We start from the raw sequence: 62,938 nt of genomic DNA on the forward strand, positions 1-62,938 counted from the left end.
AGTGCAGAGAGAAGCAGAGGCTTAACATATGTACTGTAAGATGTAAGAGGAGAGCACCTGGAGGTGCAGCTCACAGGGTGCACTGACCCAATTCCTGTTATTGGGGTCCCTTCAGAATTCCTCAGGAGGGAACCCCAAAAGCCACAGCCTTCCCTTCATTCACACCAGCAGCCTGTTCTGGCTCTGGTTTATGAGCCATTAATTCCTAATAAGTAGAAAACTGCCTGATGGGCTTTGCACAAGAATATTTACTGCATCAGAGACAATACCATGTAAATTCCCAGCTCTAAAGCAGAGTTTGAATGCTGACATATCTTAAATAATGATAAATGAAGAATTTATGGATGCAGCTAAAGTTCACATGCGAATTTTGATTCATTATCACACTGAGCTCAGGTGGAGCCATCAAACCCATCTTGTCCCAGACTTGGACACCACCACATCCCTCAGCTGCCCCCCCAGTGGTGACCAGCCCCCCTTGCCCTCCTGTGCTGCAGAATCACCACCCAGGGGCTGCTGTCCTTCCCTGCCAGCCCCAGGGAGCTGTGCCAGGGAGGCACTGAGCTGTGTGTCCTGAGCCAGGGCTGTGACAGCTCCCCAGCCAGCCAGAGAAATGCTAATTGCAAGGCAAGTAATTAGTGGCTATAAAATATGACCAATACAATTACGCTGAGGATTTTTTTTTTTTCCTCTGTCTGTCCAGAGTCTTGGCATGGAACAGTGTTATAATTAGGTGACAAAAGTGACAGGCAGCTCCAGTGAAACAGCCTGTCCTCACCCTCTGCAGAGACTCCCCAAGTGTTCTGCACCAATAATTACTAATCAAGTTATTTCTCTCAAGATTAAAAAAGCATTCTGCAGGTAATCTGCCCATAATAGCACAGGCCTGGTGCTGGCAAAGAGCCCAGCAGGTCTGGGATGGCTCCATGCCAGCAGCACAGCGCCTTCCTGAGGGACACCCACCCCACCTTGGACCCCCTTTGTGTCCCCACAGGCTCTGAACTGCTGCTCCATGCCCCAGAATTGCCACACAAGGGCTCTCAGGGCATCCCACCACCACCAGGTGTGATGAAGGACTGGTTTGGGGTCACCTAAAGAATCACCAGCAAAGGTGATCCCAACAGAGCCACAGTGGGCAACAGGTGGGACAGGGTGAGGAAGAATTGACTGAGATGTCCCAGGTGAGCCCTGGATGCACATCACATCCTGCTTAACTCAACAATTACCATTTCTATTATCCCTTCCTGCACTCTGGTAAGCTAGGTCTGTAATTAGCTACTTGGTTTAAGTGTAAGTTGTTAATTAATTCATGTTATGAAGTACAATTGCTTCTTGAAGATAACATTGTACATTCTATCACACTGTAGCCCTCTGTAATGCTTTAACCAAAATACCAGCTTGTCCCAGGGAGTCAGCAAAGGTCCTAAAATCAGGCACTGGGATGCAAAACTTCCTCTGTGAAGCCAAAATGAAGCAACAAATGGACAAACAATGATCCTGAAATGCTCAGCAGTGATCCTGAAATGCTCTGGTCCCTCCACACTGTCAGTGGGCACATGCAGCCACAGCCCTTCTCACAGAGGGCAGGCAGGCACAACTCCCCAAGGATATTTTCCCAACAACTCCCCAAGGATATTTTCTGGGAATCACAGCAAAAAACCTCAGAGAAGAAAAAGAAAACAATTCTTATCTCTACGGGCTGCTCCTGTTGTTTTTGCACATGTGGAATGTGTTATGGAGATTGTTTACCTGAAGTGATTTGTCAGTTGGATTCTGCTGAGGGTTGTTTTATTTCCTCTGGGAAATTGGGTCAAAGCTATGTCCTGGCTGTCTCAGACAGTCATGGGTTTTTCTTTAGTACCTTTTTAGTATCCTTTTAGTATTTTTTGTATAGTATAGTATCTCTATAGTATAGTAACTCTTAAGTATAGTATCTTTAATATACTATAGTTTTAATAAAGCAATTATTAAATATAATATAGTTTAATAAAACATATCTATCAATATATATAAAGCATATATATAAATATAATACAGTTGAATAAAGCGATTGTTCAGTATTCTGACTCAATGGAGCGATTATTCACTCAAATTATGAATTATTCCAATTATTGGAATATAATTCAAATAATTCCCTATATTATTTCCAATATGTAAGGAATAATATTATTATTCCCTGCATTGGGGAATGTAGGGAATGCCACTACATTTGCCAATTATTCCCTACACTGGGGGCTCCCTGCCTGCAATACTGCTCAGCCCAGCAGCTCTTCCCACACCAGCTGTACCTGGCCCATGCTCTGCTTTATTTCCAGCAGCTCCCTGTCCATGTTCTCCTCCATCCAGGGCCTTTTGTCATTATCTAACCCCTGACAAACCCATTGTGATTGTAAATATCAGAACCATTGTGATCCCAGGCAGATGCCCAGGCCTGGCCCAGAGGAGCAGCAGTGTTTTGCACAAGGCAGTAACAAATTACTGAATGTCACCTGTGATTTATCACTGCCTTGGCTTCCAGACAGTGACACTGTTTCCCCCTGGGAATCAGCATTGTGGGTGCCAGCACATCTGCTCTGACTGAACCTCTAACAGGGATGATTTTGCTTATTTTATTGGATTGGAAGCATCCCCAATAAGCATCTTGTCTCCTTGTCTGAGTGATGCCTTTGCCATATGACACTGAATTTACATCCCATCCACTGCATGCAACTGCTCTGACAACTGGAAAAGCACCATATGGGGTGGGGACACACTCCAGGAGCTCAGTCCCAGCAGGGACCAGTCTCTGCCATGCTGGTGAATGTGCCAGAAACGTCTGCAGGTGACAGGCCCTGCCAGAGATAAGACTGCACAGCGCTGTGCCGTGCTTTCATCTCCAAAAACGCTTTAAGATGCAAAGAAATTAACAGCAGCTTCTCCTGGGCACAGCTCTTGGCTGCATGGGGGTCTGAGATGCCACAGAGAGGCTGCTGGAGCTGTCTGCAGGCTTGGGCTGCTCTGAGGAGGAGCAGAAACACCCCAGAGGGCAGAGAGAGCCCAGAGGGCAGAGCTGCCTTGGGCAGGGGCTCTTGGGAGGCTCCCACTGCGGCTGCCAGTGGGATTGGCTGAAGTGGGACTTGTGCCAGAGCAGTTCTGCTACTGAGACCCCTCTGAGCCACACAGAAAGGAGGACAGACCCCTCTGAGCCAGCCCTGCCTCTGTCAGCACCCCCAAAATGGGCTGGGGTGGTGGGGAAGATGAAACAGGAAAGCCTTATAAATATGATTGTCTGGCAAAAGATTTTGAGAATATGGAAACTCTAAGTGAGATTGAAATGAAAGCAAGCTTTGAGATCCCTCAGTTCCTGAACAACTGGAAAACAATGGCATGGCCAGCTGAAGGTGATCCCCTTTGGATCAAACAATCCCCTCTGCTTGCAGACAGGCCCAAGGCTCAGAGCAGACCCTGCCAGCTTGGCAGAAGGGGCCCAAAGAGGAGTTTGTAGGGTTTCAAATGTAACCCAGTGTGGTAATGGAATGATTCTTCTAGGCTGTATGGAAATGCTGTAGGATTTGTATCTTGGACTAGATTGGTTAGTGAGAATCAGAATATTCAACATAGAAGAAGATTTATTGTATTGTAATGGGAACCTTGCTCTCTTACCCTCTTATGCTCTCATCCTCTCTCCCCCTCTCCTCTCTCAGGCCTGCTCTGAGCTGTGGCTGGCAGCTCCCAGCAGGGCCCTGCACCCAGGCCCTTTGCAATAAACCCCAAGTTCCAGCCCTGGCTGCAGAGATCTCTGCTCTCTGTCCATCCCCACCATCCTACCCCTGACACTCCTACACTGGGGGACACCAGCAGGGGCAGGGCCATGCTCACCCAGGGTTTGAAGCACAGCAAAGCCTCTGCTCCCTGCATGGCACCTCCAGCTGCTGGGCCAGGAGCGCTGTCCCTGTGTCCTGCTGGCCTCACCACCAGCACCTGGCTTGTCCTTGTCCTTGCCCTGGCTGGCAGTGGGGAGTGTGGCTCCAGATTTCCCTTTCATCTCATCAGGGCCTGCTGGATTTAATTCCCTGCACTTCAGTACAAAGCAAGGGTCCTATCCAGAAAGCAATTTGTGTTTCTCAGAGCAGGTAGTCAAAACCTTTCCTATTAAAATGTAAATTTAGCCGTATTTTCTGGCATCATCTCTTTTCTTTCCTTAAGTTAAGAGGAATATGAACCTGTATTATTTTTTCCATCAACAATATCTTCCCCTCGGTTTTGTTTTAAGGAAAAAAGCTGCCTGATATACACCTTTAGCAAATTAAATTTGAATTGAGTCTGACAGCACAACAGGGATCCAGATTACAGAGAGATGTCCTGGCCTAATTGGAGTCATTGCCAAGAAGATTTTTGCAGAGTGTTAACCACAGAGGGCACAAGGAGAGCAAACACGGTCTGCACCAAATGCTCATCTCAGCAGCATTCCCAGCTGGCTGCAGGACCAGCAGCACCTTGGTGGTGTCTCTCAGGAACATCCTGGATGCTGAATTTAGTTTTACTGCAATCCCAGCCATGCTCAGCCAGGCACCACAGAGCCCCACTGGCCACTCCCTCTGCCAGCCCTGGGCTCCCACGTCAGCCAGGTGTGGTGGCTCCTGCCCCACATCCATCCATCCATCCATCCATCCATCCATCCATCCATCCATCCATCCATCCCTGCTCCACCTCCATCCATCCATCCATCCATCCATCCATCCATCCATCCATCCATCCATCCATCCATCCATCCATCCATCCATCATCCATCCATCCATCCCTGTCCCTCCTCCAATCTCCTCACAGCTGCAGAGGGGAATGGATGTCTGGGAACCAGCAGAGGATTTTGGCCAGACATGCTCAGAATAATGAAACCAACTGTCCTGCTCACTGCAGGTTTTAAAAGATGATGTTTCATGATTAAAACCCCAAATCTCTGTGAACTCACCATTTCTTTTGCTTTCAGACACCTGGAGGCAAGGAAGGGCTCTCTCCACACCTGGGGAAGGCTGTCAACATTTGAAGGATGTTCAGAGGACACAACTACACAGCAAAGAAGAAAACCTGAAAATTCCCCTCTGCCCACATTGGGCAGGTAACTACCACAAGCTTGGGAGCTCCTCATTCCCCAGAAATCCCAAAATCTCATCCAATCAAGCTGTGGCTGATGACAACTTGCACCTGACAGAGCTGCAGCCAGGCCACCCCCAGCCCCTGTGAGCAGAGTGAAAGGGGATCATCAGTAAAAATGAATGGTTTAATTACCAAGGGGGATCTGATCCAGTGCTTTCCCTGCCCTGGGGACCAAGGTGCTCCCTATGGCTTTCCTGCTGTGCCCCTGGAGCCCAGCACATCTTGGACTGCAATGGAATGCTCTGGAATGCTCTGTCCCACAGCAGCAAGTGAATCAGCAGCCTCAGCCAGCATTAATTATGCAGAGAATAATTTGCTGGTAAGGAAAAAAAAAAAAAAAGTTCTAATTTAATTCAATCAAAATTAAATTAATAGTTAATTTAACAATTCCACAGTGAAAAGCCCTTGACCTCTGGACTTCTCCTCCCTCCTATGGCTCCTGCAGTGGTGACATCCCCTGGCACCCCAACATTTCCCCACCTCAGCCTGCTCTGCCCAGGGCCCCCTCCCCAGGGACTCCCTGCAGCCATCCCCAGGGTGGGTGAAAAGGGAAAAATGGAGAAGAGGTGGATGTACACAGACCATGTTAGCTTTAAGCCCCTGAAAAATTCCAGCACAAATAAATATTTTTTTAAGGAACTGGAAAATAGGAAGAAGAGCAGCCAGGCAGAACATCCTCCAGAAAAGGGAGCTGAGAACAAATCTGACCAATGTACCTGGGGTGACCTGGAAGAGGGACTGCTGTCTGAGGAAACAGACTCTCCAGGTGACCTCAAGGTCCCTTCTGCCTATATTATCTACACTTCTACAGACTAATTCCTTAAATCAGTATTAATAATTAATTAATTAATTCCTTAAACCAGCAGGGCAGGCTGGGCTTCATCTGGAAGCATCCCCCCAAGCAGTGGGCTATTTCCTAGTCAAGGCATTACAAGAAAATAAACCAGAAGAAGATTAACATAAATATTGTTTGAAAGACTTAATTAACTGCAAATTGCAATTTTGTGTTTCCAGCTTAATTAGCATGGGTCTGGTTTTCATTGTATTGGGAAGCAGAACGAGGGCAATAGCAGTAGCACCACAGATCTGTGTTTGTAGTGAGGGAGGAAAACCTCTCTCTGCTTAGGGCTCTTGGATGCCTCAGACATTTGCTGGATTTCTCCTAAACTAAAGCTGCCAGCAACCAGGAGACAGGACATTCTTAGAGCCCCAAAGGCCACTTTTCATCTGACACCCAGGCCCTGAGGAAATGACTTCTTTTTCCTATGGAAAATGGGCTTCATTTGTGGCCACTTGCCCTGGCAGATCGTGTGGTGCAAAGCTTGTAATTAGCAAACTTTGCTGGATTTCTCTGTCTTGGTTTGGAAAGACAGGAGCCTGCTAAGGAAGGCAGGAGCCTCCCCTAAAATGGAGAATGTAAACCCTCCCCACCCCTCTGAATTGCTATAAATTTTAAATTAAGGGGCTCTCAGGCAAAAATTATGGGAGCAGGAAATAGCAGTTCTTTAATAGGGAAGAAAATAAAAGGATAAAATAAAGAATGCAGTGAACTAAAGCAACAGTGCCAGAGTCAGAACCCAGCCTGACACCCTGTGGGTCAGGCTGTTGGCAGCAGAACCATTGGAATTGTGGCTCAGCCCTCCTGCAGTGCCAGGGCTGGTTCTGCTGGAGCAGGGATCCTGGAGAAAGGTGCAGTCTCTGCCTCTGCAGATCCAGGGCAAGAGGCAGCTGCTGTTCCTCTGGGCAATGCAGTGCAGAAGCCGTGCTGGTGTTCCAGAATCTCCAGATTCTATCCGGGTAGGAATGCTTGGCTCCTCCCTCTGGGCTCCCATCTGCCAATGGGATGCTGTAGTTCTTATCAGCCATGCAGGGACATTCCAGAGCTGGTATCAGCAGGTGTCCCCTCCTGAGGGAGGAGTGAATGTGGTCAGTCAAAGAGAGAGATAAGGCAAATTGCCCACTTGACAGAAGACAACTGCCATACAGGTGGTAATAGAACACATCCTGCCTTGCAATCTGGAACATTCTCCAAAATTAAAGCTGCCAGCAGCATCCCCACCAGCTCCAGCAGGGTGGAAAGGGGCAGACACCAAGCAGCTCCACCTCCAACACCAGCCCTGGCCCAGGCAGCCTGGCCTGGTGCTGCTTCTTTGCTCCATGAGTTTGAACTGGCTCTGCTATGAGATCCTTCAGATGCATTTCTGTTTGCTAATTGAAATGCAAACCATGTATCTCCTGCTCTGAGTGCTCACAACAATGTGATTTCCACAAGGGCTGCGAGGGTCACCCTGTTCTGGGAAGGTTTATGAAGGTGTTTTTTTCCTGCCTGGCATATTTCCAGAGGTACCTGCCCACTCCAGCAGCAGCTGTGTCTGATCCCCCTGTCCCAGCTGGGCTGGGCTGTATTTTCACTGTGTCCCCAGACAGGTCACTGTGTCCTGGTGTCACCACAGGTCCCAGCACCACGTCCCTGCTCCCAGCACACCACAGTCACTCGGTGTAGCAGCAGGGTCCCAGTTTGGGAAGTACCAAGGACACCTGAACAAGCAAGAAATCCTGGGTTTGCTGTGTGCTGGCACATTCCAGAGGTGCTGACAGTGCCCTGACCCTGACACACAGGCTTGTCACCTCAGCTGGTGCCAAGCTGACAGCACTGTGCCCCACAGCCAGCCAGAGGAAAGAGGAAAGAGGGAATTTATAGTGCCTGCAGTTTCTGCAAGGCAACAGCACTGGCCCTTTCACCCTGCCTGATGCATGGCTCATCCTCTTGTGCTGCTGGTACAAATAAAGCTGTCACTCGCAGGGACACTGAGCACTGGCAGCAGGGACATGAGCAGAGGCACCAGCTGAGATGGTGACACATTTCCCCAGTTGTCTGCCCACAAATGCCACTGCAGGCTGTGCCAGGATGAGGCTCTGGGCACCCCAGAGCAGCCACCAGAGCCAGCCCCATTCAGGCAGGGCAGCTCTTCCTCAGGGCTGTGCCTCACCTGGGGAGCATCACACCCAGCTCTGGGAGAGGAGCCCTGCCTGGCTCAGCTCCTCTGCATGTCCCAAACTCCCCAAGGAGAGGAGGAGGAGGAGGAGCTGCAGCAGCAGAGCCCCTCCAGGGCCCTCGAGACACTGGGAAAAACCATCCCAGTGCAGGCTGGGCACCCCACACACATCCCAGGGGCAGAGCTGCTCCCCCAGCACAGGATCCTGGCCCCACACCACCCCCTCCTCCCTTCCCAGAGACTGCACTTGTCAATCAATGATCAATACCAGTGGACATTTTCATCCATTCCCTGTTTACTTCAGCTTAGCACCATTTCAGAGCAAAACCAAAAGGGAATTCTACATTTAAATGAAGGAAGATCATCACACCACGAGCTTATTCCATTCTCTGCATGAGGAGGAAGCAGGTTGTTCTGAGCAGCTCTAGCCTGGGGTATCTGAACACTGAATTTTCAGAAGCACTGACAGTTTAATCTCAGGAGGAGGTTCTGATCACAATTAGGACAGAGAACAGCACATCTGTAACACCTTCAGAGCTCCAAACCCCTCCATGCCTGCTTTCCTTCCAGTGCAGGTGGCACAGGGTGAGCTCTGGGGCACACAGGGCCTTCCCCACACCGCCCTGACAACAGTTTAACTTTTCACTGTATGCACAAAGCCTGACCAGGGTAACAGAACAGACATTTGGGAACAGTACAGCAGCACAAAAAAGGTCCAAAAGGGTTTTCCAGTCTTTCTTTTTTAATATTTTTTAAATTTACCTTGACATAACCCATTGACCTTATTAAACAAGGCCACGATCACCCAGTCCTGAGTGCACAGGCACACAGTGCCCAGCTCCACCAGCTCCCAGGCCCAAGGGTTAGGAGGATTCTGGTTCCAAGCCATACTTCTTCTTCAGGATTTCAACTGTGGGTGTCAGTGCACTGCAGGGAGAAACAGAGCCATGAGAACAAAGGTTTGGAGCATTAAAAGTGCATTTTCTGGGGAGGAGCAGTCAGCAAGGATTGCACTTAAGAGCCAAGGAGAGCACAAACTGCAGAAACACAGCTTCACACAGAGCCTGTGAGAAAGGGGAATCTGAGAGCTCCTGAGGACTTCTGTGTGTTCATAATTAGGTTAACACTAATGAGAAGGTGGAACTGCTGTGGGAAGTGAAGCAAAGCAAAGCAAACAAAGCAAGGTAATGCACGTCCCACCCCAATCCAAAAGCTTTGTTTTGTTTAATGCAAATGAACAGCCCCAGCTACACTCACCAGCCAGGCCTGATGATGGAGAATTTCCCTGACACAGACAAGTCAACCACAGTTGAGCCCAAGCGACACTCTGGGCTCTGGATGTCTCCTATGGGGCCTCCATCAACGACCAGGGACAGCTGAGGCCACAAGTCCTGGAATTCCTGCAGGAGAGCCGTGGGTAACAATCCTGCCAGCAGCTTGTACCATTTAAATAAAAATACAGCAGCAGAGCAACCCTTGGCTTATTGCTAAAGCTCAGCTGAGAGAGCCTGGGGCTCTGCCAAACCCAGGGAGATGCCAGAGGGGGGAAGGAGCCTCACCAGCACGCTCAGGGTGCTGCCCTGGGAGCTGATGTTGGCGCTCGTCAGGGCCAGCGGGCCCGGGCAGGCCCGAGCCAGGTCTCTCATGAAGGGGTGGTCTGGAATGCGGACACCAACCAGCTGCAGGGAGGGACAGGAGAGAGTTACACACACACAAACTGCCTTCAATACTGCCTAAAGCTCGCTGGGCTTAAAGCTGGAACTCTGGAGAACTGACAGATCTGCATCTGCTGGAGCTGTGGTAACACAAGGCTTAAATCAGGCCCCACGTCCAGGTCAGTCCTGGGGGGCAGGACACCACAGGGACCACTTCTGGGGACAGCTGAGTGTTGTCATCCTATTGCAGGGGTTCCATTCTGTTGCCTCCTTATCACAAAAGTTTCACACCTTCTTGTGTTTCTCATGGGCAGCTCCTCAGAGCTCTGACTCTTTCTTCTTCACAAAGCAGCCACTGACTCCAGTTCCCTTCTCAACCTGCCAGCAATCCCTGCCCCAAATCCATCCATCCCTGTCCCATCATCTATCCCCCATCCATCATCCATCTGGGTGTTTTGTATCTCTTGGTCTTCTCTGGTATTGTTCTTTATGTAAGAAACTTCAAAATTTGCATTTTCCTGTGCCCTTTGTACCATGGCAGAGGTTTCATAAATAAAAAGGTTAAAATTCAACACATGGTTCTACAGGCTAAACTTTAAATGCTTAATTCATATTGCTAATTCGAGTGAACTCCAAAAATCTCTATTCATTCATTCCTTCCTTCCTTGTTTCCTTCCTTCCTTCCTCTCACTGGTTACAGCTGTGACCTGTTCAAGTCAGGCCTGTTCCTAATCTTTGATAATTGGCCCAGCCCCAGCTCCTTAGGGCTAAGATTACTTTACACCCTATTTTTATTTTCTTACATTCTATCCCCCTACAGCTAAGGACAAACATTACAGCAGCAGCAGCACAAAGCCAGCCCCCTGCCCCCAATCCTGCAGCCATCACCCACCGATGTGAAGGGGTTCAGGTCCTTATTGAGCTCCTCTGAACGCTCCAACACCAGGGTCACTGGTCCTGGCAGCAGGTCCCGCAGCAGCTCCTCGGGGACATTGACGTGGCAGTACCTGCAGGGGCAGGGACAGCGGCATCAGGGCGGGCACAGGGAGCAGCTCTCATCTGTCATGAGTAGAAAAGTTGCCCATATTTTTAAAAAGGCTGCAGAGTTCACAGGTTGGGCTAGTTTGGTGCCAGGGTGGAGTTCTAACTGTTTGTTGTTGTAATCACCTGTGGTTTTCATTAACTATTGTCAGAGCTCAGTGCATCCCTCTGGGTGTCCAGAGTTGCCAAGGACCCTGCTGGGGGCTCAGAGACCCTGGCACACAGCCCAGAACACCTGGGGATTTGATTTTGAGCCCTGGAGCAAGTTGCCAGCTTTGTATGAGGACCTGAAAGTCACACAGGTTTGAATAGTGTAATAATAAAATTATCACAGGGTGAAAATGTAGATTTTAGGATTTTTGGTATGGGGGTTATGGGGACAAGATGGAGGGACCTGGGCGTGTCCAGCCTTTCTCCTTCTTCTTCTTGTTCTCCATTTTCTGCAGTGCTGTTGGCACTTTGGGGTTGGTTTAGAGTAGAAGTGCACTGTCTAACACAGGTGATAGGTATTGGAATTAAGTGTAAATATGTTATATGTGGTTTGTAGTATAAAAGGACAACACCACCCTTGGGGCGGTCACAGTGCCTGTGGCTGCCCTGCTGAGCAAAAAGAAAATTTTATAGATAAGAATTAATAAACAACCTCAAGAGCGAAAAGTGAAGAGCTCAGACTCATTCTTCAGCTGCATGGGCTGAGGCAGAGACATCCTGCACATCTCAGGGCAGCAATTATCAACAGCAACCCGAGAAACTATCTGTTGTTGATGGTTGGGAATTCCCTTTTTTGTCGAGTGGCACCCTGCTGCTTCCCGGAGGACAGTGAAGAGGAAGGGACATAAGGGCTGGCATGCAAATAAAGAAGCCTCTCACCAAACCTAACAAAAAACCCCTAAGAACAACGAGCCAACACGGAACTGAGGGATCGAAGTGATGTCTAGACGTGAGGAACAGAATCCAGTGTCCGCTGAGACCCTTTTTACCCCTCACCCTAACCTAAAAAGATGTCGGCCAGACAGAGGGCCTTGAATGTCAAACCGAAAAAGGGGGAATCTCCTGATGCTCTCGTGAGGACAGAACCCCCAGTTCTGCCCACAGACCAGCGAACACAGCTGCACTTTTCCTCCTCCTCCTCCGTGCCACTCCTGGGAGCAGCAGCGGCGTGAGCGCGACACGTCGGTTCTCCCCACCCGAGCTGATTTTTAATAAAGGCATTAAAAAGGAGAAAGATCTCCTGCCCTATTTATTTCACCACCCATCCCGCGGGGCTCCGGGGGTCTCTCAGCGCGCACCGGTAGAGCCGCTCCACGTCTCCGAGGCAGATGGCGAGCGGCTTGGCTCCGTTCCGCCCCTTCAGGCTGTAGATGCTGCGTACGGCGGCCGAGTCCTGGGCCAGGCAGGCCACGCCGTACACCGTGTCCGTGGGCACGGCCACCAGCCCGCCCGCCTGCAGGGCACCGGCCGCGGCCGCCACCGCCTCGTTCCACTCAGCGGGGCCCGGCTCCCGCCGCCAGCGGCCGCAGCCTGCACCCTCCGGTGCGGCCCAGCTCCCGCCGCCGGCCCAGCCTGCGCCCTCCGCTGGCTCCCCGCGCGCTCCCTGCGGGCCGGGCCGGGCCCCGCGGGCGGGCGGCAGCAGCACCAGGCGGGCACAGCCCGGTACCGGTGCCGGCACCGGGGCCAGGCCCGGGCCCGCCGCTCGCTCCGCCGCCAGCGCCAGCAGCCGCGCCGCCCGCGCCATGCGGCGGCACTTCCGGCGCGCGGCAGTGACGCCATCGCCTGGGCGGGGCAGGGCCAGCAGCGCCGTTGCCATGGAGACCGGGGGCGTGCGGGAGCCGGGAGCGAGGCGGAGCCAGGCGGAGGGAGAGCGGAGAGTGCGGAGAGGGGACGGGGGAACGGGGCATCGGGGGGTCAGGGAGGGAACGGGGGTACAGGGGCATCGGAGGGTCAGAGAGGGAACGGGGCGGCCAGGGGGATCAGGGGGACAGGGAGGGGATGGGAGTGGCCGGGGGCTCCGGGAGTCCGGAGAGGAGACGGAAGGACAGGGGGAGAACGAGAGGAACTGGGCGGCCAGGGAGATCGGGGGAACAGGAGGGAACGGAGGAAACGGGAGCAGCCAGAGAGATTGGGGGTTTAGGGGGGAACGGGAGCAGCCGGGGGCTCCGGGGGTCCGCAGAGGGGACGGGAGCGGCCAGGGGCATCGGGGGGACAGGGAGGGGACGGGAGCGGCCGGGGACATCGGGGGGAACGGAGGGAACGGGGTGACCAGGGGGATCGGGGGGTCCGGAGAAGGGACGGGGGGACAGGGGAGGAACGGAGGGAACGGGAGGGTCCAGGGAAGGTTCCGGGGGCGACCGCTGTCCCCGCCGTCTCCCCGCAGGTCCCGGACGGCCTGAGGAGGCTGCGGGAGCTGCTGGAGCTCCGGCAGCGGCAGCTGCGCTCCCGCATCGCCGCCTGCGAGGAGCTGCGGGCGGAGATGGCCACGCTGCGGGCGGCGCTGAGCCCCGGCCCGGCGGGCGGCGCGGGGCCCTGAGGAGCCCCGAAGGGACCGAGGGGTTTGGGGCTCCGGGAACGCCCGGGCGGTGCTGGGGGAGCGCAGGGAGCGGTGGCGGCCGGGCTGCCCCGCCGTGGCCTTGGAGCTCGCTCGGTATCGCCGCGCTCGTGCCTTATCTCAATAAATTCACACTTTAGAATAAAGCGAGACGGGCTCAGTCTGTACCTCCCCACTCCCGTGTGCTCCTGAGGAGGAGGCACAGCCCCAGCGCCCGTGTGTCCCCAGGGCTGGTTCTTCCCTGGCCGCTCGGGGAGCGGGGCCAGCCCGAGCCGGAGCTCGGTACAAACCCCGCGGAGCTCGGCGCGAACCCCGCGGAGCTCGGCACAAACCCCGCGGAGCTCGGCACGGACCCCGCGGAGCTCGGTACGAACCTTGCGGAGCTCGGCACGGACCCCGCGGAGCTCGGCACGGACCCCGCGGAGCTCGGCACGGACCCTGCGCTGTTCCTGGCCCCTGTTCTGCCCCTGCCGAGCCCGGCCCGCAGGCAGAGATGCCGAGAGAGCCGAGCAGGAAGCGGGGATGGAGGGAGGGCTGCGATGGGAGAACCCCCAGCTCTGGGTTTCAACTCCCACCCGCACCTCACCGCACCTGAGCGGCCAAGCTGGGCCAGTGCTGGCAGAGGAAAGAGGGTGAAAAGGCAAACGCTGCCTCTTTCAGGGTTGGAATTCCTATTCCTGATGGGACAGGGGGGGATGCTCACACTCCTCTCCCACAGAATACTCTCAGGAAAAACTATTATAACACAATGTTTAAATAAGCATTTAATTAGGATTCCATTAGTATTAATATTGCTTTCAATTCCAAAAAGGTTAATTTCCACTTCTTTGCAGATATTTCAAAGTACAATATTAACTTCATACAAAATGAGCAATTAAGCAAACACCATTATTTCACATTCTTCAAAAAATACAAATTCATATTTACTCTTTTGGGTTTTGGAGATGCTCTTCCTTTGGAAGTACTGTACCTGTAACTAACATCTTCACATTGCTCAATGTAAGCACATTTGTTCCCATGTTTCAGAGTTAAATAAATTCCTTTATCACCATACACACAATCTTGAGAAACTGGGGTTTAGTTCAGCTGTCTCCAAAGCCCCAGGCAGTGCAGCCCCCACAGCCCCAACAGCTCAGCTGGAGCTGGAGCTGCCCCCGGTGTGGAGCCAGGCTGGGGTTTAGGCTGGGTGAGGCAAAACAGAGCAGGGTCAGCCCGAGCAGCAGGAGGACAGGAGAGTCACAAACCAGGAACACCAGCGACTGCAACTACAGCACTGCAAACACACCCGCGAGTCTGCTGGAAAAGGTCATGTGAAAAAAATCTTTCTTTAAGAAAAAGTAGAAACTGCATTTATTTGAGAAAGTGTACACTGCATAATGAACCAAATTTTGGCCAGCTTGCACACCACTGCAGCATGGTGTGGGGTTTCACCTAGTTCCAAAAACACACACTTAGACTATGTACACTACTACATAAATATCCAGTTTAATTTGCATTTCTCAGTGCAGACACAGAATCCAACTTCTAGAACATGTGATAGATATCAAGACAAGACACAAAAAAGTTAAAAGTTCAGCCCTGTCCATGAGAATTGACTACAGGTAACATTTATAAAAACTTGACATTGCTTCCAAAATATGTTACGGAAAAAATAGTATACAATTAAAAACTCTGCAGTCAGAAATTCATAGGGTTTATTAAAGACATGCTCTTCTTTTTTGCCTTACAGTCCAAACTGACTCCAACAGTTCTGCCCAGCTAGCTCAGGGAACTCCTGCCAAGAACTTTTCACCCACAGATCTCAAATAATTTCAGAGCCACCACCCTGGCCCGGTTCCGTGGGGAGGATCCGAGGCAGCGCGAGGCTCCGAGCCCTGCCTGGTGTGGAAGTGATTTTGTGACACCAGAGCTCCCCTGCTCTGCCCCACTGACCCAGCTCCTCACCTCAGAACAGCCCAGCAGCTGCTGCTCATCTCCAATCACCCCAAGGACAGCTCCCCTGGGTCAGCTCCATGCCAAGGACCCAGCTTATCTCAGAGCTGGAAACAGCTGCAGCTCAAGGACATCGTGGATGGCTACAGCCATGCCACCCCCAAGAAATAAGGCAGTAACAGGACATCAGAAACCATCTTGAAGACAAATTTCAAAGGTGCAACATTGCCTGTTTGAAAGCAGCTTGTCACTTGTGTTCCCACGTGGGTGACAGGACGAGGACAGGGGAAGGAGGACGCACATCAGGGGACACAGCATGTCCAACAGGAGTGACAAGCAGCCCCCAGAAAGCGTGAGAGAAAAGGCTGCTGAAGCACAGTGCTCTCAGAGGGTTATTTGCATAGATTGGGCTAACGATGCATAATTGGTCTGGGGCAGGGGGAAGGGCAGCACAGCACCCACCACAGCTGTTCTGTCAGACAGACACACAGACCACGCGGCACAAGGATCTTTAGCTACAGGTATTGCACCAAGTTAAGTGCTCATCTTTGCACACCCCTGTTAACTTTTACTCAGAGCAAAAATAAACTTTGTGAAAGTATATACAAAAGAAATTGCAGCAATTGGGTTAAAGATAAAATAACCTAAAGTGCATTTTTAGATACCAGTATGAGGTTCTGCAAACTTGTCTTCCTGGGGACACTCAGCATTACACAAGTGTCCAACTCGTACTTTGTTCCATGTAATTCAGTACCAGCATTCAATCAGTGCTGATTTACCCCCCCCACCCCCCACCCCCAAGCACAAAAAGCAATTTCTCCAACCTTCAGTCTGCTCACTTGGGTCCTTGCTTGGTGACCAAAGCTACCAAAGTCAGTAACTCGACCCTCTCTACATATTTGAGCTTCTACACCCACCTAGAAATCATGAGTGACCAAGTAAACCCCACTAGCACAAAACTGATGACCTAGAGCAGTGCACTTTTGCTCTCTGACTGGTAATTAAAGGGGTTCATGCAGACTTTGTAGAGGCAGGCATGCTGTTCCCAGAGACTCCAGCACATGAACCCTTTTCTGGGAATCCAGGGCAGAAACTCTCCCTTTCATTAACCATGTAATAGTGAATATGCTAAATGCTGGGGCAGCAAGGACAAGACAGGAAAATCTCTTGGCCTTGCAGAATCTCAGGGCTTTGCTGCAGCTGCCCTTGGATCTCCTTCCATCCCAGCATGGCACAGACTGCCCTGGAGCACAGTCTGATCACACACTACTGGGGACGATGCAAATGTGAAAACATCTCAGACACACGCAGCACAAACACTCTGGAAAGCAGATGGACAATAAACAACAAAAGCACACACACCTGTAAAACACAGTGGATGCACAGCCCGTGTGCTCACAGCATCACATGCTCCTGCCTCAGTACAAGCTCTAACCAGTTCCACCTGAATTGCAGCCTGCCTGATGCATGTATAAGAGGGCAATGGCAAACCCAATGCACCAAAGAATCAGCAGCACATAGTGCTTTTCCTGGAACACAACAAAAAAAAAAAAACCCAGTAGCTGTGAAGAGAAACAGCAGAGATTGACCCTGGGCACTGCTGCCCATCACTGCAGCTTCACATTGAGCTTCCCAGTTCAGAGACTTTGGTAGTTTCTTCTACTCATTTCAGTCACAAAAGAGTTTCTGAAGATGCTCTCTGGTCCAACCAGAAGAGTGTTTTAGGTTGACTAATTCCTAAGTAGCAAAAGTAAAAAAGCCTCCCTGAAGGCTGCGAAGGCTCAGAAGCGGTTGCTAAATCGCCCAGCTGTCACAGTGCAGGCCACATCTGGGACCCTTGTCCCCCATCAGAGGTAACCCCACAACTGCTGGGGAATCTTCACACTCCTGCATCAGGCACACACCCACACCCACTCACCCTCAAACACCACATCTGCACTTGGCCAAAGGAAATGCCCGAGGCCACAGTGAGAGGCACCAGAGGGACCCCCAGGCAGCGCTCGCTCCCCTCTCAGGTGGAGCTCTAGGCAGAGCAGCTGGCAGGAGACTCCTCTGCAAGGACAGTCCCAACCATGCAGGCCTGGGACTGTTTTTTGTGTTCAAATCAGTTCTTGCTGCCATGCAACTCAACTGCAGCACAAAACGAAGCTGGAGGAGAAAAGCAAAGGAGCCACCACCTCGCTGCCCTCCAAGGATTGCCAAGACAGGAACAAACCAAGAAATGCTTTGTAAACCTGTTGTGTGGATGCCAAACCTTGTTGCTGCACAGCAGCCCTGCCACACACACCCAGAGGGAACACCACCAGCACACGTGATGCCCTCGAGTTCATCCCTGGCAGCCCCGAGCTCTGTGCCCTGGCACAGACACACACTGAGTGCTCCTGGCACACTGGACACTCACAGCACACAGCTCTTTCCCCTCTGCAGCTCACCAGAAGCTGTGCAGGAGGGGAAGGCCAGCTCCCTTCAGCCCCTTTCACCCTGCCTGGGCAGTGCATTCTCAGGGAACAGCACGAGAGGAGGCTGATCCAGCCTCAGTGCTGGCCAGGCTACGCTGAGCATGTCACAGGAGGATTGAACACCTGCTGATCACCAGGGTTCTCCCCTCCCCAGAGGTACAGAGAGCAGCTCTGATCAAACACAAAGAGTGAAAGATCTCTATTCACTACAGTTTGTATTCCTAAATTGAGTGCAGGGACACTCCCTGCTAATTGGCTTACAGTCATTATCTTTGTATCTCACTAAAGACAACACTGTAAACTGAATAAAGACTATTTAATATTCTTTTCCTTTAACACAAGAAAACTGACAGCCAAAGCCAGAAAGATGGATAAAAACTATAAAATTACATATTTTAAAATAATGCAGCATAAATAAACCATTTAGAATGAGACTGCATTTATTGCAACATTACAGGCTTTTTGGTGGAAGGGGGGGTTTGGATTTGATTTACCCTGAGTAGGTTAGAATATAGACTCTCAGTTTGATATGAAAAACTATTCTGTTGAGTAACATCTTTTAGTCAACAAATAGCCCCGTGCACAAAAAGCTGGCATTGCAGCAGGCTGGAGGCAGAGTCAGGCAGAAATTATATAGCTCACTGGAAAAAAAAGAAGCATGTATGGACAACTGAAGGACAGACTCACTGAATTCCAACTGAATTTATGTTGACTCTTTCCCAAAATTTTTTTAAGGGTTGTTCTTCACAAAAGATGAGAGTAACCAGCAAAGGCACCGTGCTCCTGATTCAACAGTCCCAGGGTTAGGATGATGACTTGTTGCTGAACAGAGCCTAAGAAATCAAAAGAGCAGCAGGCACCAACCTGACCACACCTGGCACTCACTGCACCCTTTGGAGAGGCCAAGACAACAGACTCTGGAGCCAGAGCCAGCAGCAGCTCTGACTGTGCTTCCATGTTGTGACACAGTGTCTGCAACACACTTGAGTCCTAGTGGAATTAAATGAACAGATCTATTCTGAAATAAACTCCCCCAAAGCTCCTGGAGGCTTCAGTAAGAGCAGCAGTACACAGCAAAACCAGGCACCAGCTCCTCATCAGGTATGTGACCACCACATTCAAATCACACTGCAGATAAATCCTCTCCCCCAGCTATGCCATCTCCTCCCCCACAGCCTCCTTTCCTGGGCTCCCCTTTAGTGCATGGTTAGTAGAGACATGAGAGACAGGAGAAGATTAGAGACCCAAGAAGTTGTAACAAAGACCCACTTGCTGCCAGTACCTTAATCCCAAACGTAAGTGATGTGCAATTGGAGACAAAGTAACCCCCCTTTTCCTTTTAAAAATCTTTTTGCACACGAGTAACCTTAACTTCTGTGTTCACATATGACAAGCAAAAGTGACAGACAGTGCAGCCAAAACAGTTCATATATAACTTAGCTATTTCTTTTTTTTTTTTTTTTTTTTTTACCTTTTCTTTTTTTAGATAGAATCTCAAAGGTGGATGTACCTGGGACGTGACTAAGATGACATCCGTGAAGCAGAAATAAGCCACAAAACTTCCAAAGAGGAAGGAATAAGAATCGATCCTTCAGTTTCTGCTTCTAAGGAGAAGGGTTTTACCCTCCAGGTGCAAAGGAAAATCTGGAACATCTTCACTTAGAGAAGTTGCTATTCAAACCAATTTCTTCCTCACCCTGCAGTAGTGCTTCAATTGGAATTATATTAGACGGGGTTTCAGGGCTTTGGAGGGACAGGAAGTCCGATACATCCATGGCACTTAAAGTTTCAGTCTGGGAGTCTGAAGGGTTAACTATCTGACTGCTCTGCCCACAAGAAGGAGGAGCAGAGGAGGAAGGAAAGGTCTGAGGCTGCAGCTGGGAAGCTGGCTGCTCCAAAGCTTTTGAATCAGGTGAGGAACATTCCTTCTTCACGGCGGAGGTGGCTTTGTCCTTGGCAGAGTCTCGGCAGGCACACTGGCACTGGCAGGCCTCCTCCTGCTTGATAATGATAACAGGAACACTGAGACCAATCTGCTGAACAGGGCTTCCTGAAGGTGAAACAAAGAAAACACACAATGGAGCTACATCATTTCACAGCAGGGAGAGAGAAAATCAGCTTTGTTCAATCAATTAGTTCAGTGTCACGCTTACCTGTGTTACCAGCTACTGGTAATGCAGTGGTAAAAAACACCTTTTCTACTACTTTTGGAACTTGTGGCTTTAAAGAAAAAAAAAAAACAAAAGAAAAAAGTGTGAATTGACTCAAATTAAATTTCTGTTGTTCAAACTCTAAACAGCTATATACATATTCTAAAGAGACACACAAGAAAACTGGGCTCATTGTTTCAGTGGTCCTAAAGATTTGGCATAACATCCCCTGCATTATTTGCTGTTGAACTCAGCTTGTGGGTTTTGACAATTCAATGACTGAATCTTTAAACACTGCTCTGTGTACCTGCAGCCACTCACTCTTTAGCTGAGAGCCTAAAGTGGCACCAGTATTGTCAAAGAGAAAACTCCTGAAGTTTCAGCTATCCAGATTTACTGGAAAACCACAAACATTCTCTTTCCAGAAAATCTCTTTTCATTATCAGTCAAAATTAGGCAGAGACAGAGATTAAAAAATGCCTAAACACAACCTTTAGAGTCTTTTGTGCTTCTATGCATTAAAAGCAATACATTAAGGCCCATGTGTATCCCTGTCCTGGATAAACACACTGACACCTGCTGGCAGAAATCCCCACGAGTGGAAAGAAGAAAAAAAAGATCTTTTTGCACCCTGTGCTCTAATTATTTCCCTGTCTATTCCAGGGGCTGCACTGGTGATGTGCACACACATAACATGCCAAGCATTATACCACACTGCATCCTGGGGTTTATCTTACAGGTTTGACCCCCTCCCTTTTCAAAAGCAAGAGCTCCAAAGCCCTGCTGGATGTACTGACCATTTGTTCTTGGCTTTGTGGGGAACCAGTGGCACCATTTAAGATCCATTGTAAGTTCTGCTCTCCCATGACAATGCTGGGCTGCAGAATGGCGGTGCTTGGAGAAGGAGTAATGGTTATAGTGGGGTTACTGGTCAGAACAGGGTTTGCACCAACAGGCACAGTCTGGACTACAGCTGGCAGGGGCTCAGTGGCACTGGGGGCTGTCGGGGCAGGAGCCCCAGCTACCACTGACAGTCCCTGAACGATGGGCTGTGGTGGAGGCTGGCTGTGCTGCAGGAAGTCTTGGTGACTGGCTGCAAACGGTGTGCTGTGAGGAACAGGCACTTCTGGGGATTGTAAAACAGTAGCAGGATTCCCAAACGCAGCTGGCTGTGAGCTGGGCGCGATGGAGGAGGGAGCAGCAGGGGCTGCCGAGCCTTGCAGCGCTGCCTGAGCCGGCTCGGGGAGGCCGAGCTGCAGGACCAGGGGGAGGGACAAGGAGGCCGCGTCTGCTGCTGGGGGCGGGACCGCAGCCACCGAGTCTGCGTCGCCGTTAAAGCCTTCAATCAACGAGGCTGCTGAAAGAGAAACAGAAAAAATAGAAATACATCCCTTCTCATTAGGTCGGAATGAATTGATTTTTTAATGAACTCATCAGCTAGCTGATGGATTTTTGCCAAGTAAAGCATTACCACGTTCCTAACTTCAGATTAGTGCTTAAAAACAACCCTAGCAGTGAAATCTAAAAGTAGCTGCAAATTCAGGAAGTTGGTAACACTGGGCTCTACACTGAGCCTGACCAGGCTGATCAGCTCTCTCTGATAAGCCTTTTATCAGTTGTGCAGCAAGGTCAAGAAAACAGGATGATGCTTGAGAGCTCCAGTGCCAGCACTGCAGGACAGTGTGCTGGGTCACCTCCCCATCACTGAGTGTCACTCAGTCTGTGCACACCATGCATTCCAACACCAATGAATTTCAACCCTGGAGTTAAAGCTCTTTTTGCTTCTTAGAGTTATGCTGGGCATTAAGCTTCAGTCTGAAATGCTGAATTCAGTACATGCAGTGCAGACACAACTGGTACCTGTCTGCTGAGAGTCATCCTGATTTGCAGTGTGGTCTGGGCTCTGAAACATAGACTCAAAGATGCTTGCTGGTGAGATTGTGCTGAGGTCCTGTCCATGTGTCTGACAAACAGAAAACAAAGAGGAAAACGTCAATGTTGTATCTCAGGTCTCCACAAACCCCAGGCAAGCAGTGTGTGCATGTCAGAAACACTCCTCCAATGCACCAGCCACCCTCAGGAATGGCAACACCTATTGCTTACATGCTGTAAATTTACCCCCAGTTTTTACTACCTGTAATCAAATTTACCAACATAATGAGTAACCCCTACAAAAATGTGTAACTTCTTCAAAAGTAAAATATATTCCTCTGCATCCACTCTTTGTTTAACCCTTATTTCTTGCAGTACTCCATCAGAAACAGACATTAATTGGCTGCTTGCAGAACCCTTTCATATCCTGGACTATGCAATTCTAGCCATCCACAGGAGCAGAATGCACACAGGAGCTGCACCCTGCTCCCACAGCACAGCACAAAGAACAACACATTCTCCTCAGCATCTCATTTTCCTCTATGTAAAATCCAAATTCAGTCAAGACTTATCAAGAAGCAAGAACACTGTTATGGTAAAATCATATGCAGAGCTTCCCTATAGCAGGTTGAAATAAGCACTGCACATTTTGGAGGACAAAAATCAAAAGTCAATGAGGATGAGGCAATTCCAGGACAGTAACTCACTGGATGAGAGTTCTCCCGCAATTCTGAATCTGTTGAGATGAGGCTTAAATCACTCAGACAAAGTGAGTGACTTGTATCCTGTGAAAAAAGGAAAACAATTTGAATTATGTATTAAAAGGATAATGTCAGAAATGTTTTAAATTACTTTTGAGAGTCTGTGCTTTGCTTATATGGGACCCAAGTCTCAGTTCTAAAATCAAAGGAACAATATTTTTAAGCAAAGGATATTTAGCAGCTATCAAGGATTCTTAACATCTCAAAGTACTTCCAAAAAAGCCATATAACCCAGAATTTTAAATTAGCATAGGAACAAATCAACTTTTAGAAAACAAAAAAAAATTAAACCATCCCAGTTAGTATTTGAAAACCCTGGTTTTAAATGTTACACCTTAAGAACAAGCTGCAGACCAAATGATTTCTCCCCCAAAGTACCTAACACAGAAACATTAAGCAGAAGTGCCACTAACCTCAGACACATTGTTATTGGGAAGTGCATTATAGGTGTGTCCCTTCTCATGACCTTTCATGTGACTCTTGAGACTGTACTGGGTGCTGAAAGTCTTCTCACAACCATTGCTGGGACAGAAGAAGGGTTTCTCCCCTAGAGGCAGCACAGAACACATTTATCAGACTTTAAAGCATCCTATCAGACACACTTTTAAAGCACTGGCAGAGCAGTATTTCATACAAACAAGACATTTTCTGCCCCATCACACACTCAGCATTCCTGGGAGTCCTGCAGGTGAGTGTTTTCATCTCACCATGGGAACTGACACACAACACAATATTTAATTCTTATGCATCATTACTGGTACATTTGTGAAAATACATTCATTGAATTCAAGACCTGTCAAGCATAAACATAACTGCATAAATGGAAAGTTTGGATTGGCCTGGTGCAGGAGTTTGCACTTGGCCTTTTTAAACTCATGAGGTTCATTCACATGGGCACACCCCTCCAGCCTGCCAAGGTCTCTCTGGATGCCAATCCCTCCCTCACAGGTGTCACCTGAGCCACTCAACTCAGTGTCACTCTCAACTATAAATTCATATTAGGATTCTGAGAGTTAGTATAAACTTAGTAAGTTCAATTAAACAAAATAAATTTTAAAAAAACCCATAGAACTTACCAGTATGTGTTCTAACATGTGTTTTGAGGTGGTGGCTTGCAGCAAAAGCCTTCCCACAGCCATCATGCTCACACCTGAATGAGGCATCACAGGAGAGTCAGCATCAAGCCCCTTCAATGCATTAGCTACAACCTTAAATCATGCTTTGCAGTAGTCCCAGATTCTAAAAAGCAGGCCCAAAGCTAAGCTCTGTTAGCAACCAGCTATCTCCCAGCAGCTGCTGTGCATGCTGTACACATGCTATCATAGCAGGGCTCTGAGCAGGACTTTAAAATCCAAGCACAAAGGCAGCATTTGGGGTGTCTCCTCCATGGAATATACACTGCACCCCAGCAGAGAGCAGCAATGTGTTTTAAAAGATGCTCACCATGGCATAGGTTTGTGTTTAAAAAACCACCTTAACTATTCTTGCTTTTTAGGATAATCACTGCACCCACTGTTGAAGGAAACTGGGGGAGCTCAGAACAAAATGGAGAGAACAAAAAGGCTCCAATGCCAGCCAGCCACCTTCACTCACTTCTCAGGAGATCACCACTCCATTCAGAGCAGTACCAGCTGCTTTTTGGCACAGGTGCCTCATTACCTGAGCCACAGGAGCCAGCACAGCAGCCAGCAACTCACCGAAATGGCTTTTCTCCTGTGTGTGTTCTGATGTGCTTCCTCAGGTCACTGTGCGTTGTGAAGTATTTGCTGCAGCCTTCTGATTCACAGTTAAATGTTTTCCCTGTGTGAAGCCTTTGATGTGCTTTCAACCTAAAAAACATGTCAAAAAAATCCATCTTAGGACTGGTAGGATAAGACAGACCTGGCCTGAGGCAAGCAAGGCACTCTTTCAGATGTGCAGGACAGAATCAAAGACAGAATATTCTGACAGGAGGTAATGAGCTCATGGAAGTGACTGCTATCAGTTCCAAAGTCCTCCAGCAAGGCTGAGAGACCCCTGTGTTCATCCACCACCTTCAATGCTATTGGAATACAAAGAAGTGACCACAGTTCTGTCATCCTACCCTTTGGACAGCATTGCCACACTTGAAGGGTTTATATGAGGTGTTTATTTGCACCTGTACGTGGAAGAGGCAAAACAATCATATTCAAACATAAACACAAAGCAGATGGAACCTGCAGAACAGCAACAGCCACACCTACAAGAAAATTTGCCAGAGCCTTCTCACCTGGAGTATTGAGCACCCTCTCACCTGCACAGTGTGTTGAACACCCTCTCACCTGTAGTGCTGAACACCTGCTCACCTGTACAGTGTGATAAACATCCTCTCACCTGCACAGTGTGATAAACACCCTCTCACCTGCACAGTGTGATAAACACCCTCTCACCTGCACAGTGCTGAATAACCCCTCACCTGCACAGTATGCTGAACACCCTCTCACCTGCACAATGTTGAACACCCTCTCACCTGCACAATGTTGAACACCCTCTCACCTGTACAGTGTGTTGAACACCCTCTCACCTGTACAATGTTGAACACCCTCTCACCTGTACAATGTTGAACACCCTCTCACCTGTACAGTGCTGAACACCCTCTCACCTGTACAGTGCTGAACACAAGCTCACCTGTACAGTGTGTTGAACACCCTCTCACCTGTACAGTGCTGAACACAAGCTCACCTGTACAGTGTGTTGAACACCCTCTCACCTGTACAGTGCTGAACACAAGCTCACCTGTACAGTGTGTTGAACACCCTCTCACCTGTACAATGTTGAACACCCTCTCACCTGTACAGTGCTGAACACCCTCTCACCTGTACAGTGTGTTGAACGCCTTCTCACAGCCCTGCACGTCACACTCGAAGGGTTTCTCCTTGGTGTGCACCCTGACGTGGATTTTGAGGCTGTAGGAGGTGAGGAAGGCCTTGCCACAGCCCTCCTGGTTGCACACAAAGGTGTACTCCCCCCGGTGGGTCTTCTGGTGCGTGCGCAGGTTGCCAGCGGTGCTGTAGGTGCGGGGACAGCCCTCGAAGGTGCACTGGTAGCGCTTCACCTGAAGGACAAAACGCTGCATGATTAATCATTCTTAATAATTTCTGGAATCCACACATGGATGTAGTCCTTTGATGCGGTCAGACAACAGATTTTGACCCCAAAGCCTGCCCAAAAAACTTATTGCTGCTTAATTCTCTGACAAGAAGATTTCTGCTGTGCTGTGAGAGGAAGGAGGGGCACATGGGGAAGCAGCTGGGCTTGCAGAACAGGAATCCAACAGAAGGGAAAAAAGGAAAGACATAATCCAAAATTTTTCTAGCCAAAAATCTGATAAAACAGTTGGAAAGAACATGGAGGAGCCATCACACCTGTCCACTACCCACAAATGTAGCACCTGCATTTTAGTCCAGTGCTTCCTGCAGAGCTACTCATTTGTGGAGCAGGGAGACAAAGGAAAATGCACTGTCACAATGCTCAAACCCACTGCCCTGTGTGCTGAATTCCCATCAACACCTTGAGCAAAACAGTTTTTACCATTTCCCATGCTCTATCCACCAGTCCATTCCTTGCTTCACTCTATCCCAAAACAGCCCTCAGGGAGCCTCGTTCTTCCCTTCTGTGGCTACTGAAACAGGCAGTGCCTGAAGTGTAATGGATCACACCAGGTCACAAGGAGACTCAAATACAGCTGTCACAGATTTCTCAGTAAGCCACTGAGATCCCCAGGACAGCTTCTCATGGAACTCCATTTGGTGCAGGCACAAGGGATCATTTAGAAGCTTGTGCAAGTGGTGACACCTCATGAAATCTCATCCTCTTTTGTGAACCAGAAGGAATACACCCCTGATCTGCCTGAATAAAGTTATCCTCCACCATTAATTACCAGACTGATGGCATTCATTTGACTGTTAAAGTTCAGAAACCTCAACACCTCATAGTGATTGAGGAGCACAAGAGAGGACTTGGCAAGTCACACCAGCTATAAATCAAGTTCTGGACAGTTCTCCATAACAAAACAGAAATAGCTTCTTGGTTACTTCCAACCTGTTTTGTAAGGGACAAAACTGCCAGCAAGACTCCTTTAGGAAAATTCTATAAAGCTGAGTGATTTTATGTGTATCTGAATCCATGATCTCTTGTTGCTCTCACAACAGGCTGGCAATCACCTTCACCTTGACTCAGTAAAACTTTCCTATTTGGAAAATGCTAAACCCTCCTGTGAGACACACAGGGCACAGAAATACCATAATGTGCTGGGTTTGGCTGGGATAGAGTTCATTTTCTTCACTTGTATAGAGCATGTTCTGGATTTGTGCTCAACACAGGCCTGATGACACAGAGATGGATTTTTTTTAATGCTTCTCATTCTGCAAGGGGCTGGGGGTACACAGGGAGTGGGGAGGGGACTCAGCCAGGACAGCTGACCCTGACTGCCCAGGGATACCCCAGACCATGTGATGTCATGCTTAGTATAGAAAACTGGGCAAGGAGGAGGAAGGGGAAACATTTTGTGGTCCCCAATCTCTGTTTGGTGTGTGTGTGTTAGGCTGAGCTCCTGCCTGCCAGGGGAAACAAGGAATTCATCCCTTCCTGTTTTCAACTGGTCACTCAGCATTCTCAGAGAAGGAAACAGTAATTTCACTCTAAGCAATGTCCCCTTAATTTACAGTTCAAATCAGGCAGAAATCCTTGGCCATTTATTACCACTGAACACCCAAGAACTGCAGCATGGTTACAGTGCAGTTAGGAAGTCTGAGGCAGCCACAACACAGGAGCACAGAGCAGAAAACACAGAGCAGAAAACACCAGCACAGAAAACACATTTTATTACATGAGGAGGGTGCATCAGCCTCCCCCAGGATCACCAGATCCAGTACAATTTGTGTATCAGGGCTGAAGTAAATGTTCCTTGTTACAGCTTTAAGGCAGCTGGAAATTAACACTTTACACAGCATTTCCCATGGTACACAAGGGATCTGACACAGGCAGGAACTACCTGAAAATCAAGGGAGGGTTCTGTTAAGCTTTCCAGGTGTTTACATTTAGGTTTAGAAGAAAAAGGACAGTATTAATTACAGATTAAGCTGTTTGGTTCCCAGCTGTCACTGCCCATGTGGAAGGGAAGGTGGCAGCATCAGTTTAATGGCTGAACTCTGACAATGGCCTTGCAGTGCTCTCCCTCCCTCAAAGGCCAAATCTTTATTTCACAAATCCTTCCAAGCAGCAACATCATCACCACCTTCTGAGCAAAACAAACCTTTCTGTGAAGCACCACAGCATTGAATTCTCTTTTGACATCAGCACATCAACACACTGCACACTGTCCATACACACAAAACCACCAGAGATGGATCTGAAAGCCTCACAGGGAGCTGCAGGCTGCCCCAGCACCAGGGCACAACAGAAAACAAACAAAGCAGCAGAGGGCAAGCCCTGGGCAGGCAGGACAGGGCCCTGTGGCTTTTGGCCAGGGACAGTGAGGTGCTGCTGGAAGAGACATGATCCAGCATTCACCTCAGGAAACTCGTTGTGCAATAGGCAACAGGGCTGGAGAAAGCAGAGCCTCGCCTCACACCCTGGTTCAAAGTCTACTCTAACTGCTCTGTTTGCCTTTAACTCTTCCTGAGCTTGCCACCCTAAATGGCTTCATTTTCAGTGAACAAATAACTGGGTTTGAAATAAGAGACTGTAATCATGATTGTTCTTACCCACACACAATTACAGGGAGATGTACAACAGAATTTAAAAAGGCAAAGGTACTAAAGTGCAAAATCCCTTTTTAGCTTCATAAATGTCCAAGGCTGACCTGAAAATCTAAGATTTTAAAACAATTATTTCAAGTGTTGAAATTGTCGCAGACATTTTGCAAGTACCAAAGAACAGAGCTGTTAATTTTCAGAGATGACTCAGATGCTTGGGAGCTTTAGAGCTTTCCTTTCCTCACCTCCAGACAACTTATCAGACCCTTAAAACAGCAGCCAAAAAGGCCTTTCACATGTGCTCAGTGCCACTGCTTTCACATTATGGTGTCACTGCCCTCTGCTCTGGGAAATCAACTCCAGAAATGGAAAATAAATTCATATAAAGCGTTTCACTAGGAAATTCCACATCCTACAAGCCTTCTCTAAAATGTAAAGGTGAAAAAATGCAGTCAGTAACTGACAGCAGGAGACTCAAACAGGCTCACTGAACACACCTCAGCCTAGAAGCTCCCCAGCTGCAGATCTGACCCCCCCAGCCCCATTTCCCAGCTCTCAGCCCCACGGTGACAGCTCTGTGCTGAGTGTCACAGTCTGTGCCACCTGCACTCTTCACCCCTCACATAACTCAGACAGGCCACAGAAGGAGCACTAGGCCATCCCTGAGCTGGTGTCACAGCCAAATTCCATTTGCTCTTGCATTCAAAAAGAAGAGTCCCAGCACAAGCCCTCCCCACTGTGCATCCAGGCAGAATTTATTAGGGAAACAGAATTAAGAGTAAATTCAAAAAGAAGAGTCCCAGGACAATCCTCACTGGGCATCCAGGCAGAATTCATTAGGGAAACAGAATTAAGAGTAAACTCAAAAAGAAAGGTCCCAGGACAATCCCCACTGTGCATCCAGGCAGAATTCATTAGGGAAACAGAATTAAAAGCAAACTCAAAAAAACCAGTCCCAGGACAATTCCCACTGTGCATCCAGGTAGAATTCACTAGGGAAACAGAATTAAAAGCAAACTCAAAAAAACCAGTCCCAGGACAAGCCATCCCCACTGTGAATCCAAATAATTCTGTTTCCCTAGTGAATTCTAAGAGCAAACTCAAAAAGAAGAGACCCAGGACAATCCACACTGTGGATCCAGACAAAATTCATTAGGGAAAAAGAATTAAAAGCAAACTCCATTTTAACTATGCAGCCTGACCTGAGCTTTCAAAACACATCAGCTTAAAGCTTCCATCTTCTTCTCACAATCTCCCTGTGACACAATAAAACTACAAATAATTTAAAATTTGGCATCTTACATGTGGTACTCCAGCTCCCAGCAATGGCCTGGCCCTTAACTGTGACCTGAATGTGCTTTTCTTGAAAATGTGCCCAATCCAAACCAATCCCAGGTTGTTTCAGCTGCCTCTGAACTCACAAAACAACGACCAGAGCAGAAGAAAACCTGAAGATCACTAAAATGGTACACATCACTGACACAAAGGTGTGCCAGTGCCTCACCCTCCTGCCATCCAGTGTCACCAAGTGCCTTCTGGCAGGTTCCTAAGGCAGCAGAGGGTGTCAGAGGGAAAAGGGATGGCCCTGGCAGCTCTGCTGGGACACAGCTCTCCCCAGCACACTGCAAAGCTGGGGATGACAATCAGAGCAGATTTACACCAAACTCCTCAAAAACGAGCAAAACCACTGCCCCTCTCATGAAAAAACAGCAAAACCTCTCATGAAAAAACAGCAAAACCGCTGCCCCCTCCTGAAAAACAGCAAAACTGCTGCCTCTCTCCTGAAAAACAGCCCATTTTCAAAGCCTTTAAGGTGCACAAAGCCCAGAATCACGTTTAGGTACTCACTTCCTTCCTCTTGGTTTCTGGGCACTCAGACTGCAAAGTGAGAGTTGCTCCTTCGATGTTCCTTGGCATGGGAGTTGAACCAGGATTTATTGTTAGATGAATCTGATCTGGAGAAATAATGTGTTGCACGTAACCCTGTGACATCCCTTCATGATCTGCTATTAAATGAAATCCTTCTTCGTGACCCTCGGGTAAAAAAGGCAAGTGGTCACCGCACTGTCCTTCATCCTCCTCATCCTCCAGCACGCTGTGGTCCTGCTCGATGAGCACAGTTGTCCTGTCATACACCGTCCCGGACGAGGAGGACACCAGCCCGTTTTTGTCAGCAAACCTCATCATATTTTCATCCTGGGCTAAATCGTCTTCCTCCCCTTCATAGTAGATGGCGTTGCCCTCGGGGCTGTTCTCGCCCATGGCTCCGCGCCTCTCACCGCGAGCTCCGGCCGGAACGGCTCATCTACAACACAACGACGGGCGGAGAGGGGGTCAGGCGGCTCTGCCGACCCGGCCCGAGCCCCGTTCCGCCCTCAGGCACAGCCCCAGCGCGGCCGGTGGCGGCGGGGCCGGGCCGGGCCGAGCGCCGCGGTCCCGCCCCGAGCGCGGCGCTCCCTCACCCGGCGCACAGCCACTCCCCGTGCCTGTGCAAACCGCACCGCTCCGGCTGGGCTCGGCTCAGCCCGTCCCCGCTCCGCTCCCCCGTCCCGCTCCCCCCCGGCCGCTCACCGGGTGCCGGCGGCGGCTCCTTCCCCGCCCCAGCGGCACCATGATCGCCGCGACCCCGCTTCCGCTTCCGCCCGCGCGCCGCACGCCGGGAGCGCCGCGCCCGCCGCGGGGGCTGACGGGAACGGGGAGGGCGGGGGAGCGCAGCGCCCCCTGACGGCCCTCAGCGACACCGGGCACCGCGCAAAGATCTTTTTATTTAAATAGCAAGGATTTAAAAAGTCTCGTCGTTTTAACAAGTTAAATAAAATACAGTGTAAATATCGGCTCTCGTATTTTTTTTTTATCTCGTCTACATACAGCTTATTGGGAAACTTTATGTACTTTACAGCGTGATCAGGTGTCAAACTGCCTGATCTTCGAAAGCAACAGATTGTATAAAACACCCTGATATCAAAAAAAAAAAAGTGCCAGTATAATGTACAAAAAAAAATATTTTTTACAGTAATTCAGTGTCTACAAGTCAGATATAACTGTGTCATGGCAAATCCTCTTCCCTGACGAGGAACTGGTGGATAAATTGCTGCGCTTTCCTCTTCTCTGCGATGTCGGGCGTGGGGTGGCCGGGAGGAGGCCGCAGTAACAACCCACCGAACACGCTGGCTGTGGGGAAAGCACATAAACGTGAAAAAATGCCTATTTTATCATTGGCTTTTGGCAAATATTCAAATGAATATTACATGTGTTGTGTTAGAAAGTTATGCTGTATTTATTCTCTTAAGTAGTGTGTTAAATATAGTTTTAGATGTGAAAAATTCGTATTTTATCATTGGCTTTTGGCAAATATCCAAATTAATATTTATATGTGTTGTGTTAGAAATTATTGCTGTATTAATTCTGTATTAATTCTCTTAAGTAGTGTGTTAAATATAGTTTTAGGTTATAACAAAATGTTAAAATAGAAACTATGCTACTTAAGATACTTTTTTTTTCTAAAGAAAGGATTCGCACTGAAATAGCAGCCACAGGACACCTAAATCTTTCAGAGAAAGAGAATTTATTGCTCCATTATCAGGAGAGACCAACTTCTTCCTGCCTTGCTCAGGCAGGATGACGATGTCAGGATTATGAAGAAGAAGCTGATACTCACCAGACAGAATCCTTTGTTTGAATGGAATTTATGCATCATGTATGAGGTGTATGAATATGCAACAGGTTATTAAGGGTTAATCCTCTGTTAACGTGGGTCCTTTTTCAGGCTCGTGCTGCCCAGAAAAAGGTACCCGGACTGTCTGTAACTCTTTGTTTCTATTGTCTCATATTGTCCTAATTCAAATTGTCCAAATTATTATTACTCTAATTGTATTACTATTTTATAACCATTTTATTACTATTAAACTTTTAAAATTTTAAAAACAAGTGATTGGCATTTTTCACACTCCACATCTCTGGGTTGCTTTCCCAGATTCCTGCTTTTCTGTGGACTATTTGCTAATAATAAAAGCACTACAAGCCACCACTGCACTCGGGTATGAAGTGTTTTGTGCAGCCCCTCTGAAGAGAGAGTTATTTTGCAGGCCTTACCAAGAATATTCACATCCAAATGGTTTTTCCCTGAGTTCTTCAGTAGCTCTCGTAGAAATGCCATCAGATACTCAAACACATTTCTGTGGAACACTGGTAGGTCAGCGATAATCTGAGGAGGGAAAAACACCAACATTTATATTGCAGACACAGCAGTGCCTTCCAGCTGCACCTGCCCCCAAAACCTCCCTGGCTGCAGGTGCCAACAGCTCTTTATAACCTAAAATCACCAGTTACAGATAATTTCTATAAAGAGAGGATTAAGTTACTGAGAGCAAAACCAGGTCACTGGTGTAGCAGAGGCCACTTTGCCTGCCCTCCCCATGGAATTGGTGTCACCGAAGGCCACTTTGCTGCCCTCCCCATGGAACTGGTGTCACCGAAGGCCACTTTGCTGCCCTCCCCCTGGACTGGAGCTGGTCCCTGGGGCAGCCAGCAGTACCTGGCAGCTCAGGCTGTAGTTGCTGGCGCTCTCCAGGCAGGAGCTGTAGAACCTGCAGCAGATGACAGGCTCAGGGAGGCTCTCCAGGAACAGCAGCAGGGCCTCTGCCACTGAGTGGTTGCTGCCCACTGCTCCAGTGGTTAAGGAAGAACACAGCACGACCTAGGCTGGTCCTATTTCTGCTAGGCTGGTCCTATTTCTGCTGAAACATGAATGAACTTTGGGTTAGGTGTCCCAGAACTCTGCCCACAGCTTTGGGTTGGTCCCCTGGCCTCCACACGAGCTGTTGGGCACTTGTGTCATTCATTGACATTGCCAGCACTCAGCAGAGGATGACACAGAGCCACGAGGAAATGCAGAGCTCAGGGACCCCAGGAGGGGAGACAGCAGCTCAAAAACCTCTCTCAGTTTTGGCATTCTGGCATGGTGAGCCTTCCTGGACATCAGTCTAAAAGGATACAGAAAGTATCGTACATTCCCTTGTCCAAACAGTCTCGGATTTGCTCAAATTCAGATCTGAGGCCTGGCTGCTGAAACAGGTCCTCCTGCAAAGAAAACCCTGTATCAGTCCAAGGAAAATAGAAGAATTGTGGGTAAATACAGCATTGTCCTTATAATCTGCCTGGAAAGTCTCTCCAAATTGGTGGTACGACCAATTTGCTGATACCTGGACACATAGACACGGTCACTAGCACCAAACAGTACAACCTGGGGCATCAGGACCCCTTATCTCCCATGGCCTTTGGCCAAACACACCCAGCTCGTGGTGACTGCTATGACCAGTATCTTCTTCAAAACTTAACCCAAAGCAAACATCTCGTTTTGTGTTTCCAGTGCCAACCTGCTGGGAAGCATTGCGATTCAGGTGATCCACCATCATCCACAGCTCTTTTGGGATGTCCATGGGCTTTTCATCCTGGGCAGGATCATCACTCATGTCTACTGGCATCAGGGTCTGAGGGAGGGCAGTGTGGGCAGGAGGGAGACAAACAAAAGGTAGCTAGCCAAGCTCTTATTCAACTCGGCAAAAATACTTCACAAAGCTTATACCTGAGAATTGAGACTTCTTAATAAAAACAGACAGGCCTTAGCATTTAGTTTTAATGCTCTTGTGTGTTTGGAAGGGAATCTTGTCTTTAACTCACAAGTCTCCGAATGGATTCTGCTGACATGTCCTGGATTGGTTCCCTCATGTAACACAGTGTATGGATGGGAGACCCAAAGCAACTTGGCAAATAGTTGCCTGTTACGGATAGAAAATAATCCTTCCCTCTGACAAGATGCAAGACTAAGATATCTTCAAGTTTTTCCTCTCCAGAGTTTAAGCGAGTAGCTGTTGATTTATTAACAAACACCTCCAGCTCAACTGTGATCTCAGCATCTGCCAGAAGATGATAAAAAACCCAGACTCAGTTACAAGCAGTACGAAACCAACAGCCTGCAAAGAGGCACAGCACTCTCAGAAGTGTAGAGGGAACCAAGCCAGAAGGGGACAACATCAGCTCATGAACGTCAGACAGAAGGAGGAGCTCACCTGAGAGCAAGAAGCCCTTGCTGGGATTAGCAATCAGCCACTCCTTGCAGTAGGTCTTCTCATCTGGTTTGCTGATAAATTCAAACTGGCAGGGCACTTGGCCATTGCGGATTGTAAACCTCTCTACCTGCAGCTTCATGTATTTAACATCCTTAAAATGGATCTAGAAACAAATGTCAGTCAACATCATCAGCCAATTCCACCTTGCTGGAGCAGCAATTCCTGTTCTGTGGTTTAATTATTAAGCAGCAAGACAAGCAAATTAACCCCTTGCTCCCACCCCCATCTCCTCCAGGACTGCAAAGGATCACACGTGCATACTCTGAATGCCAAAGTCCTCTCCATCAGGGGACCCTTTAAAACAAATGCTGCCCTCAAATAACTACAATAAAATGGAGAATGAGATAGCTGTGGCCTCAAACGTCTCCTGGGCTTATCTTTATAGTCCCAACACACAAAGCAAATGCTGGTTTGTGACCTTCTCCAGACCCTTACAATTTTACATTTCATGTTTGAAAGCACAAGTCAGAGCAAGGGTCACAAACCACCTTTTACTTTCTCTCTTCCCACCTCAGGGAATGACACACCTTGTGTTTCAGCCCTGGACTGTGAATGGAATTCACCAGCATCTAAATAGGAGCAAAGATTCCTAGGGCTTGCAAACAGAGAGCAGCTGGAAGTCAAAATATTCTACTTTTTGGAACCAGACCCAAGGGTCTAGGATCTGCTGGGGTCTGGGGTTGCTCAGTTCCCTCAGGGAGTGCTGGCACAGGACCATGCCCTACCTCTCTGCGGGACAGTGTCACCGAGGGAATGTTGGCATTCTCCAGCTTATCCAGGGAGCGCACGATTTCCTCAAAGGCTTTTCGGTACAGCTCTTCGTTCACAACCTTCACCTGAAAAGGACACACACTGCACCAGCCAGCACTGACTGTGCCTCTGCAGGACAGCTGGAACACAGCTGCAAACGTGGGAAGTCATTTGATTTTAGCAGCACACTAAAGTGTACAACACAGGGAGAGCTGTTAGGAGCACCAATCTCTAAGATCTTCTCATGATCCAACAGACCTTGCCATAACTAACAAGAGTCACTCAGTCACTACTGGATCAACCTTTTTTTTTTTTTTTTTTTTCTCAAAAAGAATAAGAAGTTTGACAAGACACTACTGTGTTCCCAAAGAACACTGGCAAATATTCAGGCTTAACTGCAGTATCATTTACACAACCCCTGCTCAGTGTGGTCAACAATCCCATCTCCATATCTGACCCAGCCCACCTTTCAAACCACTGTTCTCTGCGGATGCCACAAAAGCAGGAGAGAGAAATCAGCACCCAGGGAATGAGGCCAGCAGAGTTACTTCATCCAGCACTGCCATGCTTACCCCAATGTCAAACACAGAGCTCACTGGCTTGTGGTCACTGAGCTTCAGAGCCATGTGGCTGCGATAGCTCAGCTGGGCAATGTTCTGCCCTTTCCAGAGTATCCGATCACACCAGGCTGGAACACGGCACTTCTCACTGAAACAGAGGGGAAAAATCACCTTTTTCAGGCACAGTGCAGATGCAGCAACAGCACAGGGCTCACACAGAGATCAGGCTTTCCTCCCATGGCTGGAGCTCATTTCTCTATCAAAGTGGTATTTTTAACAGTTTCTTCACATAGACAGAAAAAGTTTTGAGTGTATAGTATAAGTAGACACTCTACCTCTGAGTGTCTACTAAGGTATCTCCAGCTCATGCTTTACTTCCTACTTCTTCAAAGGTGCAAGGTACAATTAACATACAAAGCAATACTCAGGTATTTTTGACCATGAGAGCCATGAAAAACAAAAAACTCAGGCTCTACGTTTAAAGTTTGCATTTATTGTTTTCACTGACAGCTGCACAGATTTAATTTCTGCATTTGCAGCTGAAGTTCCTGGTTTGCTGAGACTAGAGGAGCTGCTCTGTGTATAGAGCATTACAATTAGGATGGTTCTCACAGGCTTTTGAAGAGCAGCACAGCTGACTCCACATCAACCCTGGCTGGTCTCACCTGAGCAGGTACAGGAGAGAGCAGCAAAAATGAGATCCTAAATATTTTGCTTGGGGAAAAAAAAACCAACAAACTAGACAAAAATAATTAAACTAGCTAAAAGGATTCATTAACTTTGTTAATGAATCACCTCTAAGAGGAAACCCAATAGGATTATTACTGGGAAAAAATATTAGGAATATCTGACAAATCGCAGTGGGAGAAACACAGGGTAAATAGATGTAAACAGGAGATGAATTTTGGAGTGAAGGAAGAGAACCAGAAATAATCTCACAACTGTTCCTATTTACAGCCATTAGACCTGCAAAATTTTTTAGCCTTGTTTTTACTTCCTTCGGTGATAACATCAGCCACTTGTAGCATCACATCTGAGACCATCACTGTACCTTGTGTCCCAGTCATCACAGCCAGCATCATACTTGTATGTTGGCTGGAAAGAGATCTCTCCTTCTGTGAAGCCTTCAAAGGCTGCATTTGCCTTCATTTGCCTCTTCAGCTACAAAAGAAGAAAAGATGAAAACTTTAATTTTAGATGATCTCAAGCACAGTTTCCATTTCCATATGGAGTAAAGGGAGACACTGAGCACAGAAAAGGCCAAGGAGTTGTGTGGTTTGTACTGAGCCCCCTCAGCACCATGGTGGTGAGACAGCAGTACCTGGTCATACTGGCAAAGCTCTAGAAATGCTTTCTCCTCTACAAGCTGCTTCACTTTTGCCACATCCAGTTCCTCCAGACGGTAGTTGAGGTCCCCCAGCCATAGGATCACACTGAAAGAGAACATAAACCACAATGTGCAGAGGCCTGAGGCTGCCCCAGAGCTCAGCCAGCCATGGACAGCAGCTCCACTCTGCAGCTCTCCCCATCACAACCCCTCTGCTGAGCTGCTCTCATCAGGAATCACAACAGTGGAAACTCAACAGAGAAGCTACCTTTTCTATTTTTGCCATTGTTAATCACTGTTCTGCATGTTTGCCACTGTCCCTTCATAACTTGTGTTGTTATTATTGTAGTTATTATTCCACAGTGTGACTGAATCCCACAGCTGGGGAAGTCAGTGTTTGTTCCTGCCCCATCCCCACTCCAGGCTTGAGAATAAAACAAGGCTTGGGAGAGCATAAGGTGACAAGTGACACCCTTCTGCTGAGCTGCTCTCATCAGGAATAACAACAGTGGAAATTTAAAAAAGAAGCTACCTTTTCTATAGAAAGGTATACCTTTTATATAGAAGCTTCTATACCTTTTATACCTTCTATACCTTTTCTATACCTTTTATACCTTTTATATAGAAGCTACCTTTTGCCATTATTAATCACTGTTCTGCATGTTTGCCACTATCCCTTCATAATTGGTGTAGTTATTAACCCACAGTGACTGAATCCCACAGCTGGGGAAGTCAGTGCTTATTCCTGCCCCATCCCCACTCCAGGCTTGAGAATAAAACACGGCTTGGGAGAGCATAAGGTGACAAGTGACCTGTCCAAACCAGGTAAAGCTTTTCTGGCCCCTCCAGCTGACATTTATGGCACTGGGCCCCCTCCTCACCCCCCAGCACATTCTCAGAGTGCTCCCTTGCACATGCCATGACTGTCACAGCCAGAGGGGAAGCATACTCGTGCTTGCCAATAGTGAGAGGGGGCAGATTTGGATCAGACTGGCAGAACTGCATCCGGGAGCAGATGTCCTTGAAGTCCTGGTTCCTGCGCTCGTATTCCTCCGTGTGAGCTGCCAGGTGAGAGTTCACAATGCACACGCTGGTGTTGTGGAATTTAAACCTGATGGCAACACCACCTTTGTTGCCCTGAAAGACAAAGATATTAGTCAGAAGCTTCTACACTGCAGATGAGTTACTAGCAGTGGACAAGCCAGAGGACTTTGAGACAGAGAGTTTAATTTCCAGAGGAAGGAATAGGCTGAAAATGCTAATTAGTGGTTGCTGCTTTGAACATTGGTGCACAGCTGGCAGTGCCCTGAGCTGGCATGGGAATAGGACTTTCTGCTTCTAGAATAAGCCCTTAGCTAGAGCAATAACCACTGCATCCAAGGAGAGGGGCTCTTCCAAATCTCACCCCTTCTTATTGCCATTCTTACCATCCTCCCCATGATTCCAGTCCCCACAGTCTCAACTTCCACCTCGGAGATGTTCAGAGCGAGCTCTGCCTTCACATACAACAGGAGCATGATCCCCACCAGCCGCACAAGCTTCACCTGAAAAACAGACCCAGTCCATCCCATGCTGCAGTGGAAGAGCTTTGCTGAGAGAAGGCACATCCATCCACAACATGGGTCACCAAAGAGGAAGTTTCAGGATCATCCAGTGCACAGGCCCCCAACAGCACATTTGGAAGGAGCTGGGAGCAACGGGAAGGAGCTGGGAGCAACATCAGTGAAGGAAGTTCTTGCCCAAAGCAAGAGCTACAGCACAGACACAGGCTCATGGGAGGAGATTCCCTTCAACAACAGAGACAAGAGATGAAGCAGACCTATGGAGCAGGAGCTAAATCAAAAGCAGTATTCCTACCAAAATACCTTCACAATTCATTCCACCATACAGTGTATTCAGGCATGGAAGAAGGTACAGAACTTCCTATTCTCCTTCCCCAAGACAGCAGGAGCTCCCTTTAAGTGGGGAAGCCTGGCTCTGTTTCCCATCCTGCCCCTACCTTAGCACCCTGCACAGAAACACCACCTATAGAACCTGCACAGCCTCCGAAGACACAGCATTGAGAACAAGAGAAAGCAAAGGGAAAAGAGAGCCAAGTGGGAAATGATTCCACACTCAAACCTCCCCAAAAGCCACATTTACCTTTGCATATTTGGCATCTGGGTGAAGACTATCAGTTACAGCTTTAAACCATTCTTCTTCCTTCGGTGTGTCATTGAAAAAGAAGGCTTCTTTAGTCAGATCAAGCTCCTGGAAACTGTGTTAGAGGAAGGAACCCATGGATGCATGCACTTGTTTATGGCTCTCCAACCCCTTCTCTGGGAAGGAACTAAATCAGATTACACTCACTAAATTTATAACTGAAAACTCAAATTCAGTTATGCTGACTGCAGATGTATGTCAAATGCAAAGCCCAGTTACTGTCATTATTACATCAAATGGCATTAAGGATTTTGCAACACTGAGAGGCCAAACCCTACCAGACCAACAACCCTTGCAGGCTGTGACACACCCACCCTGGAGCTGTGCATGCACTGCAGCAGTGCCAACATTCCTGTGGTGTCCTGGCTGAGCTCCTCTGGGTGACAGATCCTCCTGCACAGCCCAGGTCAGTGAGGGTGGCCAGGGACAGACACTCACCCCACACAGTAAATGTCTGGAGGCTCAGCATCACACCTCAGCCAGGGCTGGAGGCTCTCTGTGGGAGACTGCCCATTCACGTTGTATGTCCCCACAAAAACCCTGCAAAGACAGTGACAGGACCCCAGAGCTGCAAACTGGGAGAGCAAACTCCCTGCAGAGCCCAGCAAACAGCACTGCTATTAGCCAGTTTGTTTATTCACCATATTATGTTTATTAACTATAAATAATGTTCTATATAACTAACATGTTGCCAGGGAAAATTAAGAAAGGTGACAAAGTTTAAATCCCTAAAATTATTTAACTACAGCTGCACCTTTACAGATGCATTTTTACAGAAGGACATGTTGTTATCCACAAAGTGTTAAAGAAAAAAATAAAAATAAGGCTGTAGCTGTGCAGTAGCAGCTTGAAATGATAAATTCAAAAAATGAGATACATAAAACTATTTCAAACACAGTAAAGTTTTGGTCCTAGTGATGTATTTCACTCAAGCTCTTTCTTATGAGCTTATTGGAACAACTACATGGATCAGCAGTGGACAGAAATGGAGAAGGCTGGAGTGCACAGAGCTGATGCATTTCCAGATACTGCCTAAAATAAGCACAGAAAAAAAGTGATTTCAAAAAGGCCATTTCCTCCACAAGAACCATGAAGAGAGACATGAATGAAATTCTGCTCTGCTCATGTCTAAAAGTGGAAAGAAAATTGTTCTGGAAAGTATGGATTATACTTTTCTACAGAATTTGCTGTTTGTGGGGACACAGGATGAAATAACAGATGAGTTATTCCAACAGTCTGTGCTCAGTTACAGCCCAAAACAGTAATTTATTCTCAGGAATGATCATACCTGTAGTTCTGGATGTGTGTGTAGGAGTCCTGCATTTGTAAAAGCTGAGATTTAACAATAGTATCTCTGAGCCCAAACTTTGGCTCTGATAGGATTGAGGCCTTGTTTGAAGCCATGACACGGGAGGCCCGAACCTGTTCAGTTCTCACTTCAGGCTTGACTTTGTTTTGCCTGCAAATAAAAGCAAAACCATAGGTGAAGCCCAGGCTATCCCCACACCCTAACTAGCATATTTCTGCCATTGAGGCACTAATTCACATTTTTCTGTCTGTCCACTAAATACGGATAACATTTGGGATAAGCCAAGAAGACTGAAAAGAGCATTTCTTAGCAAGGTTGAGATCTCCAGACAAAACCGGTTTAAGTAACTAAAATAACAAATGGTTTTCACCATCCTGGTGCAGCCTGTTGACACAGAGCAGGCCTTACTCACACCTGGAAAATGATACAAAACCTGTACGGCCTCCCTGCTCACTAAAGCAAGGAGAGGCAAATCTCATCTCCCTCTGCCTCAGCCAGAGAATGAAGAACTCTGTTTGTTTATAAAACCTTCTGCTGGAAATATTCCAATGCTGCCCAGAGTGGGTGGAGGTGGAGGTGGTTTTATTTTGTGTCTCCTGGCTCTGCAAACTCCTTTTGCAAAGGAATAATGCCACAGCTTGGGAATTCCCAGCAGCAATGGGATGGTATAAATTTAAGGCCAGCATACCAGTGCCAAGGACAGCACACGGACAGACTCTGAATGATTTGCATCAGGGTCCACAGAGTCCTGGGAACTGGAAAATCAAACTGTAACATTTTAAGAGTGTATCTATGAGACTCAGTGGCTCTAAGCCAAAGCTCTCTGAATTCAAAATAAACAATGCTAGCAGGTCCTGTCCCACTAAACAGCCTAAATATGCCCAAACAGGGAGGATTGTAGGGAGAGGGAGTGGAATGAAATTTCCACTAATGTTTTGACAGCATGATTATGCTGAACTTTTTTTTCTCTCTTAACTAGAACCTGCAAATTCTCATCTTAAAAAGTTGACAGCTTCTGCTGTAGAGCCCCCCACCTCTGTGCACTGACCTGGGAGAGCTTCTATCAGTGCTGTCGTGGCTGCAGCTCTGACTGACTGCAGCCTTTTTCCCATTTTGTTTGACACCTTCAGAGCCAACCACTTCTAGAGGAGAAAAAAACAAAAAAACAACAAACCAACAAAAAGTTTCACTTTAAACACAAAGTGTTCTTCCATTTATCAACATGCTTATGTAAACACTGGCAAAAAATCTGTGGGCAGAAAATAATTTAGATTTGTGTGTGGAAAAACAAAGTACCACACAGCCTCTCTTTCAGCTATCTGACAGATTTAGCTTACTCTGACCCAAGTGCTGTGTGATGATGCAGCTTCCCCTGCAGAGGAAGGAACCACAGGAGCCACAGAGAGCAGCACTGTCCTCTGTGGGAGCACTTGCTGCTGCCTCTCCTCTACAGCTAAGCTGAAGCAGGACTTAGCAGCACAAAATCCAGGGCTTTACCCAAAGAATCTGAAAAATTTATGTTAATAGCAGATTTTTCCTTTCTGAAGCAAGAGAGGAAGTACAAAGAAAGGGGGGGGAAAGGGGAAAAAAACCCAAACCCCACAGTTCCATTTAAAGGGTTTCTGCCTATCTGCAAATAGCCAGCAAGGCACAGGTGTCAAGGCACCTCTGTGGCCATAAAGAGTCACACCAGGGAGCCACTGAACCTCAGCAGAAACATCTGCCCCAAAGCAAACTGCACGCTCCTAAAACAGTAACAGGGCTGCTACCACACAAACTGAACTAACCACAGGAGTGACACTAAACACATCACACTACCTTAGCAAAATTTGACCAGTCTTTCAGCACTTTGTTTCAGTTACAATATTCTGCTCCTACAAGTTGCAAAATAACAGTTAAAAAAGAGGATTTTGGGGGAGGTCTCTGTGTTTAAGATGCAAAACCAGCAATCTTAAAATCATGCTACTTAGCATACAAATCTAATGGTGATGTAGGAATTGTTAAGACTGTTGGGTTCTAGGCATTCAGCTGAGCTTCTCCTCCAGTGAACACAACCCAGAAAAAATAAGATGTTATTGCTGTCACAGAACATTCTGCAGAACATGAGCACAAAACAGAAATAGAACTTGCAGTACTTCACCCAGGCCCTCGGGATACAAACCAGATGACAAGAAGTGGCCAAATTCTCAGCCTGGATAACCTCTTCTGCCCAAGAGCCTTCTGAGAATAGACTGTGTAAGAGGATTTATCAGAGCCTGGCTGCAGAAGAGCACATGACTGAAACCTCACTGCAGATCACACAGCTCAAGTCAAGCAGAATTGAGCAGGAGCACACAGAGATGCACTGGGAAGTGTGGGCCCAGGGACACAGCAGTTTCTCCATGGGTGTTGAGAGCTCAGTTACTGCTCCTTGGACCTCTGCAGGCTCTCCCACTAAACAACCATGCAGCATCCCTTGAGAGTCAGTGACAGGAACCAACCTGAACCTTCACCTCAATGGACAATGGTCACTTTTGTGCCAAGAAAAGAGCAGATTCCCAGGCTTTGTTACCTACATGGGTCCATGCCAGCCGCCAGTGTGCAGAAGGCATTATTGCAGGATGGAAAGATGTGTGAGCCTGCTGCTGTCACAACTCCTACCTGATCCACATCACACCTTGCATTCTAACCTCATGGGCAGAAATCAGCTTTAGCTAGGATTGTCCTAAGAAAGAGATTAGCTTTGGAAAAGGGCTGTTTCCTTAGATATGTTTATACCTAGCCACAGATTTCTGTAGCCAGAGGGATCTATATGGTTTCACTCTGAAGTGGAATAATGACCTTGTTCGATAATTGAACTGAGTACAGAAATACAGAGCAACGTGCAGAGATTACAGGAGGTCTCAATTGCACAGGACTTGCAGTTAAATGAGATCCAAGCAGTAATAAAGGCATTCATGTTAAAAATGTGCAGTGATATTACAGAACAGCAGGAAAACGTATCATATCTCCTGGATAAACAGGATTCATGCTTAGCATCCAAAGGGGAGAATTAAATTAGCCTTCATGCAACCAGAGCAGTCCAGCCTCAACACAGCAGGGCACAGCAAAACGCCAACATTCGTGTTTTGAACCCCACACTGACTTCCAGGAACTGCTTTAGCTCCGAATCTTCCCACAGTGCGCTCTGCAAAGCGGGAAACCACCGAGCCCCGGGAGCGGCGGGACCGGCGGAGGAGGCGCCGGAAGAGCGCGGCCCGCCCGGCGGAGCCGACCCGGGCGCACGGGGCGGGCACCGGGCGGCGAAACCAGCGGAGCCCCGGCGGCCAGCGCCCGGCAGCAGCTCCGCACCCGCTGCCCGCGGCGGAGCGGCCCCGGAGCTGCCGCGGAGCGACCCCGGAGCGACCCCGGAGCGGCCCCAGAGCGGTACCGGAGCGGTCCCGGAGCGGCCCCAGAGCGGTCCCGGAGCTGCCCCGGAGCTGGCCCGGAGCTGCCCCGCCGCCTCCCGGCCCCGGCCGCGCCGCGGAGCTCCGGCAGCGCCGGGCGGGCGCTCAGCCCTGCCCCGGCCTCGCCTCCCCGGACGGACAGACAGACAGACAGACAGACAGACAGACAGACAGACCCACCCCGGCGGGTCCCCGCGCTCACCTCGGCGGGGCCGCCCGCCCGCGGACATCGCCGCAGCTCGGTGCCCCGGCCCCGGCCCCGGCCCGGCCCCAGCGCCCGCCCCAGCCCGCCCCGATCCGCCCCCGGCAGCCGCGCTCGCTGCCTCTGTCCCCGGAACACCGAGCATCGCTGCCGGGTGCTCACGGCGGGGAACGGAGAGCCACGGCAGCGCTGAACGAGTTTCAGGAGGGAGAGGCCGGCGCCGCGGGACGGACGGACGGACGGACGGACGCCGCAGCTGCACCCGAAGGGGACCCGACCCGCAGGGAGCTCGTACCTGCGCTGCACCTGCTGACCTCCTGCAGGAAGGTGCGCGTGTGGGAGCCGAAGGGCAGCTGCACTGTCAGCCGATCCTCTGCTGAGCCGATCTGCACAGTCACGTCCGAGCCTGCGGACATCGGGAGAAAAAACTCCGGTGGGTCGTGCTGACAAACCTTCACAAACTGAGAGTGTCTCCCAACAAACCTTCACAAACTGAGAGTGTCTCCTGACAAACCTTCACAAACTGAGAGTGTCTCCTGACAAACCTTCACAAACTGAGAGTGTCTCCTGACAAACCTTCACAAACTGAGAGTGTCTCCTGACAAACCTTCACAAACTGAGCTCTGCAATGGTGAGCGTGCACATGCACGCAGCCTTTGGCAACATCCCCCCATGCCTTCTTACCATGTTCCTTTCCAAAGTTTTACATGAGAATGCTGCTTAAAATATAAAAATTATCATTTATAAAAGTTTTTATTCTGCTTGTTCAGGGATAATAATTAATCTTCCAGCACCAGTTTAAAAACATATGGAAAATTAGTTCCCTTGGTTGAATGGGGCTGGCAATGCTCACTAGCACCAAGTAAAAATGGCCAACAGCATGGCAACTGCCCCAGCAGGGCACAACCCCTCCCCAGCCAGCTCCTCTGGGGCCAAGAACCCCCCAGTCCTGCCCCACTGCATGCAGCTGGCCCAGGCCCCAGAGCACCTGTAATGCAGGCACCAAAGCAACCACAGCACTCACCAATGACGTGAAGGTCACTGTCCAGTACAACTGCAAAAGTAAGACAAAGTTCAGTTGAAAGCTAAAGCAACAGATTTTCAGACCACGCTGATACTTCTTCAAACTCCAGGTGTTCCCTGCAGGAGCAGAGGCAGGCAGAACAAACCTGCTGGGCAGGGGCTGTGGCTGGGGCCTGGTGGGACAGAGGCACTCTGCTCCTCACAGGGCCCTGCCAGAAATGCCATGTGGTGCACAAGTTTCACCAAAGATAACATACTTGAAAAAATTCATACTTGAATTCTATTGAAGGCAGAATAGATTGCAAATTTCAGGAAGCAGGACAGCAGAATAAATTGCAAATTTCAGGAAGCAGGACAGCAGAATACGGACGCCAAACCCCTTCATGCCAGTCTTTGGAACTGGCACTGAGCCACCACAGTGTGTCAGTACCTTCTTCCACTGCAAACTCATCTGTGATGGGGATCACTCTCTCCAGCCAGACGTCCTCAGCTGTGATGGCCATCCGCCGGTGGGTGTACACGTAGATCCTGCAAGCACAGGGCAGCACAGAGGCAAAGCTCAGCTCTGCATGTCTGCAGACAGACAAACCCACACCCCATCCCACCCAGCAGCACGGGCTAGCACAGCCCCATGCAAATCCCAAACCGACTCCTCAACCCAGTGCCCACCCACCTGCCCCCCCATCATTAAATAATGTGTCCACACAACCGGCAGAGCAGAGCAGATCACGGGTGAGCTCATGGGTGTTATGAACACCCATAACATCAAGGCACCGTGCCTTCAAAGCGCCGCCCTACAGCGCTGCACCCTGGGGAGAGCCCTCGGGATGGGAGGGGGATCTCGGGTGGCTCCTGAGGGACCCGCAGAGCTCCCTCTGTGTCCCTGCCCGCCCCGCGCTGCGGTACCCACGCGTGGTGCCCGCGGCACTCCACCAGCCCCAGCAGCCGGCTCTCCACGCTGTCCCCTGAGGCCAGGAGCGCCTGCACCGCCTGCGGCCGCGGGTCAAGGAACCGTGGGGCAGCGCCGGGAGCGGGGACGCGGCGGGGAGAGCCAAGATCGGTGCGGGAACCGGCGGGAGGGAGCGGGGACGGAGCGGGGATGGTGCGGAGGGAGCGGGGACGGAGCGGAGGGAGCGGGGATGGACCGGAGGGAGCGGAGATGGAGCGGAGGGAGCGGAGATGGAGCGGAGGGAGCGGGGACAGAGCGGAGGGAGAGGGGATGGAGTGGAGGGAGCGGAGACGGAGCGGAGGGAGCGGGGAGGGTGCGGAAGGAGCGGGAATGGACCCGAGGGAGCGGGGACGGAGCGGGGATGGTGCGGAGGGAGCGGGGACGGAGCGGAGGGAGAGGGGATGGAGCGGAGAGAGCGGGAGCGGAGGGAGCGGGGACGGAGCAGTGGGAGGGAGAGGACGGGGACGGAGCGGAGGGAGCGACAGGGACGGACCGGAGGGAACGACGGGGATGGCGGCAGGGAGCGACGTGGACAGCCCGGAGGGAGCAGCGGCAGCAAACGGGAGGGAGGGGACGGGGACAGCCCGGAGCTGGGAGCGATGGGGAGAGCCCGGAGCTGGGAGCGCGGCGGCACCGCCACCCCGGCGCCGATCAAAGGATACGATCCGGCAGGTCGCCCCCGCCGCCAGGCTCTCCTGGATGGCCACCGACTGGTCCATGTCCGGCCCGGGAGCCGGAGCCTCTCCCGGCGGCTGCGCGCTCGGCGCTGTCGCAACGCGATGAGCGCGGCTCCCCCCAGCGGGGCCGCCCCCGCTGCCGCTCCGTTATCGCTCCGGGACCGGCCGGAAATAACGGGAAGCGCCGGGGGGAGCGCTCTGGCTCGGCAGGGACGGCGGCCGAGCGGATACTGCGCGGAGGGGTGCGCAGCACGGGGGAGGCACGGCACGGCACGGCCCGAGCCCCGCGCCTCCGGCCGGCCCCTCCCGGAAGGAAAGGGGGACTGAGAGGGGGAACTCTGGGGTCGGCAGGCATGGGAAGGGATCATTTCCACGGAAAATCGCGAGATGCTCTTATTTTTAGTAGCCCCTTGAATTTTTTTTTTTTGTTGGATTTCAAGACGACCCAGCACAAAGCCGTTATTCAAATTAATTAATGCGGAGTGTGGGAGTAAGTGCTGTAAAATATCACCAGAGCTTTTTGCACTGCCCAGACGGAGAGGTGGCTCCTTCCACGGAGGCAGGAGATGTAGATCGAAAGACAGGGAAAACCCGAGTGGTCTCGGTCAGTGACAGCTCTGCACCACTTCCCCCCAGGCCAGAAGTGGGCGAGTCCCCCAGTGGGTGAGTCCCACTCCTCTGCTCACCAAAGTACAAGAGAACAGCCTGAAAACGCTGCCCCAAGCACCAAACCTTTCAAGAATTGTGGTGCTGGGCTGTGTTTTTGAGACAGAAGAGCCCTTGATGTGAAAACACTGACACTGGCCTGAAACAAACACACAGCCCAAAGGCTGAGCTGCGGTTTTTCTGCACCAGAGCAGGCGCTGCAGCGTGGGAAGGGCCGGCTGTGGTAGAATGACGTGGGGTTTTTGGTTTTTTTTTTTCATCCACCCCGTTAGGGCTGGCACTGCTCCATGAGGCCCAGCACCACCGAGCCTCCTTGCTGGGAAAGCACACGAGGCTCCAAGGGCTCAGACCCACCCAGCCCAGCTCTGCCACCCTCCCACAGGTCACACTGCGTTCAGCCACACTCCACACACCAGCACCAAAGGGGGCTGACACAAAGAGGTTTTAATGTTTTGCAATCTTTTCTCTAAGGAACAGCAGAGGACAGTGATGGCAGGGAACAGCACCAGGCAATTCTGCCTGGCCGTGCTCTGTGTGCTCACCTCTGGGCTCTGCCTTCAGCAGCAGAGCACCACAGATGTGAAACAGAATCATCTAAAACATGAGATGCTTTTAGATTAATCCCTCTTCCCTGCCTGAGGCTGGGAGATGAAACACAAAGTTACTATTTGACATACACAGGCAAGAACCATTTCATTGCCAGAGCACTTTGGAGCTGTCAGACTGTGCCACAAGCAGGTCATTGATTAGAGCAGCCCCTGTGCCTCAGTCAATGCAGAATTTTTGGGGTTTTAAGGAGGCCTAAAACCCTTTTGTTCCAGCTCCTGAGGTCCCCCATTCCAGCACCACTCCCAGGATCCACAATTAGCTTGCAGGTCTCTCAAACCTACAGGATTTGGGCAGGGTAGGGTAGAATCCCTTGATGTAGCTTTCTAAGGGCACAGGTTAAGTGCTTTTCCTCTGGGAAAAGGGGAAATCTTGTTTTCAAGTACTTAAACTTTACTGAAATGCCAGGACTCACCCATGCTGGGATGGTGCAGGATGCAGAGTGCAGCTTATGGGGGGGTTTAGGATCAACAGCAGGGTCCTATGGGCCTCAGGGGCCTAATGGGGGGTTTAGGATCAACAGCAGGGTCCTATGGGCCTCAGGGGCCTAATGGGGGGTTTAGGATCAACAGCAGGGTCCTATGGGCCTCAGGGGCCTAATGTGGGGTTTAGGATCAACAGCAGGGTCCTATGGGCCTCAGGGGCCTAATGGGGGGTTTAGGATCAACAGCAGGGTCCTATGGGCCTCAGGGGCCTAATGGGGGGTTTAGGATCAACAGCAGGGTCCTATGGGCCTCAGGGGCCTAATGGGGGGTTTAGGATCAACAGCAGGGTCCTATGCAGGGTGAGCAAAGTGCCCCCCAAGGGTGTGCAGCTGCCCATGAGCAGATGCAGAGGGCTCAGACACCTTGCTGATGGGACAGGGACAGTACAGAGCGTGTTTGCCAGGAACCTTGGCTGAAGCCAGAGAGCAGCAGGATCCTACTGATCCTACAGGAGAGGCTGTGGAGCTGCCTGGCTGCTGCCTACCCCCAGAGGGAGGTGGAGACCCTGTAATTCAGGAGAAGGACCACCCCACATGCCATGAGCTTCAGGAGCGGGGCCAGTGTTGCCTGCCCAGCGCCGTTGAGGTGAATTTTGCCATCCAGTTTCAGACAGCTGCCTTTTGGGGTGGCTGGGCAGCACTCCTGGTAACAGGCAGCCTTCATCCCACCAGCACAGGCTGGTTTGGCAGCCTTGCAGGCTTTGCTACATCCTGCCATGTAATTCAAGCCCATCTTCTTCATCTGGAAGGAGAGAGACATTAGCCTGGGGGTCATGCCTTTAGTATTAGCATTACAGGAACACAATGCTCTGCGGCCCCAGGCCATACCTCACAGAAGTCCTGTCCCAAAATGCATCTGGTGGTGGTCTTCCTGCCTTTGAAACACTGGTCCCCACGACAGGAAAATGCTGCACACACTTTGCCCTGTGAGAGAAAGGACAGGGAGATGCCATCTGTCCATCAGGACAAAAACTGCATTGAAGACAGCCCTTCACTGCCAGAGCTCCTCTCCACCCCCCTCTGTTCTGCTGGTTTTTCTGCTATCAGGCATTTTAGATCCAGAGATAAAGGAGTATTCTGAAACTGCAAGAAACTTCTGAAAGACCAGCAGAGCAAGCAAGTTTCAAGCCTCTTTTTCCTTCCTCTTAGGAGGGCTCTGCAAAGATAAGAACCTTCCCCTGCTCTAGGCTCAGGAAAGGGCTGCAGAGCCCAGTGGGTTCTCACCCTCCTGCAGCTGCCACCATCCCGTGGTCAGATCAAAGTGCCTGAGGTGCTGTGAGTGCTGCTCTGGGGAACAGGACTGATGGACAGGGACAAGTCCTTATGGGCTCCTTACTTCCAGTGCTCATTCAGGATTTGTTGCCCTTCCAGAGTCAGCATTTCCCCCGTAAATCAAATGGAGGAGGGACCTTTTCGTGTCCCCTGCCCAGGGGGGAGCTCAGCCATGCCAGCAGCCCCAGAGCCATGGGTGCAGCAGCCTCTCCTGCTGGGTACCTACGTTCTGGGGGGGAGCCCGAGGGGTGCTGCTGGTGCTGGTGGTTGTCAGTGGCACAGAGGTGGTGGTGGTGGGTGCCAGGTCACCTGCAGACACACGAGGAGCCCTGTGAGGCTGGACACAGCCCACACAGGGCCAGATTCACCAGCACTGCTCGTGCTCAGAGCTGCCAGGGCCACCCTGCCCCTCACCCAAGGACAGGGTGAGCCCAGCAGAGAGGCAGATGCAGCCACAGCCCCTCTGGATTGTGCCCACCAGAAGGCGGCAGAACAAAGCTGGGCCATACCATAGGCAGTGGCGTTGAGCTGCAGGCAGAGAGGGCCAGCACAGCACTCCAGGGCACACTGCTGCCTGCTGCTGGTGGTGCTGCAGGGCTCTGCACTGCACCCCCTGCTGCAGCCTGCCGTGTAGTTCGTGCTGGAGAAACGATAGAGCTGCAAGGAAGGGGCAGAGCCAAAGGACAAAGTGAGTGTGGAGAGGGGCTGTCATAAAAAACCAGAAATGACTGACAGGCTGTCAGGGAGGAAAGGGAGATGGAGACAGATTCAGCAGAGCAGTGTGGATTGCTGGGATGGAGAAAGGGGAGGGTTTCCCTGGTGCAGCCCCCTGGCAGCTCGTACCTGGCAGTGAGTCTCGTTATGGCAGGTGGCTGTTCTGCTGGCAAGGGCTCCATCCTGGTAACACCTCTCTCCTGAGCACTCAAAGCTCTGGCAGGTTTGCTGGAGAGATACCAGGGTGTGACCCTGCAGCAAAGGCTCCTCACACAGCCCTGCAGGGGCTGTCCCCAGCCCCAGCCTCACTGCATGCAGGGGCCACGCTCTGTGCTCCCTTCCACCGCAGGAGGTGCTCCCATGGCCCTCCTGTGACCAGCCAGCCGGGCAAGTGACACTGTCCATAGGACTAAAACGGCCCAGCAATACCCCTCCTTCCCTTCCTGGCCTTACCATTGTCTCCTCTGCTCCCTTCATAGAGGTGTTGGTGGCCACCAGAGAGGCGTTGGTGGTGGTGGCGGCCACCACCGTGGCATTGCTGGTGACCACCACCACTGAGCTGTTCCTGGTGGCTGCTGAGGCCTCCTTGGTAGTTGCCACCACCACCATGGCATTCTTGGTGGCTGATGAGGTGTTCTTGGTGGCCGTGGTCACCACTGAGGTGTTCTTGGTGGCTGCCGAGTCCTCCCTGGTAGTTGCCACCACCATCACAGCATTCTTGGTGGCTGCTGAAGTGCCCTTGGTGGCCGCTGAGGTGCCCTTGGTGGCCATGGCCACCACTGAGCTGTTCTTGGTGGTTGCCAGTGCATTCTTGGTGGCCCTGACTACCACTGCAGCATTCTTGGTGGTGGCCACCACCATGGCATTCTTGGTGACGGCCACCACTGCAGCATTCTGGGTGGCCACTGAGGTGTTCTTGGTGGTCACTGCTCCTACCAAGGCCTTCTTGGTGGTCACTGCTCCTACCAAGGCCTTCTTGGTGGCTGCTGAGGTGTCCTTGGTGGCCATCACCATGGTGTTGGCACCTGTGCTGTGCCCTGAAAAACAAAAAGCTCCTGCTTGGTGAAGGAGACACCAAGGAAGGAACAACGTGCTCAGCAAGCCCTGTGTCCCTTCCTGAGCCATGGCATGGTCCAGAGGGACCTGTGGGAGGTGAAATGGCAATCAGTCACAGGATGTCCCCAACAGGGTCCACTTGCAGCCACCAAGTGGGCAGCCCAAGAAGCAGGCCAGGGCCAGCAGCCACCACAGCAGCACTGTGTGGATGTCACAACAGCCTCTCCCTCCCACTTCCAGCCAGGTTTCTTGGAAAGAACAGGTTTTATGGGGGCTAAACCATGAGGGAAGGTTCCTCACCCGTCCTGCAGCTCTGTCCCACAGAGCACAGCCTGGAGAGGACAGGCACAAAGCCCCTGGTGCACCCCTCTGCCTTTGCCCCACTCCCTGCAGCACCCCAGATTTCCCTTTGGGATCCAGAACTCACCTGCTGTGGCAGGAGAGTCCTGCAGACAGAGTTGCAGAGCCAAGATGCAGAGCAGGAGGCCTGGAATGGAGTGGGAATGCCTGAGAGCACCACACCTGCTGTCTGCCTTACCCACCCAGCAGCACAGGCAGCTCATCCTGCAGCAGATAAGCAGGGATGCTCCTCCACCTCCCCAAAGCCCCAGGTGACCTCAGGGAGGCCTCTGGCACAGCCCCCAACAGCTGGAGCAGAGATGGAGCCAGGATGGGGGACAGACAGACAGACAGACAGGCACTGCTCCCTGTGCTGCACCACAGCCCCCTTACCTCGAGTGGGGGGCACGAGCCATTGGTGTGCAGCCATCCTCATCCTCCAGCAGCTGCACCCAGACCTGGCAGGGGGAGAGGGGTCAGAGCTCACCTGAGTGCAGGGGGGACCCCCCAGGAGAGCTCTGTGCTGTCCCTGCAGTGCTCAGCCCCTCCTGGGACGCTCCCCAATCCCCTGTGGCTGCTGACGGGATCAGGAGCCCCGGGGAGCTCTGTGTGTGCTGTTGGTGTGGCAACAACTCCCTGGGGCTCACAGCCCTGCAGGCAGCTGCCAGCAGCAGGGCTCAGGGTGACACAGGGGAAAGTGCCACCACGCAGCAGCTCAAGTGAAGATGTCACCTGGCTCTCCATCCTCTATTTGCATTCCAAATGTTGAGCTGTTTTGCTAAGGAAATGGTGGAGGTGTGACCCCAAACAGGCTCCAAAGCCAAGTTCTCCAAGGAGCATGGTAATACTCCCCTCCTGTTTTATGATTTAGGCTGAGTCACCATTCCCCCAGGACCTACCTGGAGGAGCTGAAGCTCATTCAGAGACCTCCAAGGCTTCAGAGTGACAGAAAGAGCCAGCTGGCAGGCACCTCACCCTGCAAACCAGCCCAGAACAGCTCTGGACATCCACACTGAGCCCAGGGCAGGCAACACAAGGAACAACAACAACAAGGATGAGCCTGACACAGCCTCATCCCAGAACAACCTTCCCCCCAGGCAGGGAAAGAGCCCACAGCACTGACTCACCTGTCTGCTGCTCCTGAAGCCCCAGCACAGCCACAGGCACTGCCAGCTCTGGAGAACCTCTGAGCAGCTGCTGTGGCACAGCCCCACCCCTGCCAGCCTGCCCCCAGGGAAGGGTCACATGCAGCTCCACAGGGGCAGAGACAAATCTGCACAGCAGTGGGGAAAGGGCTTGTGAGGTGGACATGTCACACAAAGGGCTTGTGAGGCTGGACATGTCACACAAAGGGCTTGTGAGGCTGGACATGTCACACAAGCCACCTCTGCACTCCCAGGGGACTGGGGGACACAAGTGCCACTGCCACACCTGATGTGTGTGAGTGCCCTCTGCACAGTGGAGCTGCAATTCTTGAGGCATCATGGGGTGGGTACAGACACCTCCAAGTGTGACACCACGGGCCAAGGATGCTCCTGAAGCCACAACAGGCACCTCTGAACACAGTCCCTGTTCCCATCTCCATCCTCCTGCACCACAGATGGATCTGCACACAAATGACCTACCAGGTCATTCAAGCCAACAGCAGTGCCACAGAAATCACCCAGAGCCAATCTTGAAGCTCAGTTGACAGTTCTCTGAAAAAAACAATGGCCAAAGCTCCCCAGGGAGACAAACCCAAGGTAAAAACAGTTCTGTATGCCAGGTGAGCTTGTTTTTTAAAGAAGACCACAAGTTCACACCAAGATCTAGAAATAGGATCAGTACCTGTCACCACACAGTGTCCATGTGCTTCAGAGTCAACCTCATCATGAACATTTCCAACAGAGTGGAAATGAGAGAAGGAATTTTCTGACAGCTGTGTAAAAAGCATTTTAAACACACTGTAATCAAAACTCTTCCTTCCAGCATACGAAAGAAGACAAGACTCTCAGCACTTCCTAAATTACAATGACTTTATTTTTCAAGGTATTTTTTAATATAAAACAATGTCACAAGTCTAAGGGGCTTACTAGAAAGTGACTCTATAAAGTATTTTTGAAATCTATATTCATGCACATACAAAATGCAGACAATGAAGAAGTCAAAGCTGCTGCCAGATCCACTCTAGAGATGTGGGATCCTTCACCTGGAGACAGCTACAGCAGCCCCTGGCGCTTCAGGTCTTCATAGGTCTTTTTATTCACCACATTCCCACTGGAATCCTCATATTCCTCCTGGAACAGAACCAACAGTTTAGAGACAGCACTCACATCTTAGCTCCAAGAGCAGCCACTGAACATCATGAGCAGCCTGCCAGAACTTCTGTGCAGGAAGGCAGGCAGGGGATCTGCCAGCAGGTGCTGGGAGAAGAGCTCAGCCAGGGCCAGAGTCATTAGAGGTTGTACTACAGATTTTACTTCCCACTTTTGCCCTGCACCCTGTTGAAAAATGGCTTTGGAACAGAAGTTTAGGAAAAGGCACCAGTGTAAGTGAGGACACTGCTCACACCCAGGAACAAGGGGTTCCCATGGACACAGGAGGGGAGACACTGAATGCCCCTCACTGCTCACCTCTGTATCAGGCTGCCACCTCTCTGAAGCCTTCTGCTGTTTCAGCTTCGCCCACACTGCAAACACAAAGTCAAACAGGATCTGTCACTTCCCTCGAGATACTGGTTTCTAAATAATACACACTCGAGCTTTTTTCCCTCCCTTTTAAATCCAGAAATGTATCTAACATCCATTACAAAGGATGGATGTTATCATCCATCATTCCACTGTGCTTACTGAAAGGCACTGTGCTGCAGCAAACAAAAACTCCAATGGATTTTTGGGATGGGACATGAGACCAAGGTCCAAAGCCACTCCTTCAGAAAAGGTGGTGCTCTTTAACATGTTCCCTACCCTGCCATCAGTACTTACACGAGACTGCATCCTCAATCTGTGTGACATTGGCAAAGTGTGCTGTGTTGGGAATGCCCAGGCACCGCATCCCGTGGGCATGTCTCCACTCCTGGGGGAAGGGATGAGATCAGTGTGAGAGGCAACACCACGAGACATTAACATCTGAACAGGGTGCAAGACATGCTAGCACAGTACAAATCCACCAGTCTTCTTTAAAAACATTATTTTCTTGTCCTGCAGACAGTAACGCCACACCAGCCATCAACAGCCACAGTGCACCCATCAGACCTGAGCACTGGCTGTTCAAATGGGCAGGGATGGCAGCAAAAGTGATCTCTGTATGCCTAACACCATCTCTGGGTCCTGTTGCATGGCCCTGCAGCAGACCCACATGGCAAAAATGCTGCTCAGGGACCCCAAGGACTCAGCAGTGACTCATTACAATGACTGAATGAATGAATGAATGAATGAATGCAGCAGGGCTGTTCCTGCAGTGGGTGTCACTTACTGCAAAGTGCCTCTGGAAAGCCTTGGGCCCTCGGTAGGTGTAGTTACCACAAATCTCACAGTTGTAGTTGATGTTCAGACCATGGAGTTTATACAGCCAGTATGGGATGGGCTGGAGCAAGGAGACAGCAGGATTAGGTCACATGGCAAAGAAACTCAAACAGAGAAGCAGCGTGGAGTCAGTGACCTGTCCCACTTCTCCAGGCCTGCTAAGTCTCAGTTACCTTCCCATCCCAACCAAGAGGCAGATTTTTAGGGTTATAAATGATTTCATTTTCTTCATCTTCACTCTCACTCTCACTGATCTGCTCTTCCTCCTCCTCCTCCCTCTCCTCCCCTGTCCGTGCCTGCTTGCGCTGCACGTTCTCGTGGGTGAGGTGTCTTTGCTCCTGGAGGGAGAGAAAGGAAGGGATTGTCCACACACCACTGCAGCAAAAAGTCAGGCAAAAAGTCACTCTTGTAGCCAAAAACTCCCTCAGTGCACAGAAGGAGGAAACAGAAGACCAATGTGAAGCAGAGAACTCCCCCCTTAGAGAGCCAAACAGTTTCAGTTTTTAGTACCCTGACATTTCCTATTTGTAAAGAATGAAACCTTGTATCACCTATTAGCACTTCCAATGTTACCACAGCAGCAGCCATCCCCCTGAAAACAATCCCCCAAAACTGAAAGCAAGGAGCAAGGCAGATCAAAGTAAAGGTTTGCAGTGCTGTAAGACTTATGCACAAAACAGATGTGGTGCAGCACACTGATGTGATGCTACCTATGAAAGCACTAGGACAACATTCCCGTCACTATCTGACAGCTCTGAAATAAAAACAAAATAAAATCCTTACCCCAAGAACTTCCACATACTCATAAATCTGAGCTTCCAGGAAAGCAAGATCTTTATTTCTTTCAGTGTCTCTGAAAGAGATGAGGTATCTTCATTAAACACAAGTTCAGCTCTGGTACCTTCTGTTTGGTTCAGCACTATTTGGTTCGACATGAAAAGCTTTTAACACTCCAGAATCTCTAATTATATACAGGAGTGGTGATTATAGAACAGTCCTCATCCAAGAGAAGAGAACATTGGCAGCCTCAGAATGACCTCTGAGAACTCACCTTTTGCTTCCTTTTGTCTTTGGATTCTTAGCAAACAAGGAAGGATCAAGAGCTTCCAGGGATTTGCCTTTAGTGCTAAAGAGCCTCTGAGCACGCTCCTCCAGAGTCCTGCAGAGAAGCAGGGAAGGGATGAGTCCAGATTGCAGTTTTACATTTCCTGAGAACTGTCTGAATTCATGCAATAAAAATCCAAATGTAGCCTTTAGGAAACCATGAGATTCCTTTTATCTTTGTCTTCATTCCTCAAGTCAAAGATTACTGTACCAGAGACTGTACAGGAGCAGCTCAGAGCAGCAAATCCCACTGCTTGGTTCTTAATGTTTTATCTTTCAAACATCTCTAAGGTAATTCTAGTACAACAGAGATAACCACACAAGTATCCCAGACAGAAATGTGACACAGGAACACCTCAGAAACTGAAAGGAACTCTACAAAATTGCACCTTACCCGCCACACTTCAGCCCCAGAGCCAGCAAAGCTGATTTTAACCTGTCCAGTCCCAGGGAGGCCAATTCCTGTTCAATTAAATAAACCACTGTAAGAGACAAGCTGTTCAACACAAACAATATGGATATAGCCCACGTTAGCTTATTATATATAGCTAAATATAGCTATTAAATATATCTTATTAAATATGGCTAAATATAGCTATTAAATATAGCTTATTAAATATAGCTAAATAGAGCTATTAGCTTATTAATGAAGAAAAAACCCTGATGAACAGTATTTAAGAAAGGACTGTCAACACTGTACCCCCACTCCCAGGAAAACGAGCAATGTGACAAAATCTAACCAGATCTTTCAAGTTACACCCCACAATGGGAGAAATCACATAATCAGCACCATCAAAGTTTTACCCAGGAAGCACAGAGCCAAGGACAAAAACACAACTCTAAAAGTACACAAAAAACCCAAATTACTGAACTTCCACCTGCTCAAAATGTGTCAGTAAGTGCAGAGCACTGGAAAATTACCTCCCAGGAGGAGAAGGCCGAGAGGTCCAGGTGGGCACCAGCATGGGTGAGGGCACTGCTGGTCTCTTTCTGCCAAAAAAAAAACCACATGCAAGAGCTGCACAACAAACTACAACACTTCTGGCCATAGAACATTTTAATCTCAAGAAAAGCAGTTCATTTCACAGAGAAAGATCCTCTTACTAAACTGAAAATGGAGCAATAGTAAAGATGCAAGAGAAATCAATCTGAAACAATGCTCGTTTTAAACCAGTTAGGCTGGGGTTTAAATTCAGGCCAGTATGAATTTACACACAGAGCTGCAGCCCTCACTGTCATGGTCAGCCCAGCACAAATGACTCCCACAGCCCCCTCCCAAGCACAGAACATCAGCCAGGCCCAGGTGCTCACCGGCCAGCCCGGGAATGTGCCGTTCTCCCACTTCTTCTCAAACTCCGTCTGAATTTTCCCAAAAAGTTCATTCTGGTCCAGTAATGGCTTCACTCGATCTGTGTAATCCTGCAGGTACTCAAGGAGCATTTCCAGGTACCTGGCAGGGGAATCATGAGCACAGGTAATTCACTGTCACCCTCTCACCACATCTTTGGACAGGCACCACCCTTCAGTGCTGCAGAGGGACGTGACCAAGGTCAGGGCAGTTTTCCACACAGGATTTTCTTGACAAAACAGTTCCAAGGGTACATTAAAGCTCTTCCTCTGAGCTGAGTGTGGCTCTCCACATCTCTGCTGCACTGCAAGTTTGCTTGGGGCACAGACACATGATTGAGCTCAGGAACTCAATTTATGTGAGTTAAGTTTGACTGTTAATTATAATCTCTGGACACTTCAGAAGCAAATTCCTTCTCACCAGGCAGGCAAACAGGCTCACCTCTTATATTCAGCATTTTTCCTCTCCTTGGGAATATCGAAGAGTTGGTCAAATGTGGATAAGTAAGTGATATAATCCAATTTCTAAGAACAGAAAGTCTGAGTCAGAGTTCACACACGGCCAAATTAACATCCAGCTCCCAGAAAAGAGGAGCCCCAGCCTGTGCAGGGCCTGGAGATCCCTGGGCCCACACACAGCAGCCACTCACCTCTGATGATTTCAGGTTAATGTACTTGAGGTAGCAATCATGCAAATCCAAGTATCGTCCATACCCTTCCTCATCTGTGAACTCCACCAGATCTGAAGGAAAGATCATGAAAAGCTTTATTATGAGCTTATTTTTCCCTACTTATTATACAACTGTTTTTGAACTGGAAAAGGATCAGCTGTGAAGTCATTTATTCTTAAGGAAGGGGCTACAATGCCTCTGACACTCATTGAGCAGCCCCAGCTGCAAGCACCAGAACATTCCTCAGGAACAGGAGCCTCACTGGGGAACATTCCATAAACTGCAGTTCAGAAGCATTTAGACAGGAGAATTTTCAGAATTCATTTAGTGAAAGGGAGGTGAGGCCCTGAAACACACAAACCAGATCAAACAACCTATTAAATAATGCCAGAGCTGGAGCAAACTACAAACTTACTCTGAGCTTCTTCACTGGGGTTGTCTCTGGCCTTCAGCAGCTCCTCAAACTCCACTGACATAGGAACACAGATCTGCAAGGCACACAGTGATTTACTTCAGCTCCTGTCCCAGAATAACTAATATAAAGTCACACAAGATGGCAAATAATGAAAATGCAAACAGAAAAGAGACTCAAAGCTTTGTCACCTTTCTTTCTGCACAAAGGCAAAAGTGTGGCTTTACCAACACGAGAAAGGTGAGATCTGATCCCAGCTCAGCTGAACATCCCTGTTCTAGCAGGGAACAGGGTGAGTGTCCTGCACTGCTCCCTCACATGCTCCTGCCCCTGAGCAGCTATGCTCAGTGTTCTCAGTACTTGTGTGTAAATGCAATAAACTGGGGAAACAAAAGCTCTGTTCCTTGCAGGGATGAGACCCAACAGAGCACATCTCACCTGTTCCTATGGACCAGGTATCACTCACCTCATTTGGGTGCTTCCGGTGAAATTCCTTAATTTGCTTCAGTCTGTTGTAAAACTCTGCAAATTCATTGGGCCCGGATATGGCACTGAGCTCTTCCTTACGCAGGCTGTGAGTTCATGGACAGCAACAGATTATGAAGGGAAGGGAAGGGAAGGGAAGGGAAGGGTGACACTGACACAGCCTTAGTCCAGGTCTGTGCTGCAGTGTTTGACTGCAAACCTTCGAGCCATGGGGACCTCCCAGCCCAGCGAGCTCAGGGCAACATCCCCCTGCACAGGCTGCAGCCCCTGACAAACCCCCGGAGCAGCCAGGGCCTCCCCACAACACAACACAACACAACACAACAAAACGTGTCCATCCAGCACGGATGCTTCCCGTGTGCCCTCCGGTCCTGCCCTGCATTTAGTCGCCACATCTCCATTCGCGTGTCACCCTTGAGACATTCACACTACTTCAAACAGCAGGACACGCTCGGGCACACGAGGCACACCCCGGGCACACTCACCCGTCCTTGTCGTCGTACAGGTCCCGCAGGTTGCCGCTCACCTCCATGTACCTCTGCGGAACAAAGGAGAGGCCCGAGCGCCGCCGAGCCCGTTACCGGGACAGGCCCCGCTGGCTCCGGGCAGCCCGGCCCGCCTCGCCCACGGCCCCAGCCCCGCTCCCGGCTCCAGCCCCAGCCCCGGAGCACTCACGTCCTGCATGGCCCGGGTGCGATGGTCCGAGTTGATCTGGTCGCGGAGCTGCGGGCAGAGCAGAGCAGAGCGGTGAGCGCGGGCCCCAGCGGCGCCTCCCGCCCCCCTCAAGGCCCCGGGCGCACCGTGGACTTCTTGGTGAGCATCTCCTTCACCATCACGTCCATGAGCCGCTCCCGCTCCTCATGGTACCGCCGCTGCTGCTCCAGGATCGTCTCCATCCCGCGCACGGCTCCTGCTACCGCCGGAAGGCCCCGGTGAGGCCCCGGTGTATGCGCGGGCAGGTTCCGGTTCCGGGGCGCGGCGCGGTGCCCCCGGCCGGCCGGCAGGAGGCGGCTGCGGCCCGGCCGGGCCCCTCACAGCGCGGGGCCGCGTCCGAGAGCCGTGTCCGAGAGCGGTGTGCGAGCACGGAGCGGTGTCCGAGCGCGGTGTCCGAGGGAGGCCCGCGTCCGACCACAGTGTCCGAGCGCCGTGCCAGAGCGTGGGGCCATGTCCGAGCACGGGGCCCGTGTCCGAGCACGGTGTCCGAGCACGGAGCAGTGTCCGAGCACCGGGCCGTGTCCGAGAACCGAGCCATGTCCGAGCACGGGGCCGTGTCGGAGCATGGGGCCGTGTCCCAGCACGGTGTCCGAGCGCAATGTCCGAGCGCCGGGCCGTGTCCGAGCACGGTGTCCGAACACGGGGCCTGTGTCCGAGCACGGTGTCAGAGCGTGGTGTCCGAGCGCGGAGCAGTGTCCGAGCACGGGGCCGTGTCCCAGCACGGTGTCCGAGCACGGGGCTGTGTTCCAGCACGGTGTCCGAGCACGGGGCTGTGTCCGAGCACGGGGCCGTGTCCCAGCACGGTGTCCGAGCACGGGGCCGTGTCCCAGCACGGTGCTTGGGGCACTGAGTGGTCCCTGGTGCCGGTTTGGATTTGGGGCTGCCCCAGCCCGGAGGCCTCTCCCGGTTGCCCGGCCGCAGCAGCGTTGCTCGGTGCCGAGCCGGACCTTGCCGAGCCAGGCCGGGCCAGGCTGTGCGGGTCGCGCCCGCAGCTCCCCGGGTCCGGTGCCTCCGTGCCCGGCAGCGCAGATTTTGCTTTCAGCCCCACGATCGCGGTGCGAATCCTCCCACAGACACCCCATTTGGGCTTCAAGTGCCTTCTTCAGATCCACCCTAAATCCAAGGGTGCCTTGCCCCAACACTGCTGAATGCAAAGCTGTAATTACGTTTTGACTCATTGTATGTGAATGAATTATTCTTAATATTCTGCCCTGCACGATAAATTACTCTAAGCCAAAAGCAAGAAAAAAAATTGTTTTAATTAATGGCAGACAAGATGATCCTTCACTGAGGAGAGGATGGTGCTGCAGGTATGAACATTGTCTTTAATTACTCTCTTGCATTATAGGTTGCCCCAAAGTATATAACTTTTCTTCATGAATGCCTGCCTAAAAATAAAAACAGAGATATGATTCTGAACTTAGCGTTCTTCCATTTCTCTTTGCGTGAAACTTCATCTCTGGAAAGGGAAGGAGTTGAAATCCAGCAATGTCTATCCAGACACATGGCCTCCTTTTTTTGGGCTGCTGGCTTTAGGAGGATCGAGGTGGGATGAGACCAGCCCTTGCATGCCCACCCTCCTGCTCACCCTACAGGTGGGAGGAGGTGGGAGAAAGTTGCCCCAAGAGATGCTGTTTCATTTCAGGGCAGCAGTGCAGCCTGTCAGGGGCTGGGAGCTGAAATGCAGAGAGCCACAGAATATCCTGAACTGGAAGGGACCCATGAGGATCATCAAAATCCAGCTCCTGGCCCTGCACACAACTCCCCAGGCAGTGGCTTGAACCTGGCTCTGCCCATTAGGGCTGCAAACGCTGTCCCTGATCCACAGCGGTGCAGGAAGGCACAGTCTGGGCAGATTTGCTCAGTGCCAGGATCTCTTTCTACCCCTGCAGTGCTGCCCCACTCCCGCCTCACCAGCACAGCAGCCCTGGCCTGACCCCCCTCACACTGCTCCTCGTGCTTAATAAAATTTCCATGACTGTTTCAGACCCACACTCCAGAGTCTCGGGGGATGTTTGTGCATGACATCACCCTCCCCCTCCTGTAAATCAGGCACTGGGCCATGTTCAGCCATGACCCATTCATGACAGGGATAAAATCCAGATGTTCCAGTGCTACGTGCAGCTGGGTCATTTCCTTTTTTGGCTAAAAACGTGAGGCTCTGGAGGCTGACTGAAAGAGGAGCCTGGGGGCCCCTTGTACAAAACCTTCTGCGGTTAATCCCTGGAAACAGCACTGCAGAAAGCCCAGCTTGTGCTGCTGCTGCTGCTGCTGCTGGAGGACAGGCTCAGCTGGGAACCTCTGGGCTGGAGCTGCTCACTCACCCTCCAAGGCCCAGCACAGCACCAGAGCCCAGCCTAGGTCACAGGGCAGCAGCAGCAACAAAAATGATGCTAGAGCTCCATCAGCCAGCAGAGCAGAGCCTTTGAAGGAGCCAGGAATGTGCACACACCAGTGCCATGGTCCTACAGAGCCATCCCATGGGCTGTGCCCATCCTGCCACCAGAGCAGCACCCACAGGAGCCCAGCCTCTGTGCTGGGAGGGCTGGAACAGGCAAGTCCAGAGCAAGTCACGGCAGCTGTTGGTAAATGTAAAGGATCTGTGGAAAATAGTTTCATATGTTAGGGAATACACGGCTCCCTGACTGTTAAACATGAGTAAAGAGCATGCAGCACTCAGGGAAGGCTGCCAAGAGAGACCACGGATATCCTGGCTGGAGGCTGCAGCAACATCTACCCGAGGAGTGCCCTTGG

The 62,938-nt window shown here is 50.3% G+C and overlaps 5 protein-coding genes across 8 annotated transcripts; all 5 read right to left on the reverse strand.

The window, feature by feature from the left end:
* Positions 1–8,402: 8,402 nt before the first annotated feature.
* On the reverse strand, positions 8,403–12,596 carry YRDC (yrdC N6-threonylcarbamoyltransferase domain containing). Its single transcript, XM_071453091.1, has 5 exons — positions 12,115–12,596; positions 10,677–10,791; positions 9,689–9,808; positions 9,387–9,529; positions 8,403–9,056 (listed from the first exon to the last, which is right to left on the reverse strand). Exons 1-5 carry the CDS (start codon positions 12,558–12,560, stop codon positions 8,993–8,995), a joined length of 888 nt encoding a protein of 295 aa, XP_071309192.1. The 5' UTR covers positions 12,561–12,596; the 3' UTR covers positions 8,403–8,992.
* Positions 12,597–14,116: 1,520 nt separating this feature from the next.
* Positions 14,117–30,957, reverse strand: MTF1 (metal regulatory transcription factor 1). Of its 2 annotated transcripts, none has more exons than XM_071453443.1 (11): positions 30,830–30,957; positions 30,107–30,563; positions 25,379–25,617; positions 24,242–24,373; positions 23,621–23,694; positions 22,958–23,091; positions 22,491–22,568; positions 21,772–21,874; positions 20,709–21,265; positions 19,915–19,981; positions 14,117–19,811 (listed from the first exon to the last, which is right to left on the reverse strand). In XM_071453443.1, exons 2-11 carry the CDS (start codon positions 30,518–30,520, stop codon positions 19,417–19,419), a joined length of 2,193 nt encoding a protein of 730 aa, XP_071309544.1. In that variant the 5' UTR covers positions 30,521–30,563; positions 30,830–30,957; the 3' UTR covers positions 14,117–19,416. The 2 variants fall into 2 exon arrangements, with proteins under 2 accessions (XP_071309544.1, XP_071309542.1); XM_071453441.1 differs by having other exon boundaries at positions 20,709–21,268.
* Positions 30,958–31,242: 285 nt separating this feature from the next.
* On the reverse strand, positions 31,243–47,106 carry INPP5B (inositol polyphosphate-5-phosphatase B). 3 transcript variants are annotated; one of them, XM_071453439.1, is made up of 22 exons: positions 46,796–47,106; positions 46,095–46,174; positions 45,615–45,712; positions 45,186–45,215; positions 44,457–44,567; positions 41,583–41,673; positions 40,514–40,684; positions 39,664–39,765; positions 39,166–39,280; positions 38,451–38,567; positions 37,973–38,160; positions 37,018–37,129; positions 36,748–36,857; positions 35,709–35,844; positions 35,112–35,222; positions 34,327–34,489; positions 33,938–34,173; positions 33,634–33,747; positions 33,253–33,337; positions 32,793–32,920; positions 32,351–32,462; positions 31,243–31,429 (listed from the first exon to the last, which is right to left on the reverse strand). In XM_071453439.1, the coding sequence occupies exons 1-22, from the start codon at positions 46,850–46,852 to the stop codon at positions 31,305–31,307; spliced, it is 2,592 nt and encodes an 863-aa protein (XP_071309540.1). In that variant the 5' UTR covers positions 46,853–47,106; the 3' UTR covers positions 31,243–31,304. The 3 variants fall into 3 exon arrangements, with proteins under 3 accessions (XP_071309540.1, XP_071309539.1, XP_071309541.1); XM_071453438.1 differs by having other exon boundaries at positions 41,583–41,676; positions 46,796–47,105; XM_071453440.1 differs by lacking the exons at positions 44,457–44,567; positions 45,186–45,215; positions 45,615–45,712; positions 46,095–46,174; positions 46,796–47,106 and adding an exon at positions 44,162–44,204 and having other exon boundaries at positions 41,583–41,676.
* A 649-nt stretch (positions 47,107–47,755) lies between these two features.
* LOC139603080 (mucin-22-like) lies at positions 47,756–53,144 on the reverse strand. The gene is made up of 9 exons (XM_071453528.1): positions 53,075–53,144; positions 52,341–52,946; positions 52,036–52,095; positions 51,006–51,589; positions 50,682–50,780; positions 50,348–50,495; positions 50,065–50,147; positions 49,395–49,490; positions 47,756–49,308 (listed from the first exon to the last, which is right to left on the reverse strand). The coding sequence occupies exons 2-9, from the start codon at positions 52,381–52,383 to the stop codon at positions 49,048–49,050; spliced, it is 1,374 nt and encodes a 457-aa protein (XP_071309629.1). The 5' UTR covers positions 52,384–52,946; positions 53,075–53,144; the 3' UTR covers positions 47,756–49,047.
* Positions 53,145–53,944: 800 nt separating this feature from the next.
* Positions 53,945–60,429, reverse strand: SF3A3 (splicing factor 3a subunit 3). Its single transcript, XM_071453103.1, has 17 exons — positions 60,271–60,429; positions 60,146–60,193; positions 59,956–60,008; positions 59,451–59,556; positions 58,988–59,060; positions 58,552–58,643; positions 58,344–58,426; positions 57,866–58,004; positions 57,476–57,544; positions 56,949–57,016; positions 56,502–56,609; positions 56,234–56,303; positions 55,624–55,788; positions 55,401–55,511; positions 54,911–55,001; positions 54,560–54,615; positions 53,945–54,223 (listed from the first exon to the last, which is right to left on the reverse strand). The coding sequence occupies exons 1-17, from the start codon at positions 60,364–60,366 to the stop codon at positions 54,146–54,148; spliced, it is 1,506 nt and encodes a 501-aa protein (XP_071309204.1). The 5' UTR covers positions 60,367–60,429; the 3' UTR covers positions 53,945–54,145.
* Positions 60,430–62,938: the final 2,509 nt, after the last annotated feature.

Source organism: Agelaius tricolor, unplaced genomic scaffold (assembly GCF_023055355.1).
Source record: "Agelaius tricolor isolate 1412-34295 unplaced genomic scaffold, bAgeTri1.0.p SCAF_36, whole genome shotgun sequence".
Lineage (NCBI taxonomy): Eukaryota > Metazoa > Chordata > Aves > Passeriformes > Icteridae > Agelaius > Agelaius tricolor.

What these genes read in the sequence shown, in the direction of transcription:
- YRDC (XM_071453091.1), bottom strand. Translation starts at nt 12,560, where the DNA reads ATGGCGCGGGCGGCGCGGCTGCTGGCGCTGGCGGCGGAGCGAGCGGCG. An exon ending in ACCTGAACCCCTTCACATCG is followed by an intron (nt 9,809 to 10,676) that starts GTGGGTGATGGC and finishes CCCTCCCTGCAG; the next exon opens with CTGGTTGGTGTCCGCATTCC. An exon ending in GCAGCACCCTGAGCGTGCTG is followed by an intron (nt 9,530 to 9,688) that starts GTGAGGCTCCTT and finishes GCTCTCCTGCAG; the next exon opens with GAATTCCAGGACTTGTGGCC.
- MTF1 (XM_071453441.1), bottom strand. Translation starts at nt 30,520, where the DNA reads ATGGGCGAGAACAGCCCCGAGGGCAACGCCATCTACTATGAAGGGGAG. An exon ending in CACAAAGCCAAGAACAAATG is followed by an intron (nt 19,982 to 20,708) that starts GTCAGTACATCC and finishes TTTTCTTTAAAG; the next exon opens with CCACAAGTTCCAAAAGTAGT. An exon ending in ACCAGTAGCTGGTAACACAG is followed by an intron (nt 19,812 to 19,914) that starts GTAAGCGTGACA and finishes TTTCACCTTCAG; the next exon opens with GAAGCCCTGTTCAGCAGATT.
- INPP5B (XM_071453438.1), bottom strand. Translation starts at nt 46,852, where the DNA reads ATGGACCAGTCGGTGGCCATCCAGGAGAGCCTGGCGGCGGGGGCGACC. An exon ending in CTGGAATCATGGGGAGGATG is followed by an intron (nt 38,161 to 38,450) that starts GTAAGAATGGCA and finishes TTTGTCTTTCAG; the next exon opens with GGCAACAAAGGTGGTGTTGC. An exon ending in ACTACAGCCTGAGCTGCCAG is followed by an intron (nt 32,463 to 32,792) that starts GTACTGCTGGCT and finishes TTCCCTCCTCAG; the next exon opens with ATTATCGCTGACCTACCAGT.
- LOC139603080 (XM_071453528.1), bottom strand. Translation starts at nt 52,383, where the DNA reads ATGAGGATGGCTGCACACCAATGGCTCGTGCCCCCCACTCGAG. An exon ending in CTCGGGCTCCCCCCCAGAAC is followed by an intron (nt 49,491 to 50,064) that starts GTAGGTACCCAG and finishes TTTCTCTCACAG; the next exon opens with GGCAAAGTGTGTGCAGCATT. An exon ending in TGGGACAGGACTTCTGTGAG is followed by an intron (nt 49,309 to 49,394) that starts GTATGGCCTGGG and finishes CTCTCCTTCCAG; the next exon opens with ATGAAGAAGATGGGCTTGAA.
- SF3A3 (XM_071453103.1), bottom strand. Translation starts at nt 60,366, where the DNA reads ATGGAGACGATCCTGGAGCAGCAGCGGCGGTACCATGAGGAGCGGGAG. An exon ending in GCACCCGGGCCATGCAGGAC is followed by an intron (nt 60,009 to 60,145) that starts GTGAGTGCTCCG and finishes TTTGTTCCGCAG; the next exon opens with AGGTACATGGAGGTGAGCGG. An exon ending in TTAACCTGAAATCATCAGAG is followed by an intron (nt 58,427 to 58,551) that starts GTGAGTGGCTGC and finishes TTCTGTTCTTAG; the next exon opens with AAATTGGATTATATCACTTA.